Below are 72,089 nucleotides of genomic sequence, written 5' to 3'. Positions count from 1 at the left end.
TTGGAAGAACGCTAACATAATCCTAACCCATAAGAAAGGGGACGCCAAAGACATAAAAAATTATAGACCGATCAGCTTACTGTCCGTTGCCTACAAACTATTTACTAAGGTAATTGCAAATAGAATCAGGAACACCTTAGACTTCTGTCAACCAAAGAACCAGGCAGGATTCCGTAAAGGCTACTCAACAATAGACCATATTCACACTATCAATCAAGTGATAGAGAAATGTGCAGAATATAACCAACCCTTATATATAGCTTTCATTGATTACGAGAAAGCGTTTGATTCAGTCGAAACCTCAGCAGTCATGGAGGCATTACGGAATCAGGGTGTAGACGAGCCATATGTAAAAATACTGGAAGATATCTACAGCGGCTCCACAGCCACCGTAGTCCTCCATAAAGCAAGCAACAAAATCCCAATAAAGAAAGGCGTCAGGCAGGGAGATACGATATCTCCAATGCTATTCACAGCGTGTTTACAGGAGGTATTCAGAGACCTGGATTGGGAAGAATTGGGGATAAAAGTTAATGGAGAATACCTTAGTAACTTGCGATTCGCTGATGATATTGCCTTGCTTAGTAACTCAGGGGACCAATTGCAATGCATGCTCACTGACCTGGAGAGGCAAAGCAGAAGAGTGGGTCTAAAAATTAATCTGCAGAAAACTACAGTAATGCTTAACAGTCTCGGGAGAGAACAGCAATTTACAATAGGCAGCGAGGCACTGGAAGTCGTAAGGGAATACATCTACTTAGGGCAGGTAGTGACGGCGGATCCGGATCATGAGACGGAAATAATCAGAAGAATATGAATGGGCTGGGGTGCGTTTGGCAGGCATTCCCAAATCATGAACAGCAGTTTGCCATTATCCCTCAATAGGAAAGTATATAATAGCTGTGTCTTACCAGTACTCACCTACGGGGCAGAAACCTGGAGGCTTACTAAAAGGGTTCTACTCAAATTGAGGACGACACAACGAGCTATGGAAAGAAGAATGATAGGTGTAACGTTAAGGGATAAGAAAAGAGCAGATTGGGTGAGGGAACAAACGCGAGTTAATGACATCTTAGTTGAAATCAAGAAAAAGAAATGGGCATGGGCAGGACATGTAATGAGGAGGGAAGATAACCGATGGTCATTAAGGGTTACGGACTGGATCCCAAGGGAAGGGAAGCGTAGCAGGGGGCGGCAGAAAGTTAGGTGGGCGGATGAGATTAAGAAGTTTGCAGGGACGGCATGGCCACAATTAGTACATGACCGGGGTTGTTGGAGAAGTATGGGAGAGGCCTTTGCCCTGCAGTGGGCGTAACCAGGCTGATGATGATGATGATGATGATGATGATGATGATCTTCCTTCACACCCGCCGTGGTTGCTCTGTGGCTATGGTGTCAGGCTGCTGAGCACGATGTCGTGGGATCGAATCCGGGCCACGGCGGCCGCATTTCGATGGGGGCGAAATGCGAAAACACCCGTGTACTTAGATTTAAGTGCACGTTAAAGAACCCCAGGTGGTCTAAATTTCCGGATTCCTCCACTACGGCGTGCCTCATAATCAGAAAGTGGTTTTGCCCGTAAAACCCCACATAATATTATTATCTTCCTTCACGCTTGAAAACAATCTACTCGTGAAGAACTTCTCACCAGTCCGCGCCAACTACCTTCTTGTTGTTCCGTCGGCACTGCGTCCAGAAGTACTGCGCGCCATACATGATGATCCGACCGCTGGACACCTCGGATTTTCCCGGACACTATCGAGGGTACAAGAAAAGTATTATTGGTCGCGCCTGACCGCTGACGTCGCCCGTTATGTCAGAACATGCTGAGCCTGCCAACGACTCAAGACACCGACGACAAGGCCAGTCGGACTACTACAGCCAATCGAGCCTCCTTGCCGACCATTCCAGCAGATCGGGATGGACTTGCTGGGACCCTTTCCGACGTCAATAACCGGAAATAAGTGAATTGTCGTGGTGTCGGACTGCCTCACCCGCTTCGCTGAGACAAAAGCACTGCCGAAAGGTAGCGCAGCCAAAGTGGCGAAATTCTTTGTCGAAAACATCCTGCTGCGACATGGCGCCCCAGAAGTCTTCATCACCGACAGAGGAACGGCCTTTACAGCAGAGCTCACCCAAGCCATTCTTCAGTACAGTCAGACAAGGGACAGGAGGACAACGGCCTACCACCCGCAGACGAATGGTCTTACGGAGCGGCAGAATAAGACCCTCGCCGACATGTTAGCGATGTGCGTCGACGTCGAACACAAGACCTGGGATGCCGTCCAGCCGTACGTAACATTCACTTACAACACGGCGGTGCAAGAAACAACACAGATCACGCCGTTCAAGCTGGTCTACGGCAGGAACCCGACGATGACGCTCGACGCCATGCTGCCGCACCTCGCTGACGAGGAGAACCTTGACGTCGCTACCTACCTCCAGCGCGCCGAAGAGGCCCGACAGCTCGCCCGCCCGCGGATCAAGAACCATCAGCGGACCGACAGCCGACACTGCAACCTCCGACGACGCTTCTTCGTCGAGTACCAGCCCGGCGACCGTGTTTGGGTGTGGACCCCGATACGCCGACGAGGACTCAGTGAAAAACTACTGCGACGATATTTCGGACCCTACAAGGTCATCCGACGTATTGGCGCACTTCACTATGAAGTTGTGCCAGACGGCATTTCGCATTCACAGCGACGCCGCGCACGATCTGAAGTGGTCCACGTGATGCGTCTTAAACCCTTTTACGGACGCTGACGAACTTCCTTATTTTGTTGTTGTCTTTGCTAGGACTGCTTTTCTTTAATTACTTTCGTTTGTTTGCAGCATCGGGTCGATGCTTCTTAAGAGGGGGGTATTGACACGTGTACTTATATTTAACGGGCGACCACGTTTCGCCGCCTAACAAATGTTATCGCACAGCGCGGGACGCGCCTGCATGTATCCGAAGTTCCTGGAAAGTTACCGATGCTTCTATCCGCTGTCTGCTGTCGCCGAACCTTAGGCTTATCTGATTTCATCACCTGACGCGAATGGTGTAGAACTTTGTGGAAGGCACGCGGGTCCCCACGATTAGTCTGGAACATTCGACGATGGATGTATAAAAGCCGACGCGCTTGACCCGTTGATCAGATTTTCGACGATCGCCGACCGTGTTTGCCGCTATCGTTGTGTTATAAGTGTAGCCTGTTTTTGTGAGCACAGGTTCGCCCAATAAAAGTTAGTTTTGTCTCTCACAGTATTACCGCTGTGTTCTTCAACGTCACCACCACGTGCATATATATATATATATATATATATATATATATATATATATATATATATATATATATATATATAATTCTATTCATAATCATACCTCGTACTGCCGTTTCCTGTGTCACACTGTATTTTCATGCTTTGCAAAGCTCCTCCTGCATGGGCAAAACTGTTGGCCTGCCCTACATTGAAATAGATAAATAAATAAATAAATAAATAAATAAATAAATAAATAAATAAATGACCTTTCGTAGGCTGTTCTTTTTCTGCAGTCGTGCATATGCGCCTGCATATATGCAACTCAATAGAGTATTTTCCTTGCTATATTTATGAAAAAAATTTTGGAGGACGCTCAAGCTGCGCCTTTAAAAGTTGAACGCGATAACATTCGAAAATCCGTGACTGCTTCTCTCTCTTCCCGGCAACTTCAGCGTATGTAACCGTAATGTTTACCGGGAAACGCTCCTGACGAACGCTATGCACGAAGATGGGCTTTCTGGTAGAAAAACGGCCTCTTGCATGGGCCGCAATGCGGCGCAGACGAGCTCCATCTGGAAGAGTTTGAAGAAAGCGGGCGCGCCACTAAGGGACTCAGAGATATTCATGCGCCGGCGCGCGCTAATGGCGGACGCCTTCGGCAGTCTATGGATTTTAGAAACGCTGGAAAAGATGTTTTTAAGTTCTTGCGTAACATAATTATGTCTTCTACAGTAAAATTACAATCCGAGAGCTATTATGTCTGTGGGTTGTATGTTATTCGTAGTTCACGATTTTTCCACGCATTTAGCTTGAGAAATTCAATTAGTCCTGCAAATTCGTTGTGTCCCGCGGAGGGCCGGGGTATGTGTGGTTCAAAAATCATCCTGCCGATGGAACGTCCCAGGCCGATAGAAGATTTTCTGCGGCAAGGTCTTCTTAACGCTGTTGCGTTAAAATTTAGCAGACGCTTGAGCTGCGCCTTTAAGAGTGGAACGCGATAGCATTCAAAGATCCCTGACTGCTACTCACGCTTCCCGGCTAGCGCAGTTCATGTAACCGTAATGCTTACTGAGAAACACTGGCGGCGAACGCTGGCCTTGGTGTATGCACGAAACTTCAGAGAGAAGCCACGCTGGGCGCTTGTAAGAGTAACAGCTATTGCATGCGACCACATCACCGACATGAAACCTGCCAGATTTTTCTGAGTTTTCGCATAACAAAATAATGTTTTCTGGAATATTCAAATTAAACTTTGGCGCTGTCATGTCTGTAGGTTGTGTTTAGGTCATGCTGAACGATTTTTCTACGTATTTTACCTTGAAAAATTCAATTATCTCAATAACTTCCTCGCGCCACATAGATGGCCCGCGTGGTTGGGTATGCGCGGTTCCAAGTTCTTATTGTTGAAATGACGTCCGATGCAGAAAGCGGGACCTTTACGCTATCGCGTTCATATTTAATTTGTATCGAAAAATCAGACAGGGAACCATCATTCCTGCATTGAACTGCCCATGCTTTAGCTTGCACAACTTGAGAACCAGATGCGCAGATTTTCCATTTTCAGATTTTATTTATTGTCTGTAGTTATACTAAAGCTAGCAAATTATTACTCATTCGTGTTCCTTGGTGTGCTTCTTTGACTTTCACATGAGAATTCGCAAGAGCTGTCGGAAGAATTGTTAAAGCTATACATTCACTCAAAACAGTAGTGATCAGGCTATAATCTTATGTACCGCAGTATAAGTTGCAACTACTATGGCTTGAAATATAATGCTAAAACATATCTCCGAATTTGAGTACATTTCCAGCGGTAACGAACTAGTTAAAGCAAGCATCTCATTTGAAATCCCATTCTTCGCAGCCTAATAAATGTTAAAAGTTAACCGGTAAAACGAAAGTTCTCGTCCACTGCAACACTAAGAAAAATGTGCTACTGTTATCCACTCATACTGCAAATACTAACTGAGGTACACAGCTTCTTCAGCCTGGACTAGTAACCTGAGTCTCGGCAATTTGGTTTCTCTTCTGGCGCATACCTTCCTATTTCCGCTCCAGAAATATAAACACTCGTTCGTACTCATTCCCAGGTATCACCACCGGCGCCTCCTCATGGCGATAACAGAGACCGGACTTGCTAAACCACATCGCAGACGTGTCGTCGTATCCAGTACGAGCCAGGACCAAGGAACGGACCCTTTCGACGTTCACTTGATGGTCTATGTATTTGGCATTGCGGTGTCCTGTGTGGTCCTAGGAGGAGAAATATTGCTGGAATCGCGATTTGTAACGTCCTTTCGGAAGAATTATGCTAATCGCGTTAAAAGAACGTGCGACGAAGAAGCGTCGCAAGGGTCGGTGGAAGATAAAGAGTAAGAGAAGACCCGAAAACACTGGTGATCCCGGAACGGCTCATTCGAATCTGGTGCGCACACAGACAGGAACAAAACGAACTCATTACATTTCTTGTGTGTTAATGTGATCTACTTACACTCACCACTGTGTGGACGCGGCGGATGTTGACAGCTGAGGAGAAGACGAGCAACATCAGGGGGAGGTAATACAGGGGAGTTAGCGGTGAGAGAGGGAGGGGGGTCGCCATGCAGCATAACTTCTTTTTCCTACGGGACACATAGACTAAATCTTGGACATAACAAGCTGAATGGGGAGCCGCGCTTGCATCGTTATGTTCAGTACTTGAATTAAAACGGCTTTGCCCACGCCGCCGAGATTAGCCGTCAGGAATGGCGCCAGTTGCTGTTATTAACCACTGCATTACAATACAAGCTCGCTGCGGAGCACCAAAAAACCAGCGAATTTTCTGGTTTTCTCTTTTCCCCTCTTTGTCAGCAGTATGTGATCCCTCGCAATCGTAGTAGTGCACGCTCAAGTAGCCGCGTAACAGGTCGCACAATGTACTGTGAGCATGCAGACGGATAGCTGCAGCCTCTAAATACATTGTACGATCACCGCTGCACAGCGAAGAGGTATTTTTTTCATGCTCGCATCTCAGTGGCTCACTAGCACTCCGGTGGCATACTTTGGAAACTCTGATAAGGCGAACAGACGCTCAGAACATAATGAGTGGGAGTAATCGATAAGGATCCACTTTATTCTCCATTCTTATTCAACGAGCCTAATACCTGATCGTGCCGATAAGGGTGACCTAGTTTCGTCAGGGCGGATGACATTTGTCGAAAATATTGAAAAATCAAATGAATTGTTAAAACAATTTGTCAGACCCAACCATGGTTATCATCTACGTACTGCAAATCATTGCGCGAATCGTTGCTGCAGGAGACGCTGACGCGCCGTCAACACGCAACGAGATTGTGGCGCCCTTGCGGCCGTAGTGACGATGCGTCATTTTCATATGAACTGGTGCTTTTAGGACACTGAGGGAAACCCGAGCCAGCTCAATCTGCGCGATGCTCGTTTGCGTCCACCTCGTAGCTCTCAGTCCCGCACATCTGGTCTAAGTATTTGCGCTTGGAGGATGAGAGAAACTTCACTGGGCCATGCTCCATTAGCAAACACTCAACGCGCTTCGGTGGTTCTCTGTCGTCCGCAGTGAGCTCACATTCAAATCGCTTGTCTGGTTCTCATTCACTATCCCCATTGCTCGCGGCTTCCGGTCAAGGCCTCAGCTATATACTTGCCATCCTGACTGCATTCGTCGGTAGTTATCTGCGCGTTTGCCCACGAAAACGGTAATGCGCAGAGATACGCCGCAAAACCTAGCTGGATTCGAAAAAGAATGCTTCGGACATATAGTTTCGCACAACAATTACTAGAGGGAACTCTGGCGCTAGCATCTATGGGAGCGCCAATGGGAGCGGTAATGGGAGCGGTTCAGCCAGCATGGGAATTTCGGGAAGTACATGCATTGGCCGAAACTTCGTCCTCTTGGCGTTGAAGGTGCGTCAATTTAACAAAGTTATGAGTCAATAATAATTAAATAAACATTATACAAATTGTCTGACGGCAGGATTCCAGCACAGGTACTTCAGCACAGAATCACGATATTGAGACCATTAAGCCGCTTGCGCATCCACTGACAAGCGTCATAAAAGACCCTTATGAATCTATCTTGAGCAAGCCTGTTCCTTGAGACTCTAGCCACGCTTCCATTTCGCCGCCTCAACAAGCTGAACCGTTTCAATTAGTAGCGATTATGCGTGCTCGCACTGTCTTCTGGACTCCTAAAGGTATAGACTGCTCTGAAATTTTCAATGACAGCATATAAATAGCGTAATAAACAAAGCCACAAGAACGTTTCAATCCACAAGCACGAAGATCAGACAAATCCATGCACTTCCCATCATTCCCGTGGTAATTTCTTTCTCTCTAAAAACTGTCAGCTCTCACTTCTCTTTTCATTTAAATTCTCACATAGTCGACCACACCACAAAATATAAGTACTTGGGAGTTCTCCTTACGCACAATATTTGGTGGACTAATCACATCACCTCCATTTCAGATATAACGCGTCCAGATCATTAGGATTCGGGCGCTGCAACTTAAGAACTGCGCCTACTCCACTACAAAAACTAGCTTCCCTAACTATTGCATGGCCCCAAATTGAGTACACCTCTTCTATATGGTCTCCTCATCAAAAATACCTTATCAAACTCCTGGAGAACATCCAGAATAGAACGAGCCGTTTCATTTCAAGAATTTATACATAACCAGTCAAGTGCAGCCCAAATGAAAGTCAACCTTTCGTGGCAATCACTAACTACTCACCCTTCTATTAATGTTTCATACATTCCTTGACACAGTTGGCCTTTCCTTATGAAACCGGAAGAGAGCATCAGCAACGTCACAAAGACACCCGAGTTTATGGCAGTACACATGCTTTTAACTTTTTCGCTTTGTCCCACGATCCGTTTATGGAACGTTCTCCCAGACGTTATCGCTTGCCAATCGAAACGCAATGCATTTCACAATCTTCTAATCGATCAATATGCCGTTTCTACCGCCTAACACATCTTGCTAACAAAATAATTCCAGCGATCCTATTTTTATTGTATTTATTACTGTATGCATGCAAACATTTTATAATATTATCATGTTATGTGATAGTGTCTACTGTTTTTAATGTTGTTGCTTATGATACTGTATTTACTAATACCGTAATAATGTTCCATACTGCTGCGTCGCGTGCATATTCATTTCATCGTGCTAAAGCATTTTTTTTTCGCTTACTCATTCCTTTCGAATACGTTAACGTATTCCCTCCCTTACACGATGTCTTCTCGAAGGCCTGCAAGATGCAGATAAATAAAATAAAAATAAATAAAAACCTAGATGTGCGATAGGCATCAAACGAATGCGTCATGTGTGAGGAAAGCTTTATTTTACGATAAACGTAGTTGTACTGAAATGGGCAACAAACAAGACACATTTCGACCGCAGTTTGTGTACTATATTGACACAGTGCATATTCAAAACTTGTGGCCTATAATCAGAGAACATTCTTTCTTCGATAGACCAGTGCGTTCCTTGAAAGAGGTTTTCTTCAAAGCGTCGTATAGAAAAGGCTTGATGTAACAACGAGCTATGCCATCTATAAAGGAAGAAGTCCGGATGTTCAGAGAATACTGCAGAACCAAGAAGCAATATTTATACAGCCAATCGAACATTCTCGGTTCCCAACCAAAGGATAAAAGAAAATTGTAAAAAAGGAGTGCATGTTAGCTCTTGGAAGCAAGACTAAATATTATGCGAAGGAAATGCGGCAATATATTCAAACAAATTAAAAGATATATTTCTGGTGTACCTGCGAGAAAACACGAAGGAAACCTAGTAAAGGACGATATAAGCATAGCTGAACGTTGTAATAACTACGTCTGCCATATTTTCTTCCTAAACGCTAAAACACTGTTTTATATGCACTTAGGCAGCTAGTGGACATGACGGCCACGGCGGCCGCATTTCGATGAGGGGCGAAATGCGAAAACACCCGCGTACTTATATGTACGTGCGTGTTAAAGAACGCCAAAAGGTCCAAATTTCGGGAGTATCCCTATTGAAAATCCCAGCATTGCCCATCATGAATTTTATGCTGGGCATGATGTAAAATGTGCTGGGCATGATGGAAAACTTGGTGGTGATGGTGGAATTCATCGTGGGTATAATGGGTGGATGGTGGGTACAGTGGTAGATGGTGGGATGTATTGGTGGGATACATACTGGGTGACTTGTCTCAATGGTGGGCGGGCTGGGTGAATGGTGGGTGTAGTGGGTGGATGGTGGGATGACTACTGGGTGACCTGTGTAAATGGTGGGTGAATGCTGGGCGTGCTGGGAGGATGGTGGGTACATACTGGGTGAACTGTGGGAATGGTGGGTGAATGATGGATGTGCTGGGTGAATACTGCATGTACGTACTGGGTCAAATGTAAATGGTGGGTAAATGGTGTGCATGCTGGGTGAATGGTGGGTGTACTCGGTGGTTCGTGAGACACATAGTGAAGAAAAATTTTGCTTTATAGTACGATTTCTACAGCTTGATTGCTATGATATTTCAACCCCACTAGAGGCATTTTACTGTCAAACAGGAACAGGACAGTTATTGAAGAAGGCAAAGAAGACAAAATCAGTCACAATGTGACGTCATGTCCCACTTTAAAAACACAACCTGATCAATATTTAATTTAAAATTGAGAGACCTCTTAAGGAAAATGTAAATTTCTTAGTACAAAAAAAGTATAAAAAAATATTTTTTCAACCGGGATTCAAACTTGGGACCTAAGGATCACGAGCCTAGCATCTTACCACTGCACCACGGCGCTGTTATCTCTCAGCGTACATTTTGGCTGTGTCAACAGCAAAAACCACTGTCTCCGTTGCTGTTTACATTTGTATTTTAAAAGCCAAGATGTGGGTTCCCTCCACCGCGTCAGCTGCCGCATCTCTAGAAGAGCACAAGTGTTGTTACCATGGACAGGTAGTACATCGTGGAGTGATAGAACATCGATTTTGCTGTACGATATGCATATTGAATAAGAAATTCAGAAATAGACAACGGCGACCGGGGACATTGTTAGGGTTGTTACTGCTAATTTCGACAGTTGTCTCTCGCTCTTTACACTTTTGAGCGCGCACATAATTCGTGTGCTCAACGCAAAATAGCTACATAAACACTCGTGGATGAGTCTTCATTCTGACAGCATACTGGCTTCTCACGGCAGCGCTGTACCAGAATTATGAGACCCGAGCGAGACAAGTTTTCACGCAACTTTGTGGAACAACCGAAAACTTCTTTTCCGCTTCGCATAAGCTTCTGCAATAATTCTGGGAAATTAACTAATTTGACAGTGTAACCGCACATGTAAGTCCACAGGCTTGTGTGCCACATCTTACCAAATAAAACAAAACGGATACGCAGCCATTCCCGCAGATGGTATGATTTTGATCAGCGGCCGATTTTGAGGAGGCGGGTAGGTGCCGCGTCGTCACGGCACAATTATAACAATTGGCCACGTCGACTTTAATACCGGTGTCGGTGCTATCAGCATTGGCGGCTTGAGAGAAGCACGGTTGAATACCGCGCAAGAGAAAAGTACAGTGCACACCACCGATGCGAAACTGACAAACAATTTTAAAGGGCAGCGACGGAAAGCGCTTCTGTTGCGACTTCAGAACTCTTGGCCGTCGCGACCGGATGTTTCTGTTGCGACGTCAGAATTGCTGTCGTAATGTCAGAGTCGCTGTCACGATAGAAAGTTGTTGTTCCGACTTCAGAACTCTTGTTGTCGCGACAGAACGTTTCTGTTGCGACTTCAGAGATCTTGGTCTTCGCGACAGAATGCTTCTGTTGCGACATCAGAATTTCTGTCGTAACGTCAGGAATGTCTGTCAACTACGGAAACGTGAGGAACTTCTGTCGTACAACAGAAATTTCTCTAGTTGCGACATGAATTCCTGCTGTCTTCTTCAACTGGGGTACCTTGTGGATTCTATCGCAGACGCAAGTAAATCACAAAGCTAATGAAGAAACACTGAATAAAACTGTGCATAAGCAGCCGTGTCTATTCGCTGGAATGCACGGTAGCACTTGGCTGCGAACATATTGTACACCGCCGCACATTTCTGGCACCACCACATAGGACACATTCACGCGGCAGAGACATGCGGTTTTTTCCAGGAATATTCGTGCGCCGCACGATAAATACAGAAGGCATGCACGACAGGAGCGCAATACGCACACATTCACCACACCAAAACGAAAGCAATGCGGATGACACGGGTGTAACCCGCGCCACACGAGCGATTAGTTCTCGTAGATTTGATGCTTTCTGACTGACTAAGTTACAACGCGCACGGAAACATCGCACACTGGACGTGTACCTCCGAGATCATGTCAACAATTTCTATTGCTACAGTAGAGGGTGACGAAAGCAACAAGTCGTTTAAAACGAAGTGACGGCGCAGGTTGCACGGGCAGTAGCGCAAGGCGTCGTGGGTGGGCATGGATGGGCTTCAAAACAGCTGAAAGTAGGCGGCAAACTTTCCGGAAGGGAGCAATGGGAGACTTGGCTCGCCAGCCTCGACCAGGCACGGCGGACCGCACAAGCTAGTGGAGTTCTGGGCTAGGGGCTCCACCCCCTCGCTTTCCACACCTTTTTTTTTTCTTGTTTACTAAACCTTTCTATATATATTTCTTCAAATTACAGCCCAGAGAAGGCTTCCTAAGAATGGCATACGCGAATCTCGAAGGCCATCTTTTTACTGCCCGCATGCGACGGAAGCTCCTGGAAATCGAAAACACGTCATAGAATTTCTTTCTGCGCTAAAGTATAGCGGATAATATAAACTGTGCGATGGTTGTTTATGTATTGCAACATCTATATGCAGTTGGGCGCAACAAGGCACAAAGCGAGTGTGTGCTAGTTATTATTTTAGTCATAGCGGAGGCCAACCAAACTCCCAATTTCACAGGTGGCGCCACCCACCACCCCGTTTCAAAGTGGTTGCTCATAGTATCCATCCACCAATCTTGTTCTCTTGTTTACATGTGCTGTCGGTCGTACGAGTTGCTACGATGTGTTTGTTTGATCGTGTTTTTGCGTTTGCTGTAATGAATTGTGACATAGTTCGCGTGCACAAAAGTGCCAGAAGATAGCTTGTGTCTCGCTGCAAACTCGCGGTATGCGTGGTGCGCCAGGCAAACGTGGACCAACGATTTTCATGCCATGGAGTGCGTTCCCTTTGTCCGTGGTGGTTGTGGAGAGTTCGGTGGGCGCCGCAAAGAAATGATGCGCATTATTAGCGTTCCGCAGGTCGTCCACTACGCAACTGCATGTATGCGGGAATAACTTTGCAGCTCCGGCAACTTGGAGGGCGCTTTTCGACCGCATCGTACCATTTAAAAGGTGAGTACACGCATGCTGTGCTTGCTTCTCGTGTGTGCCTAGAGTGCCTTGCGAGCGTAAGAAATCGAACTCCCGCGACGACATTGACTGTGCCGATGCTTGCTGAGCGTTGGTTGACATAATTTGCTCGCGCAAGTTTATTGGCTTAATGCTAAATTGAAAGTCTTGGTGAGCGCTTCCTTCCGGTGAGAGGGATTAGGTTCGGCAACAGTCCTCATTTGCGCGAGCTGCCACTTTTCTGCTAAAGTTGGATAATAAAGACTCATCTGCCTCTTTACCTATTCTTACTGCAATGACGTTTCCTCTCTTACTTATGCTTCGAGGTTGAAAATAATGTCTGTTTACGCGGTTGTCAGTTTGTGAGCAGTTATTGGGAAAAAGTATAAACACAATGCAAGTGATCTTGCGCGCGACAGCGACGCGATGTAGATGGTTGTCGCGCTCGCTCGTTCCCTACAAGTCGTACCCCATGCGAGCGGTCTTGCGCGCGACAGAGACGCGGTGTAGATGGGTGTCGCGCTAGCTCGTTCCGTACAAGTCGTACCCTATGCGAGCGACGACATTGAGAGCCGTCTCCCCGGTGTTGCCGGTATGAGGGCAGCAAATACGCGCCAAAAGTGTGCTTTATTAATTTAGTTTGCTGTGTTTTACTCAAAGGAGCAGCGTAAAACATTTCTTTAAAGTCTTGCAGTAGGTTCTTAACCTTGCACGTATCAAAATAGTCGTTTGCTTGTTCCGTGCAACAAGCGGTAGTACTCGACTGATGTACAATTCCGGCTTCGCGCTATTGTCTGTTCGCTCATAGCACTTCTGGGCGACGAGCGACGAATTCTAGATTTCCAGAACCAGGCGACAAAGAACGAGCGATATGTTCGCGCGACGGCCCGTTTTCTCGCTCAAAGCCGTCGCGCACAAAATCTCCCTCATAGGGTTCGGGCAAAAAAATTTAAGCAATTACGGCTTGCTACTACTACAGCTTACGTTTTGAGACAAGGTGTTTTGACATAACTTTGACATAACTAGAGATGACAAGGGAAAGTTGCTTAACTGATAGAAAAAAAAATGAATTGTTACGTAAACAAACATTTGTTTGTAATGTACTGTAGCTGTAGGTCTTAAAATTTTGTCATGAAGAGGTCCCTATTATCACAATATTCATCAGTAACTTTGACCTTGTGCTCTGTTCCCACTCTGCAGTGGTGCAAACATTGTTTTTGTGACTTTTTCTGTGCTCCTTGCATGTGTTCACAATGACTTCTTTAAAGTGCCACTGCTATAAGTTAACACAGAACCTATCTTGCAGGGGCAAGGCCGTGACCAACAACAGTGTCCACGTCAGGGAGGAGCTATGGCTGCAGCAGCACTGTGTGTAATCGGATGGTCTGGTCAGGTATGACTGAAGTGTATGTGTTTGCAAAAGTAGGATCTCCGTATCATTCGTCAATAAGTTTATGGACATATTACTCAGCAGTGCTTACTAAATAGGCTAAATATCTGCTCAACTTTATTCAACTTGCTGCTTATTTGTGTCTGTAGACATTATGTACACATTACCTTGTTCACTTTAAAACTAGACCTAACATGTCTTGAGGTTTATTTTTTCTTGCATCAGTCACTTGGCTGCACGTTACATTTTATTTTGCTTAGTACACATTATATCTACCTCTTGTTATTTTGTTTTATTGATTTGAAACTTTCCTGTGTTACACCTTTTATATCCACTTTTTTTTTCGTTTAGGCTACACGCTTGTGCAGTTTCTGCACACGTAAGGATTAAAAGTGTAATGGGCCAAATATGTCACAGGTCTAAGCATGCAGCATGCTTACCATTGTTTAACATTGGTATTACAATTATGGTGAGGTTTACTTGCACGAACAAGACTAATTGAAAAAAGTTGGACAAGACAGTGCACTAGACTTCAACTTACAAGCTTTATTCAGAAAACATGCAATGAGGCCCCACCTTATGCTCAAAAATATCTGCAGACAGATGCATAAATAAATGTTCCACATGGGAGGAAACCAAATGCGCAACAAAGCCAATACTGCCCACAACAAACCATTACAAAGCATTCAGCAGGTTCTTCTCAAGGTACAACAAACACTCCTTTATCAGTGAGTTCCAGTGAAGGAGTGCTTACACATTCATCATCAGCCTTTGAAATGCCAAACACCAAATATTTCCTTATCTAACTGCCTGCCAAACCGTCTGAGCACTTGCTTGTTTTGAAAACACAGGTAGCATTTACGAGCACATCTTCGGCAGTGGTCAGCCAAATGGGCAGTGCCTGCTAGAATGTTTACAGCGTTCCGGTGCTCCCTAAGCCTCTCATTCAAGAACCTGCCCTTTTGTCCAATACAGCACTTTCTACAGGGAAGTGAAATCTTGTATACCACCCCCACATTGCAGTTAAAAAAGTGGGTGACATGCTCCTTAGTGCATGTACCCTGATTCCCGGCGTTGCTTACCAACCTGCACATTCTTGCGAGCTCTAGTGGCGCTGAAGAAAACACCTACACTGCACTGGTTTGCCACATTGTTTCGGTGGTGGGACACCCCATGTACAGATGGCACAGCCACAGGGCGCCCACTGGCACGTGCGTTATTGCACCGAGCAGCTGCCAGATCTGTTTTTACCTCTTTAATGAGGCTCCCAGTAGTTGACACCAAAGTTTTATCGAGATACCCGGCCCTACATAAATGGCTCGCTTGTTGCTGAGCGCTGCAGGAAACCTGGTGCACAAGATTTAACCAGAACAGCTCTCGGGCAGCTAGGAGCTATGCATCCTTTAACATGGAGTATGCCAAACGGTAGTCGAGCAAGGGCTTCGTTTTCCTAAGAGACTATATATAATAAGGAAAGTATGATTTAAAATTATACGAATATCGAATGATTGCAGGTGATCATCTTCTGGCAACTCATGTGTGAACTTGAGTCCTACTGAACACTGTTCGAAAACACCCACAATGTTTTTAACAGCAAAGCCAGCACAACAAGAAAGTCATTAGCACTACCACATTGCCCACTGGACGTGCAGTAACGCATGTCCCAGTGGTAGCCGTGCAGCTCTGCCATTCATACACAGGGTGTCCCACCGCCTAGAAGAAAGGTGGCGAACAAGTTTGGTGTAGGCATTTTTTCAGCACCGCTAATGCTCACAAGTATATGCAAGTTGGTAAACATTGCCGGGCGTCAAAGTACATGCACTAAGGAGCATGTCACCTGCTTTGTTAACTGAAATGTAGTGGTGGAATGCTACATTGCACTTCCCTGTGGAAAGTGGTATATTGAACAAACAGGTGCCTGAATGAGTGGCTTGGGGAGTACCGGAATGCTGTAAATGCTCTCACAGGCGCTGGCTACTTGGCTGATCACTGTTAAAGTACCCATAAGTGCTCCCCATGTTTTCATAGCACACAAGTGCTCAGTCAGTTTGCCAGGCAGTTATATAGGGAAATGTTTAAGGTGTTTTGCATTTCGAAAGCTGCTGATGAATGCATAAGCTCTCCATCACTGGTACCAGCTAATAAATAAGTGTTGTGTCTTCAGAAAAATTTGGTGAATGCTTTGTAATGGCTTCTTGTGGATGCTTATCAGCTTCTATGTGCATTTCGTTATCCCCTATGTGGCACATTCGTTTATGCATCTGTCTCCACATTAACTGAGCATGCGGTGGCCTGTTTGCATGTTTCTTCTGAATAAAGCTTGTCAGTTGAAGTCTACCGCTTTGGCTAGTCCGACCTTTATTCCGTACGCCTTGTTTGTGCTAGTAACTATGTCACAGGAGCTGTGTCAACGCCAACTAGCCCAACCTTCTCCATTTTTTCACAATTATTTCTCAAGTTCCCAGAACAATAGACACGAGCTTGAATTTCTTTAAATGGTAAATGAAGGCCAGTATTCACTGTGCTGTAAGTACTACAGCAGTGAAGAGTTTTCTAGTAAGCTTGCTTTCTTTCTCTACATTTATTTATATTCTTCTTAAGCTATACCCATTCATGCAAGTAGGCATTGTGGCAGAGTCTGTGTCCAGTTGCATCGTTTTCGACTGTCTATACTGCATAGACCACATAGTTGGTACATAGTTCAGTCTATTGATGCACTATCATTAAATAAGCATGCAGTTTTGCACATGCAAGATTGCCTGCTCGCTATTGCTAAAGCATTTGCTGGTTATTGCTATGTTGCTCATCAAGTGAGCTTGATTTCAACAGCACCACACAGAACATCTGCTTGGCAGTGGTGTAATTTTAATAGTGACTATCGGCCAACAAGCTCTAAGTCTACGGCGGTCCAGAAATAATTCTATTACTTTGGGTCTCTCCACATATTTGGTTAGCACAGTGGGCAGTTTTCTATTTATTCTGCTTGGTGCTGTTCACGTGAGAATATTTTCAACTAGCAAGTACAAAGTGTAATGCTGTCAAAAGCCTTTGATTACTGGGCAAATGAATTGAAAGCATGGTACGTAATCCAAAAAGTATTTTTCACAAAATACTAGTGTCAAGAACAAGCATCATATGCACTGCAACTCATGGTTTTATGTTGGTATGCAGGTATCTCAAGCTAAGGGTGCTTGTGCATGTATTTTCCACATATTAGTTAATGCTTTAGCTACATGAAACTGTCTATGTTCTGGCTGCTGAAGTCAAATTTGTGGTTGATGAACCTGCTTGTTTTTGCTGTGCACTTACATTTCTGTTGTTTCTTAAGGGTTGTAGCCATGTGACAACTGATGTATTGCAGCAATGTCAAAGGTAGCTTCCACCCATTATTGCTACAGTGTGCCAACAGACACCTGTCGCCGTATTGGTGCATTTTCTGAGAACCAGCCGTATCCTCTAGGTGAAATTTGTAGTGTCGTTTTGAGTTTGCCAGTCAGTTCATATAACTTGAGGACAAAATTTACACAGTGAAGGAAGGGAGACCATACAACATGACCAGTGATGACTGAATATTTTGATAGAAGGAATAAAAATAACACTGAATGTGTGCTTATATTGTGCACAAGTTCCTTCAGAAGGAAAATGTGAGTTGTAATACAAAGGCAAAAAATCACAATAAACAGTATTTGCGTAAAAAAAGGTGAATAGTCCGACTAATTTCTATCCCTTGTCATCTAGAAAGGACGCCTTTTTTCATGCATTCATGATGGGGCCTTGCTCACACGTCTTGTGGTATGCCTCTCTGATTTCTCTTGTCAATTTTTCACCGTGGGTGGAAACAGATAAACTAATTTAATCTGGCCTAAAGCCCTATCGCGGCAATGCACGGCCAAGTCAGACGAGCATGCCGGTCTTCTCAGTAAAATGTGGTGATTTCTTTGGTACATATTTAGTTCCTGGCCTGTCAGCTTCCTAACATTGGAATGCAGTACACTGCCCCTAACACACACTAGACATATTTCGTGGTATGTTTAACCAAGCGTACCTCGCTTGCCTGCTCGCTTTTCTCAGTTCACTTGTGGACTGTGCGGCATGCCTGCCTACTTTATTTTTTCTCTCGAAATATGTGTGCATAGCATTCCACAAGCGCATTGAGAAAGGCGTCCAGGCAAAGGAGATTTGTATAAATTACCACTAAATATGTCTTGTGTCCGTCATTAGTAGTGTATTCTATGCCTCTGTTCATGTGTATGTTTGGTCAAATGCACAGGGTCGTCAACTCTTGGCACGAACACGACTCAGCGTGACCACGCCCCGCGGAGTGCCAGCGTGCATGGCGCAGGGGGGATGTGGAGCTTCGTGTCATCTGCTAAAGTGCGGGAGCACGCCATGCTTTAGCGGATGACACATGACATGAAGTCCCACCTCTAAGCCCCTGTGCGCCTGCGCCGCTTAGCTCCGTTGCACAGCCATGCAATGCGCGCTGGCAATCCGCGGAGTTCGGCCACTCTGCACCATCTTCGTACTAAGAATAGACGGTCTTGTACATGGGGCAGACTGGCCGCTGTATAAGCATGTGCCCGGGAGAGCACCATTATTCACTCAAGGGACAAGCATGCTCGTCCCACTTGACAATGCATTGACACAACTGGTGATGTACGCCAGATTTAGATTGTTCATCTCTTTTGTTTACTTAAGGCAACCGATTGATCAACAATATCACTGAGGCATACCATTTAAAAAAGAGGGACATCTGTCAGCCAGTGCTCATTATGATTGCATTACAAAGAGGAATACTCTCTAAATGACACGGAATAGTGATCACTCCGTGCTTATTTGTTCTATTTTTATGCAAGTACTGTTTATCATGATTTTGTACATTTGTATTGCAACTTCTGCCCTTTGTCTTAAAAGATCGCTTGTGCAGTGCAAGGGCACACGCAGTATAAATATTATCTTAAATTTTTGCACCAAAATTGATGTTGAATTGGTAGCTTTTGTGTCTTGTTGTCATCTTTCTGTCCCTTGTATCACTCAAAAGGTAAACATTAACGTACACCAACTTTCTTAATTACTTGCCCGTCAGTGTTGATAAACATGAAATGTTGTTTTCAGCCAGAATATTCTTACCATTTCTCATTTCCGGTCAGCATAGTGCTAATCCTTTGGCTTTTTATAAAGCGTGCTAATATGTACTTCTGATTAATGCAAAAGTTAGTTCTAGTTGGTGGTAGCTGAACTTGGACATCATGACAAGTGCAAGGGCACACACACACAAAAGAGAGACAGTCTGAACGGGCGCTAGACATCAACTGAAGGGCTTAATGACAAAAAACAGCAACGCACATATTGCGCAAAAACCTACAAAAAGATGTAGAAGGTGCAATTGTCCCTAAAGAGAATTCCGCTGCCGCTGTACTAGCGCTGTACTGTTACAACAAACATTTCAAACCTGGTCGCAGTAAAAGGAGCGTGCACACTGAGTTCTGAAGTTTGAAGTTGTGACGGGACTTGGCGCATTCGTCGCTGCAGTTTAGTCATGACGAAAATATAACTGCTGAGATGAATGAGTGGTGCGAGTGGTTTTCAGAGCCCACAAGGGAATTCACTTGTTTTCAACCATGCAAGGGTAATCTTACTTTCAAGGCATGTCTCCAATGTTCTTTAGAACAAGGCCATGTAGTGTGTGATGGTGGTGGATTTTGGAGACTGGCGCGCGTAGGTCTCTAGGTAACGTGCTGCACTGTTCTCCGTGTGACACTGCAATCTTGGAGGCCTTGACGTCACTCGTTCTTGCACTGTTCTCTGCATGGCGGTGCGCCTATTTGAATCAATTGTTTCGCTTTCTCTGTTAATTTCATTATTGCAAGGTTAGACTGTACGAAATATGAGTGTTTGCTGCCCTTAAAATGGGAAAATTTTGGGAAAATTGCAGGTACAGATTGGTGTGGGATTTGTGATGCCACTCAACAAGTGGCATTACATATTCAAGTCTGCTTCCGACGGAAAGTGCCCATTAGAGGTGGCATGGCACCTGTGGACACCAGTGCAAGGAGGTGAAAGCAGCCTGACTGGACAGGCCTGCCGAACAATGTGCCGCGCATCTTGGAAGCTTCCGGCAACACCGGAGAAAGTGGCTGCTTTGAAGAGTAAGTCAACAGTCACCCCATTTGAGAAACATAACTGCATATCTACAAGTTATCTGAATGAGTTAGCATTACATGATGTATACAGAGCGACAAGAAATGCCAAAGCAAGAATGAGGCAAGTGCCTATATATTATATCTTTTTCTTCTGCTGTATATGCACTGTGTCTCGACACACAATTTAAATGTCTCTGTGGGTATGAAAAACAGCACAAGATAATTTCGGGATATGGGTTTCCGGCGAAAATCGCCCACAAAGTTTCCCCCATAATCAGTTTTAATTAAAAACAATCAAGAAAGTCGGGTGGCTACACGAGCGGTTAATTTTGACAGGACCTTGATAGCTTGCATTCACCTGCTGCTCATTGTCTTAACAGAAGTGAACATTTAAGCACCTCATTGTCTTTGAAATTTCTAATGTAGACTTGGCATGCGTTATTGTAGCTTTTCACGCTGCAGCTTTCATTTCACTTTTTTGAAATAATGCTTCTCAAGAAAATTGGGTTCCGACACAGCTTGGCAAATTGTATGGTCTAAAAGAAGCTTTTTAAACTACTGCCGTCCAAAGTGTTGACTGTGGTCAACTGATGTGCTGCTTTACAATCTGCAGCATTCACAGTCATGCAATTTCAAAACACTATTCTGATTATTGGGATGTAAAAGCTATAAACAGGGATAAAGTGCCTCGGAAAGGGTGGCCAACGTTTCGTTAGGAGGACCTATCTTCTCAAAGGCTGCCTCGTCATCCTCGGCATGTTGGTTTTAAAGTGTTAGTTGAGTGACGTCACATGCAGTTGTCGGGAGTGGCTGGTTGTAAAGGGAGAGACTTGACGGAGAATGAGCGCGGTCACCTGATGTCTGTAAGCATGATTCCTAAGACGTAGGAACAATAGTGGGAGTGGGAAGGCGGGGAGAAAAGGAGAAAAAAAGAGACCAAGAGGGAAAGAAAGAACAAGAAAAGAAAAAGAAGGGCATAGGAAGGTGTTAGGGAAGCAAGAGGTTAGGGAGCATTCAGGGGTGTCTTTGGCAGCATGTTCTTGTGGCTTTAAAGGAGCCGGTGAGGCGGTCAGTGCTCGAGTAACAAAAACAACCCGAAAAGACATTAGTTGAAAGAATGACTTGAGTAGCATAGCAGCAATGCGTCGGATAATTTAGAAGGAGTTAAGATGGCAGCAAGGAGTCTGGAATGCAGTGCATAGGGTAGCTGGAAGGCAGCGGCATGGTCTTTCTAGGGACGTTAGTCCCAGTAGCTCAACGTAGGTGTCGTCACAGCGGTAAGCAAAAGTGGTGATACCCTGTGTGGCTGAGGCACCGAAGAAGGTATCCTGGCGCCTGGGATTTTGGAATATGTTGGTGAGGGTGTTTCGAAAAAATAGAATAAAGAACAGACAAATATGGGGGTGAACTGAAACTGGAATAACAAATAAGAGGGTGGCATGAGCAAAAGCGGGCGGAAGCAGATGTACATGGGAAAACATATTTATGCGAACATATTTATGGGGATTCTACAGACTTCCTATTGCGCTGCACTGACAGGCCCCACACATACCTACGATACATAGACGACATATTCATAATATGGTGACATGGTCAAGACAGCCTAGATAAATATGTAGGGTTTCTAAATTCTTTTCAGCCAACAATAAAATTCGCATCAAAATCTTCAGTGGAGCGCATAAACTTTCTGGGCTAAACAATATACATTGACACTGGGACACTAATGACAATGCTGTATGGAAACCTTTTGACAAACAACAGTACCTAGAATATACAAGCCACCATCAAGCCACATTGCAAAGAAGGCATCTTTAAAGGCCAAGCACATGGCTACGTCACATGTGTGTTGAAAACCAAGACTACATAGATAGACTTGATCACCCTAAAGAAACCCTATCAAACGGGAACCACCCAAAGAGTGCCCTTCAGAAAGCCTGCACCGATGCAACTAAACTTGACTGAGCCGACGTGCTCAAGCCCCACCCTAGGATCACAAGAACAGCGCCTCTTCTTACTACTAAATTCTCACACTCCCAAACATGAACAACATCCTCAATAAATACTACCCAATTCTCACCAGCAACCAGAAACAAGATTTTTCCCCCCCTGCCCAGAGTAGTCTTGAGATGCAACACTATAATATTAAGGATATTCTTGTATGTGCCAAACTAAAAACAACAACGAAGTTAGGAACCAGTCCCTGCGGGCGCCCGGGTGCTCTACATGCAAACATATTTAATCTACTACTACAGTAATAAGTACAGCATCAAATTACTCAAACAACGTAACTTCGAGTTTCATCTGCACATCAAGCAATGTAGTCTACTGTCTAGAATGTGCCACTTGTAGCAAATAATACATAGGTGAGACAGGACAAAAAAATCATAAAAGACTGAACGGTCACCGCGCAGATACAAAACAATTTACCTAAAGGAGTAGCCAGCCACTTCAATGAACATGTCATATGTGACAAAGCAAGGCTCTATAGACTACAAATTTCCGCTCACCTCGCTAGAGGAAATATCTGGAATCATACCTCATACACAAGTTTAAATGCCTACATCCAATGGGAATCAATTTAACACAGCAACTTAGAATCTTTAAAAACTTTAAAGCTGTAACTTAAATCGGAAAGCCTCATGTCATCAACCAAGGCGCAAAACACATTGTGCCACCAGCTAAACTTAATTCTTAACCTCACCTATTCCACCGTTTCTAATTTTTACCTGCTTACTACTCAATTTAATATATTCTTTCGTGTTTTAATGTTTATATCAACTGTATGACCCCTTTTCCCATGTACACCTGCCTCCGCCCGCTTTTGCTCATGTAACCCTCCTATTTGTTATTCCACTTTCAGTTCCCCCCTTTTGTCTGTTTTCTATCATATTTTTTGAACACCCTCACCACCACAATCCAAAATCCCAGATGGCAGTATACGTTTTTCTGCGCATCAGTCACACAGGGTATCACCAGCTCTATATACCACTGTGACGACACCTGCGTTGAGCTACTGAGGCTGACATCCCTAAAACACCATGCCTCTGCCTGCCAGCTACCACATACATTGCATCCCAGACTCCTTGTCGCCATCTTAATTTCTTCAACATTACCCGACGCGTTGCTGCTACGCTACTCAAGTCATTCTTTCAACTGATATCTTTTGGGGTCTTTTTTGTTACTCGCACACTGACCGCCTGACCAGTTCTTCTAAAACGGCAGAAAGATGCCGCCAATGACACTCCTGAATGCTCCCTAACCCCTCACTTCCTTAACACGCTCCCATGCCCTTCTTTTTCTTGTCTTTCTTTTTTTGCCTCTTGGCATCTCTTTTTTTCTCCTTTTCTTTTGTTTCTTTTCTCGCCGCCTTCCTATTCTCACGGTCTTGTGCCCTCGTCTTAGGAACCATGCTTACAGACATCAGACGACAGCGCTCATTCTCTTTAAAGTCTCTCCCTTTACAACCAGCTGCCACTGACAACAACTGCACGTGATGTCACCCTACTAGTCCTTTAAAACTAACATGGCAAGGCTGACCAGGCCACTTTTGACGAAGATAGCTCAAAAGTTGGTCAGCCTTTCTGAGGCACCTCATCCATGTTTATAACCTTCATACCACTGTGTGCTATTCCATCTGTCAGCCGCTTTCTTGATTTTAGATGTTCTGATTATTGAAGTTTGTAAGACATGGCCTATCAGCACTTTCGGCATACTTTCAGTGATCTCATTTTATTTAAGCATAAGAATGAGGAAAGAACTGCTACACAAAGAAAGCACCTCGAACATTAGTCGCATGTACGCTCTGATCTGCATAGCTGATCTTGTTCTACGCAAAGCATCCTAAAATTTTCATGCCTCTTGTCGGTGCCAAGAAAAGCAAGGTGCTGGGCATCATGCGGAATTCCAGCGCTTTCCGCCAGCCTGGATTAGAAAGGACTGTATAGTGTGGCTGTAACTGGCATTCTTCTACCAAGATTCAATTGTTTTATGGATCAAAGTACCAGGTACTCTTGTAGTCGCATCAACACTCTGCCGAAGATTTCATTTCCTACATAAATATGTTTTTTTTTAAACAGACGAGCATGAAAGATTGCTCTGTATTACGTTAAGATGCTTCTTTGGGCTTTTTTTACATTGAAGATGTAGGTACCCCTCTACGGCGTGCCTCAAAATCAGACCGTGGTTTTGGCAGATAAAACTCCACAATTTAATTTAACTTTTTACACGACTTGGCGATCATAGTATTAACCTAATCAGGCGTACGAACACTTTTCTGTAAGCTAGATCCACATGCCACCCAGGGCCCTGATGCCATACCATGTCAAATACTTAAACGCTGCCGCGCACACGTTTCACTGTACTTAACTGCGATCTTCAACAAATCGTTCCAGAGTAAAAAAAAAGCTACTGCAGGAATGGAAGTTCGCCAACGTAACGCCAATACATAAATCTGGTGAGCAGCGCAGTGTACGCAACTAACGCCCCATTTTTGTAGAACACCGAAACATGTGGTGCACTCTGTCAACATTAAGTAACTTCAAGACCACAATTATTTCACGGAGACCTAGCGTGGTTTTCGCTCAGGCATGCCTTGCGCAACGCAACTCGCTGAATTTATTTATCATCTATCATTAACAACTCTGTGAAGATTGACGTGATTTCATAAGATTTAAACACAGCCTCTGACGTTGTACCACATGATTTGCTATCGAAAAAACTGTCGTTTCTCGGCTGGCCAGGATGGCTCAAAGATTACCTTCTTGGTCGTGAAGAACGCCTTGTGATAAGCGGCTCGTTATCATCCGCAGTAAACGTTTTATCCGGTGTACTATGGGGATCAGTGCTCGGTCCGGTACTTTCTCAGATTTTTGGTAATAATTTGACAGATGAAATTAAACCAACGATTGTGCTATATGCCGACGATAGCGTGCTATATCGCCCAGTCACATATCTAGGTGACACAAACGTGCTACAAACTCCTCGGAACAAAGTTCTTTCTTGGTGTGATAAATGCAAGATGAATTGAAACGCAGCAAAGTGTTATCACGTTCATTTCCCCAAAAAGAGAAGGAATGTTCAAAGTGCATATTTTTTGAAAGAGCAAATGATTGAAGTGGCAGATTAAGTACCTCGGCGTCACAATTACTGATACACTGGCCTGGACAGCGCATGTGGATAATGTAGCAAGCAAGGCCACACAGATGCTATAATTCTTTCAGCAAAATTTCAAGCGAGCACCATAGTCATTAAAACAGACATTGTATTTTACCAATATAAGGCCCATAGTTGAGTATGCACCTACCAAAATATTTACAAACTAGAAAGGGCTCAGAGGCTCCCCGCAAGGTTCGTCATGGGCAATTATAGTTTTGGTGTTAGAAGCTGTGACATACATATAAGTGGATATAAGTAACGCATATATAACATGCATATAAGTCTTGGCATCGCGTCGAAGATGCTTCGTTTATATATATATATATATATATATATATATATATATATATATATATATATATATATATATATATATTCAGATCATCCACCAACAAACGGGCATTGATAAAAACAAATATTTGAAAGCAATACATTTCAAGCAGCAGGGACCCTTGTAAATATGTACCTATAAGTGTCACATTAACGCATTTCAATATTTCTTTCTACCTGGCACGATCGATAAATTGAATATTTTGCCCAGAAAACTTGTTCATGGCTCAAGTTTTTAACGAGTGTTGAAAAGATGCCTTGACAGATGTATTTTTCGTTATCTTCTTTGATAATTGGTTGTATTGAATGTTCCAACAATGCTTGTCTGTTTTCTTTGTTGTTCGCAGCAATGTTAATCCTTTATAGTATTGGCTAATACGTATACGCGTACATTGGGATGTATGGAGCGGTTTCATTCAATTTTGCAAGCAATTTTACTTTTCTGCAATAATGTCTTCTTGGCGCTCTAGGTAATCCTACTAAAGAAATGTGTGTGCGTACATATATATATATATATATATATATATATATATCGCACAATAAGCGAGTCTCTGACTGAGGTGCAGCGTAAAAACGCACAAAAAGTCGAAAAGTACGGCAGCCAGTGGCGCTGGCAGGTGTGTGATAATGTCTGCAAGATCACCGAGTCCGTGGGAGGAGACACTTGCGAGACCGTAGCTTTGTGTGGGTTGTGCGCGCCATAAAAAAGCAACGATGTGTCGCGTAAAAATGTCACGAGAGGGCTGAGAATCGCAAGAAATAAATTCCAACAACAAATATCTTATCCATGAAGTACACGGGTGACGAGAAGACATAAATGAAGAAGAGAAAAAGAGTGCCTGGGCCACGTCGCCGTTTCGAATAAGGGAAGGTAGATAATGTGCAGAGGTGCGACCTTGTCCGTTGTTTGGACATGGGCTCACAAGGCCTCTGCCCAGCCAGCGCTCCTCTTGCCGATCAAATTGCGTCTCCCAGCTAGGACGCAGTCTACCGTGTGACGAAGACTGCCGGGGTGCACAGGCGCGAGCTTGAGGGGCTCCTAGATCCGGGCGCACAGAGGCTTCTCACCCAGAGCAACGTGGCTCTCCGACGACCTGTAGCGTCTCATGTGCTATGAAGAGAAGCGGGCGGCGCTTTGACGACCTGGACTCAGCCATCCTTGAGGGTCTGCAAACGTCGCTGCTCGAGCTTCGCCGTCCGGACCTTTTACGGGAGAAACCTCAAACCGGTGAACACTTCTATTTTTCTGTTGAGAATAACACGAACTGTAAGATTCCCATTTTCTTACAGTGCGAAGCTTAAGAAATTTATGTTTAAGCTGAGAAATTTAATGTCAATCCGTGCATGTTTTTACGTGTTCTTACTCTTTGCGCCGTTGGCCATTTTCGGTACCATCTTTCGGTCACGTCGACTACACCGACGAATTTTCGCGTACTGGAGCATATAATGCTCTCGCATTATAAAACTCGTACCAACTCATCACAAATGGCATCCACTTAGTGACGTTTAGCTTATTGGCAAAGAAAGAACTCGCACCAGTGTGAATATCGATGCCAGAGTTGACCTACCAGTCAGGTGAAGACTCCCGGGAGTGGAACTCCAAAAATGGGTTCGAAAGAAACTCGAAGTTGCAATAAAGGGCGGATTGCTGTCCAGAGGAAAATATTTTGGCAGAATTGTTTGCAAAAAAAAATTAGAACCAGAAATGAACAGGTGGCGCTACTGCCGCTAAGGTTGTATTAGGTCATGGGACGCAACACGCATGCGCCAGTAACAAATAGCAGCGAACCTTCCTCATTGTATTCTTTGGTCAGATTTACTAAAACGAGACACAAATAAGGTCAAAGAACAGATAACTCTAAGGGAGAAAGCCTACAGTGAACAACAGGACCTATGATTTGTAGGAGCAACGGGACCACACCGAATGCTACGAGGGGGCCTTGTCATGCACTCGTAGTGAGGGCGATAATGTAAAAAGCACCGTTTGACGACACCGTCTCGAAATATATGGTGATGACCACCCCAAAGTCACCACAGGAAATGTAGACACTATAGCAGATTTCGGGGTAGCTAAAAAAGCATAGGTGTAGTATTCTCATTGCAAAGAAAATTACGACAAAACCCATCAGACGACGACAGTTGACGAGAATGCGATTAGCATTCACGCTATGTAGCGACACACAACATTTCTGAAGCCATGTTTTCTTAACACCTGTTGTGTTGATTCTGATACTTCCGGTGCTTCCGCGAATGCAGCATACTCCTGTATCGACACTTTTTGCTGTGGGATTTGCTCGCCAAGGCCAGCCATTAGCACGGTGGAACTACAAGGACTGCATGACGCCGACGGAATTATGACGATTGAATGATGAAGAAAGAACGAAGATAAAAATACGAAAGAGTTATGACGACAATGGCGAAACGACAATGCGATGACGAGGAACGACTACAGCGTAACAGCGATATGACGACAATGGGGTGACGACAAGTGTCTAACGATGCTGATGGCATGACGTTCACCGTATGACGACAAAGTGAAGTGATGACGAAGCCGGAATGAAGACGATGGTACCACCCCGACACATGATGACGGTGTAGCAATGGATCCATTATACCGACTGCCTAATGGCGACGCGATCACGATGACAACAATAGTATATTCACCACTGAATGACGACAGCTTGATGATGATAGAATGGCTTAGGGGAATTGACGTCGGATGAACGAGAAAGGTGTGATGACGACGACTGCTTGATGACGATGACCTGACGAATACGGCATGACGAAAGTCAGATAGCTAAGTAATGATGACAATGAAGTGACCGCGACGGCATCACAACGGCATGACAATACGAATGCCTGATGACGACTCTATGACGAGACACATTGATGACAATGGCATGAAGGTGTATGAGGACACTGTTGTGACGAAGGCTGCATCACGAAGCCTGTGTGACGACGACTGCGTGATAACTATGGCACGACGAGTGTCGGATGACGAAGCTGGACTGACGACGATGGAATGACCACGATTACATCACGACGGCAATGCGACAGCGACTGTATGGGGACTATATGATGACGATGGCATGACGACAACAGCTTGAACCCGACCTTATGGCAGTGGTTTTACAAAGCTAGAATGATGACGAGGCTACGACCACAAGCAGAAACCCTAGTGGCCCAAGCTTTTAGACAACTTGAAACAGTGTGTAGGCGTAGAATGGACGACGACGACTGCGTGATGAAAGTCCGATCACGAAGCTGGAATGACGGCTATGGAACGTACGCGATGGCGTCGCGAGCACGACAGACAGACAGACCGACAGACAGACAGACAGACAGACAGACAGACAGACAGACAGACGGACGGACGGACGGACGGACGGACGGACGGACGGACGGACGGACGGACGGACGGACGGACGGACGGACGGACGGACGGACGGACGGACGGACGGACGGACGGACGGACGGACGGACGGACGGACGGACGGACGGACGGACGGACGGACGGACGGACGGACGGACGGACGGACGGACGGACGGACGGACGGACGGACGGACGGACGGACGGACGGACGGACGGACGGACGGACGGACGGACGGACGGACGGACGGACGGACGGACGGACGGACGGACGGACGGACGGACGGACGGACGGACGGACGGACGGACGGACGGACGGACGGACGGACGGACGGACGGACGGACGGACGGACGGACGGACGGACGGACGGACGGACGGACGGACGGACGGACGGACGGACGGACGGACGGACGGACGGACGGACGGACGGACGGACGGACGGACGGACGGACGGACGGACGACGGACGGACGGACGGACGGACGGACGGACGGACGGACGGACGGACGGACGGACGGACGGACGGACGGACGGACGGACGGACGGACGGACGGACGGACGGACGGACGGACGGACGGACGGACGGACGGACGGACGGACGGACGGACGGACGGACGGACGGACGGACGGACGGACGGACGGACGGACGGACGGACGGACGGACGGACGGACGGACGGACGGACGGACGGACGGACGGACGGACGGACGGACGGACGGACGGACGGACGGACGGACGGACGGACGGACGGACGGACGGACGGACGGACGGACGGACGGACGGACGGACGGACGGACGGACGGACGGACGGACGGACGGACGGACGGACGGACGGACGGACGGACGGACGGACGGACGGACGGACGGACGGACGGACGGACGGACGGACGGACGGACGGACGGACGGACGGACGGACGGACGGACGGACGGACGGACGGACGGACGGACGGACGGACGGACGGACGGATAGATAGATCTAATTGCGTTAAAATAAAGTTGAATTGTCTAGCCAGGGATCCCCGGATTCCGAGAATGGGATTGCCCATGTAGCCCGGCCGCTGCAGGAGGCCAGTTCTTCCGAATAAAGAAACAACAATTTAGAAGGGCATTTCATTAAATGATATAGGTGCCACCATAAGTAGCCTTGTTCTTATGTCCGGAGGCTACCGGAATCAGTGTCCGTAAGTAAACAGCTTGTGGATTTTGTTTATGAGCCTTCGCAGGTTATTTTCGACAATCATTTGACGATGTGACTTGGCTACACGAAAATAACGTAACAGCCATTTCTAGGGCAGAAGTACCAGACGAAAGGATTGGTGCTGATACCCCTTACTGTGTACTGAGACAATAAAGCCCCTTAGCGAGATTTTTATACATCTGTCGCATTCTAGGATGAAAAGATCGTACGCACTGCACTGCACATCCCGTTTGACAATGGCTCGGGGCTGTCGCACTTTTGAGGTACTACAATTGTGTTTGCTGTGCGTGCATATTTTCTGTGTGTGTTTTACGAGCCTGATAAGGTTGATTTACAAGTGCGATGTTACCTTCTTGTATGACGATGTGTGCAGTGTATGCAATGTGTGCATTGTTAGTCGAAAGTGGCCTCTAGGTACTGTCGAGAGCGCAGCAGCTGTGCGCGATAATTCACGTTGTAGAAATTATAGTCTCATACGTGTGCAAAAACCTAAGGTAGACTAGTTGTGAGTAAATTACGGTGAAATTTTAGACGACACACGGCGAGATACAAAGGATCGTCGTTCGTCCGGTGTATTTCGTCTTGCATTGTCTAAAATTCTGCCGTAAAAGCATGTTTCATAATATTTGTACACGTCACACTCACATTCGAAACGCTTTCCTTCCTGGAAAAATTTCGAAACCCGTGTACCCATGTACTTACTTCAATGATTTGAGCAAAATGACAAAGGTCCAGTCGGAGTACGGTGTGAGTTTTGTGCGCCACTGACTTATTGAATAAACGTTGAAGCGGTTACATTTGTTCAGGCTGAATTCCTCTGTTCAGGAAGCCCTGGGGGTCACATGCCCTAATGGTCAGCTAAAGCTGGACCTCCAGGTTCATGTTCGATAGCAGTGCCTAAGAGCGTGGTAGGGTTAATGGTAGAGGCCGCTTCACGTGGGGAGAAAAACGACAACGATGACATGCCGCATGAGTATGGCACGAGCACGCTAGGCGTTGCAAGAAAAAAATTGGGCAGACTCCAAACATTGCTGGGATGGCTGTTACCAGGTGAACCAACGTGTTTGTGAATTTGGTAGTTGTGTGAATGGGTCGCAACCATACATGTGTATGGTGACCGCAGCACGATGGCGACCCTGTCGAAGACGATCGTATATGGCAGCAAAGATAATATTTCTACGCTGGCAGTTCGATGCGCTCTTACAACGTGACGTTGGGTTCTCGATTACTTTGCAATAAATTGTCATCGCTGTTAGTTAAATAAGATTGTTACACTGCAGTTCTTGAAATTTGCTTAGAACAAGCGACGTGTAGCAACGGTAGAAATGATCAAAATTTTAATTTGGATCAGTTGATTTATTGGTCTAAAGGATGCGTGAACAATGTGGAATAAAAGCAAAAACAGAACGTAATGTTCTGCCTTCTTTGGCACTCAACGAATTATATTGCAACAGCAGGGAACTCCCTGTGTTAGGACATCATCTTATTTTGGTTTCCCGAACTTCCCAAATTTATCTAGTCTGAAAAAAGGTTTATTATTCTCACTCTAATGGTGTATCATGTGTATTACGTTTTCGTATGGGTTTTGTCGTTTTGAGGTTGCCCTGTGGTCCCTGTAACAAGTACTGTAAACCCGCCTCCATTCGACTCTATGAAAGTGGATCTACAGCGAAGCTAGTGCGGACGTTTGAGAAGTGCCACTATCCAAAGTGACCACGAGCAAAACGAAAACAAGATCAAAGCAGGAGCCAACGTTTCGACAAAAGAAAAAAATGACTTCGCCGTCATTGCGTGAGCAGTGTATCCAAACGGGAATTTTCTTGAAATATGCCGTATTTATTGAGACAAAGTATGGAAGTGCTAGCCTTCTGTAACAGTCCACATGCCGTTTTTCTTCACCGCAGCTGTTAAATTGCTCGCATGCTTATAAACTGAGAAATTGTTGTCTTTTTTCCTTTCATCAATTATCCGTTTTCTGAGCAGGGACTGAAGCAGAGGCTGGACTGGGCAACCGTCATAGGGAAAATGTGGTGGCTCCAAGTGCGAGCGACGATAACGAAATGGAGCCTGTTCACTTATATCCCGTAGTGTATATGTTCGGTTGAATGATACCATGTGTGGCTCTATTGAAACAGTGCCAAGGTGCGAGGATAGGAACACGAAAACAACCACGACAGGACGACCGTAGTTCTTCCTACTGCAGCATTATTGGTATGCCGCGCTGCAAAGGTTCATGTACACGTTGCCGTTGTGTTTGCCATAATAATTTGCAGGCACTGCATCTCAGTAACGCTAACGTTAAGCAGAAATATACACGTACATTAGGACTGCAGTGTGCCCACATTGTTACTTTCGCCGAGAATAAAACATTCGAAACGAAGAGAAAGACGAGAATTCGTAATCTTACTCTTCAACTGCGAGACCGGCTATGATGTAGCATGTCCAGATAAGATTTCGTAGATCCATGAGAACCATTTCAATCAAACAGATTTTTCTTAAATTTCGACATAAACAAATACTGTATCACCAGTTTTACTGGCCGTCTACGTCTAGTCGTTGTCCCCAATACAAATCACTGTTTAGGCAGCCCACTTTGCGAAAATGCGATCAAAATGGCCAGTTTTCCGTTTTCTACTTTTTTTTATACAAATGCGCACTTTGGTTACAGAAAACATCTCAGTGTTCCGTTATCATAATGAGAGCCGTGTCACCTGTTGATTGCGGAGACGTCTTTAGGCGGCTGTGTTTGCAGGTATTATTTTGCCCATTCGCCCTTATGTGCTGTTTTCCACTGCTCACATAAAAGTTTACCATTGGGTGCAATTGCGACCTCTAATAGAAGCTAAGAGCTTATGTTAATTGCACACAGCAACGTCCGACGAGAACAAGGCGATGTTCTCATCGCTGACCTTTTCTTGATGCCGACAACCAATACGTGAAAAAGGTGAAAGCAGGAGCCAACGTTTTGACAAGTGCACCTCTCTTTTTGAAGGCGACATATGCTCTCCTCGGCACAGTACTAATGTATTAGTACTCTGTTGCGGCGATAGGTAATTCTTGACAAATCTGGGAACGCTTTTCTCAGACACACGTAGCTTGATAATATTGGGTGGTACCTTCGTCGGATGCTGTTTATGTTTGGGAGGGCATTAGAATATCTGGTGGTCCCTCATATTCAGCTGTGGGTTGTTTCTTAGCGAATTCCGACTACCTCTCTAATCTTGATGCGATGCCATAAGTCCGGTCAAGAGGACTCTGTGGACTTCCGTTTATTTCGGCTAGTCTTACTTTAACGTTGTTTAGATGTTGGATATAATCGTTGTCTTCCCTACAGATTCTTCTTAGTCGTTTCGTTTGTGTGACAAAAAATTGCTCGCTTGCAATGTTGAGGTTGATGACTGGCGTAGTCTCAATGCTACTCGCTATCCATAGGCTTCTAGTAAAGTGTCGTTCTCAGTTTTCCATTTTCTAATTAAACCGTCAAGTCTAGGAAGTTGATTTGACTAGGAGAGGGGTGAGCAGTAAACTTAATACTCTGGTGAAAGCGGTCGCAACGTCTAGTTAGGTCGGCTAGCGCGTTTGCTGTGTGTTCCAACATTACGAATAGAATATGTCGTCAATGTAATGCAGGTAGGTGTGGGGTTATAAAGGGTACTATTTTATCAGGTTTGCTTCAAGCTTACCCATGAAAATGTTGGTATACGTGGCAGCGAATGGTTCTCCTATGTTTGTGCCGAAATTTCTAGGTAGTGAAAAGAATCGAATTTGATATAGTTGAGCGTGAGAACTAACTCAAGGAGTGACAGGCAAACGTCAGAAGCATGCATTTGAGGATTGATTGCGATGGATTTCGATACGGCTTCAATTCCTTGACTCATGGGCATGTTAGTGTACAGAGCAGAAACATGTAAGGCTACTAAAATGGCCCAGTCGGAGATGATTTGGCTGCCGTTAATAGAGTCGTTAATTTAGAGGAAGTGGGACGTATTTTCAATAAAATATGGTAGGGTGATCGGGTTGTTTGGCAGATGGTGATTTAAGAGTATAGATACTGACTCTGTAGGTGTATTGTTATTTGACACTACAGGTCTGCCTAGGATTTCTGTTGTAAATATTTCTTCTGCGGGAACCTTATGTATATTAAGAAGGTAAAATCTGTCAGCTTCTTTGTTACTTGGCATTACGACGCGATATGCCGGCTGGGCGATTAGTTCCTGTGACAGGGGCTCTGCTATTGTACTTCACTAACTTGCTGTAGTCCAAAGTTGGGTTAAAGTCAAGTTTTCTGCAATGGCCGTGGTTGCACAGTTGTCCGAAGGTCTCATTTTTGTGCTTCTTGTAGGCTAGATTACAATACTGCCACCTTTGTCTGCTGGTTTTATAACAATCTTTTTTTCCGCAAGGTCATCGAGAATTTGGTTCTGAGCGGGGGACAGCTCTTATGGCGATGTCGCGTTGACTCTAGCATTTCTTTTGAGATTAGCTTTTTTTATATAAATTGTGCTCTGGGCATTGTTCAGCTTCCGTTGTCCAAGTGCTAGGTTGTCTAACAGAATCTCCATCCTGTTTTCCTACGTCTGGCCTACAAGAAAAATTTCGTTCATGCACATGCAGCTTGAAAACTCTGTTATATATATATATACTATAATACCATATATACTGTGCCGATGAGAGCATATGCCGCATTGAAAAAGACAAGTCCACGTGTCAAAACATTCGCTCCTGGTCTCACCTTGTTCTTGTTTTGCTCAACGTCTTGAATTTCTATCTCCCGCATTCCCTGTTTTATCCCTGCATTCTTACCCCAATTGATGTTACTCGACGTCACACAATCACAACTACCACAAGTGACATACGTCATGCATGCACGCACACGTGCAACATACATTCTAAATCTTCTAGGCCGTCCGCCGAGCGCATGTGCCTCAGAGCAGCGTTGCTGTGAAGATAGTACTATATGAAGGCTACTCTGCGATCATACAACCCAAACACGATTACGTAATTTCACAACCATACCAACGCGATCGCAGTCTACAAGGAGGCGCGGGTGTTAACATCTACTCAAAAGGGGCCGTTTGGCATTTTGGCATAAATGAATTAGAACACTTCAACAACAAGAAAGACATCAGAAAATCTAACCTTGCCTTCCGCTGGAACGACCATTGTGCAGGACCAGCGCTGCAGGAACTCAACCTCGTCGTGTGTTACCAAGTAGATCTCATGCAATTAGATCTCAAGCAATCCTAGTAAATTTCTCCTAAAGTTAGCCATGAAAATAAACTCCAGGCGCAGGCGGCTGCCAACCGCCATGCAATGGTTGCACCAAAGGGCATATGCGCCGGCGGCGAGGACAAGCTTTCTGAAGGCGCCTTGGGGAGACCAGCCCCTCATGCTTAGGATAATCTTCTTCTTCGTCTTCTTATTATTCATCATCATCATCATCATCATCATCATCATCATCATCAGCCTGGCTACGCCTAGTGCAGGGCAAAGGCATCTCCCATACTTCTCCAACTACCCATGTCACGTGCTAATTGTGGTCATGTTGTCCCCGCAAACTTCCTAATCTCTTCCGCACACCTAATTTTCTGCTGCCCCCTGCTACGCTTCCCTTCTCTTCGAAACCAGTTCGTAATCCTTAAGGACCATCGGTTATCTTCCCTCCTCATTACATGCGCTGCCCATGCCCCCATTTCGTTTTCTTGATTTCAACTAAGATGTCAATAACACGCGTTTGTTCACCCACCCAAGCTGCTCTCTTCTTGTCCCTTAATGTTACACCCATCATTCTTCTTTCCATAGCTGGTTGCGTCGTCCTCAATTTAAGTAGAACCCTTTTGGTAAGCCTCCCAATTTCTGCCCCGCAGGGGCAGAAATCTGGTAAGTACGGGGAAGACACAGCTATTATACACTTTTCTCTTGAGGGATAATGGCAACCTGCTGTTCATGATTTGAGAATGCCTGCCAAATGCACCCCAGCCCATTCTTATTCTTCTGATTATTTCACTATCATGATCGGGGTCCGCGGTCACTACCTGTCCTAACTAGATGTATTCCCTTACCACTTCAAGTGCCTCGCTACCTATCGTAAACTGCTGTTGTCTTCCGAGACTGTTAAACATTACTTTAGTTTTCTGCAGTATAATTTTTAAACCCACTCTCCTGCTTTTCCTCTCCACGTCAGTGAGCATGCATTGCAATTGGTCCCCTGAGTTACTAAGCAAGGCAATGTCATCAGGGAATCGCTGGTTACTAAGGTATTCTCCATTACCTCTTATCCCCAATTCTTCCCAATCCAGGTCTCTGAATACCTTCTGTAAACACGCTGAGAATAGCATTGGAGAGATCGTATATCTCTGGCTAACGGTTTTCTGTACTGGTATTTAGTTGCTTTCCTTATGGAGGACTACGGTGGCTGTGGAGGCGCTATAGATATGTTTCAGTATTTTTGCATATGGCTCGTCTACATCCTGATTCCGTAATGCCTCCATGACTGCTGAGGTTTGGACTGAATCAAACGCTTTCTCGTAATCTCTTACTCAAATTAATCTCAAATTATAGCTAATTTGAATTTATCACAAAAAAATGTATAATCCACGATGAAAATATACATCTTACGAAAACAGTTAAACAGGCCTCTTCAACGCCAAAATACAAATGAGATTATATGCGGCAAGTCAAAGCGATGGACTATAAGCATGGTCAACAGAAAATGGGAGAAAAATGAAAATATGTTTTATAATATAATAAAAGATATCAACGTAAAATACTGATTGTAACATAAAATTAAAATGTAAGTCATTGAAATGTGTCAGAGAAAAAACATCATTTTGTTAAAAACATGTCTTGGTCCGGTGAACCAATTCTGTGGCCAGTGAAGTTTGCCGCGTGGCGCTTCAGAGAAGTCCGCACGTGGCCTGCCGAAATAAGAGGCGTGGCGTGCGGGTGTCTCAAAAATTTCAGCATTGTCCCCTGAATTGCAGCACACACAGTGCACATACTCAGTGACCAAATGTAGCGAGATCTTCACCGAAAAGCGGCACAAACAACTGCATTCTTGGCACAGTGTATGGCAAGCTCTGAAAGTATCTCAAGCAGAACCAATGGGAAAAAAATATCTGCCAAAAACGCATGCACGGAGATAATTAAGCAGGCTATGGTATCATCTAAACTGGTCATAACTTTGCAACAATATTAAGCGCTAGTGTTCTGCGCGCGTGCGGTCTATTTTGCAAGTGGCCTAAGCCCCCAAATTGTTACGTTTCCTGTTCTTTTAGCTTCTTTGGTAGGTTTTGAAGCCATGAATCGAAGCGAATAACCATATGACGCAATATAGAATGTAAACATACTCCCGCCTTGAGCCTTGAGGGAGCAGGGATGCTCCTTGTAGCGATCAGAAAAGAAGCTTTGCACCTGTAATGCTTAAATACTGCAAACGACGGCTGGCTAACGTGAATGACTACAGGGGGGACTGAGTGTTTTGTTCTCCGCATCGATTAGGAAGGTTTATTGTACAAGGTCAATTTCAAGAAGTCACGGCGTGTCCTTTGGTTAGGGTCGCCATGCGATTGCGCGATTGGAGCGGTTTGGGACATTCCGCATCTTGCAACCACAGCTTTGTGGGAAGAACACTGAATCAGATGAAAAATTGAACATCCCGTGGAGGATCACGCATTCATTTTCTCGACGAATGGACTTCGCCATTAGTTGCAGCCTTGTTAAAATTTTATTTCTCTGAACTTGATCTTCTCTCTAATTTATGTATCCAGTACAAAAGTGTCAAGTATTCTTCACACCCAGGCACATTTGTGCAAGTGTGACAACACAATCCTGAAGCTGACGCCTTACAGTGAATGCTTATCGTCCTGCCGAGTTCAAATATTTTAGCTTGAATTTCAGTTTGAGCGAACGGTGTTAACTATTCTCTTACATAAAAATAATATATGGTGTTTTACGTGCCAAAACCACTTTCTGATTATGAGGCATGCCGTAGTGGGGGACTCCGGAAATTTTGACCACCTGGGGTTCTTTAACGTGCACCTAAATCTAAGTACACGGGTGTTTTCGCATTTCGCCCCCATCGAAATGCGGCCGCCGTGACTGGGATTCGATCCCGCGACCTCGTGCTCAGCAGCCTAACACCATAGCCACTGAGCAACCACGGCGGGTTATTCTCTTATATGAAAGCATGTCGTCAAGCTTAATTTATAGCTTTTAGGAAAGTGGGATTTTACGGTGGGTAAATTCTGTGCTGTACCAAATTATTTATTTAAAGTCTTAGTCCTACTTTTCATAAACTCAATTTGTTAGATAAATACATTGCATGGTTGCTTCACATAGATGATTCATATATTTCATTCAAAAACTGCAGTAGATGCGGAATATGGCTGCAGTTAGGCTACGCACTGGCGCAGCCTGCCACTGCTTAGTTCATAAAAAGTCAAGTTTATTTATTGTACTGCAGTTCTAACACGTCGTGTACATTTTCATTTTGTAGTTGTTTGCCGATTTAAGAACATAGAAGTCTCAGCTCTGTACCCGTTCTTAGAGTCAAGCTAAACCTCTACACGGAGCAATTGTAGATCGCTCACCGCTGAGGGTAACTAAATTTAATAAAAGATATTACAGCGTTGTAGTCACGGTTAAGAACAAAAAACTTGCGCAACTGTCTTACACGAAAACTAAATTTCTCTTGAGTGAACTTGTGCTCATAGATGCAAGAAACACCTAAACACAGCGATATACGTGCACAGGTGTCGTTCATCGAAATCTCATCCATGCGTCAAGCGCACGAGTCTTGGAATATTACAGTGTAGTGCCGGCGCTCGTGTGCTTTCATAATGTACAATGCTATCGGCGTCAAGCATGCAACCTGATTAGAAAAAATTCACTAGCCATTGAAGAGGCAATGACATCCGAGAGTGTTCAAATGCATGAGCTTGCGTCTTACGCCGAGCGATAATATTTTGAAAAGTACTGTCGGTTAAAACACCATCGTCGCAAAACCTGCACCACTTAGACGCGTTTCAATATAATGGCTAAAACAGAAAAGTCACACAGCTTTCTTCTTTAAATGCTGTTTAGTAGAAACTAACCGAGTGGAAGGGTTCACAGACACCTTGTTCGAATGGAACTTGTAAATGGTTTTGCGCCTGGGCGGTGAACAGCCTCCTTAACCGCATCACCAAGGTTATGTACTAATTTAGTTTTAAAATTTAATCGTAACATGTTTTGCTTAACAGAACGACATATAGCGACATAATCTTCAGATACTTTGGGTGCTGGGGTGTTTTGATAATCAGATATGCTATGTCGTGGTACTAACTTGCCTTTTGCTTAGGATCGGCATTACCACCTCGTTTGTCTACTTATGTACGTATATGGATACATTATGAAGAGATGGCATGGAAGTCAGCCCTTAGCAGAATACCCAAGTAACTCATTGTCGAATGGGGTGATCGTCTTGGATAGTTCTTGCAAGAATTTCTTACAAGAAGACAGAAGCGATTGGAGCAGCATGACTGAAAATGCAGTTGAATATGTGCCTGAAAAATTATCTGCGTAAACAAAAATTAAGGAAAAACGGAATCCACTGAGATTTTGCAGGAACTGACTACAAGGAAACTTGTTTTTCGGCAAATTCATATCATGAGCAGCGTTCTAGCTGCCACAAGCATTATGTGTGAAATCTTTACTTCGTGTTGCTATTCGTATGAATTGGCTTATATATTGGCACTACTAGGCACTTTCCTACGCTGAGGTAATCAATGCTACACTTACAAGTCGCGCTCACATTTTCAGCGAACTGAGCGCTTTGCTTTCAAGCGGGACCTCGTAAGTCACATGATATTGTGCTAAAAAGGCCACCATTACAAGAGGAGAAAATGAAGAAAACAGGGTGAATTGTTTTTGGCGACGCCTTCAGCATGAGGCGATTTTTAACAGCTACGGTACATTTTCGCAGAATAATCCAGAAATGTTACTTGTTGAAACCTTTAGCTGCTATCGCCAGTACTATGAATACCTGATTGGAACAGACAAGGTGAGAAGTATGGTATCTTTTATTGACTTGATTAGCCAATATTTCACTGTGCCATAGAAGCTGTCCTTTTATACAAGATAAACACGTTTGCAAAGCAGATATTATATTACTGCCAGAAAAATGTCTCGTAGGAACCAGCTCTAGGATAAAAATAGTACATGTTAATTTGTGTTTAATTCAAGCAATGTAGTGACGCACCGTATCGCCACCGCCAAAATGCCTAATATGCGAGATGTGCACTGGTGCCCCACTTATCTATTGTACTTCCCTCTTGACACGCTGTGCCGTATTGTGGCGCCACTGTGAAGTCCAATCGTAGCGCGTGCCTGAAAATGTATGCAGACAAGATTGCCTTAATTTAACTGACGCTGGCTGGATGCCACGCAGCACTGGAGAAAAGGATATAGCGCTGTTAGTGTTCTTTGCGAACTTCACCCAGCTTGTGGAATGTTTTTACATTCACCTTATCTCTTCCCCGGCAACTTGGGGCACTGGGTAGTTCTTGATCAAATGAGTGGAATGCCAGGTTTCTCTGTGGAAGGAACCAGGTATGAAATGAACGGTCGGAGCAACTAGGGTGACAGGGTTTGAAACAGGGTACGTGGTGCTGCTTCAATAAACCTGTGCAGCGCCAACTAGGGTCAAAGTGCATTTGTCACTGGGTGCATGCCAGTCTTTAATAAACCTTCCATTTGCCAACTTGGGTGCATGGATATGTGTTCTTGACTATGCACCACAGTTTATGTTATTTGTTGTATAAAACAAAGGAGCAATTTCTCAAAAACATAACGTAGACTGCTAATAGTACAAAAGTCACCAACCATGTCTAAAGGATGAATGCACCTCCTTTTTTTTTTTTGCTTTATAGAGCAGCACATAACTAGTGATCCATATCGAAGGACCCAAGCTGGCGTGAAATAGGTTAGATACGACGTATATCTCGCATGCATGGTGAAGTTCTGCAGCAATGCTAATCGCATTACATGATCGATAGCTGGTTTAGAATCATCTAACCTAAAGTCCATCAGCCGAACACTCCAACCATAACACCATGGTCCATCCACTTACCAAATTTGGCGCAGTAGAAGTTGGATACGGTCAAAAAGGCATATGCCAAAATGGATCAAGTTTCAAAGAATACTAATCACATTATTACTAAATTAGGTATAGCGCAGTTGCAGAGCCGCGTTTCTTATAGAAAGCCATGTAGTCAAGACAAAGTGCGTGCCAGCGACGAAGAGAATTTATACCGGCATCATGTGACATGTCCGTGTTATTTCTTTCATCATCATCATCATCAGCCTAGTTACGCTCACTGCAGGGCAAAGGCCTCTCCCATACTTCTCCAACTACCCCGGTCATGTACTAATTGTGGCCATGTTGTCCCTGCAAACGTATTAATGTCATCCGCCCACCTAACTTTCTGCCGCCCCCTGCTACGCATCCCTTCCCTTGGAATCCAGTCCGTAACCCTTAGTGACCATCGGTTATCTGCCCTCCTCATTACATGTCCGGCCCATGCCCATTTCTTTTTCTTGATTTCAACTAAGATGTCGTTTACCCGCGTTTGTTGCCTCACCCAATCTGCTCTTTTCTTATCCCTTAACGTCACACCCATCATTCTTCTTTCCATAGCTCGTTGCGTCGTCCTCAATTTCAGCAGAACCCTTTTCGTAAGCCTCCAGGTTTCTGCCCCATATGTGAGTACTGGTAACACACAGCTGTTATACACTTTCCTTTTGAGGGATAGTGGCAACCTGCTGTTCATGATTTGAGAATGCCTGCCAAACGCACACCAGCCCATTCTTATTCTTCCGGTTATTTCAGTCTCATGATCCGGATCCGTGGTCACTACCTGCCCTAAGTAGATGCATTCCCTTACCACTTCCAGTGCTTCGCTACCTATCGTAAACTGCTGTTCTCTTCCGAGACTGTTAAACAATACTTTAGTTTTCTGCAGATTAATTTTCAGACCCACCCTTCTGCTTTGCCTCTCCAAGTCAGTGAGCATGCATTGCAATTGGTCTCCTGAGTTACTTAGCAAGGCAATATCATCAGCGAATCGCAAGTTGCTAAGGTATTCTCCATCAACTTTTATCCCCAATTCTTCCCATTCCAGGCCTCTGAATACCTCCTGTAAACATGCTGTGAATAGCATTGGAGATATCGTATCTCCCAGTCTGACGCCTTTCTTTATAGGGATTTTGTTGCTTTCTTTGTGGAGGACTACCGTGGCTGTGGAGCCGCTATAGATATCGTCCAGTATCTTTACATATGGCTCATCTACACCCTGATACCGTAATGCCTCCATGACTGCTGATTTTTCGACGGAATCAAACACCTTCTCGTAATCAATGAAAGCTATATGTAAGGGTTGGTTATGTTCTGCACATTTCTCTATCACTTGATTGATAGTGTGAATATGGTGTATTGTTGAGTAGCCTTTACGGAATCCTGCCTGGTCCTTTGGTTGACAGAAGTCTAAGGCGTTCCTGATTCTATTTGCGATTACCTTAGTAAATACTTTGTAGGCAACGGATAGTAAGCTGATCGGTCCATAATTTTTCAAGTCTTTGGCGTCCCCTTTCTTATGGATTAGGATTATGTTAGCGTTCTTCCAAGATTCCGGTACGCTCGAAGTTATGAGGCATTGCGTATACAGGGTGGCCAGTTTCTCTAGAACAATCTGACCACCATCCTTCAACAAATCTGCTGTTACCTGATCCTCCCCAGCTGCCTTCCCCCTTTGCATAGCTCCCAAGGCTTTCTTTACTTCTTCTGGCGTTACCTGTGGGATTTCGAATTCCTCTAGGCTATTCTCCCTTCCACTATCGTCGTGGGTGCCACGGGTACTGTATAAATCTCTATAGAACTCCTCAGCCACTTGAACTATCTCATCCATAATAGTAACGATATTGCCGGCTTTGTCTCTTAACGCACACATCTGATTCTTGCCTATTCCTAGTTTCTTCTTCACTGTTTTTAGGCTTCCTCCGTTCCTGAGAGCCTGTTCAATTCTATCCATATTACAGTTCCTGATGTCCGCTGTCTTACGCTTGTTGATTAACTTTAAGTTCTGCCAGTTCTATTCTAGCTGTAGGGTTAGAGGCTTTCATACATTGGCGTTTTTTGATCAGATCTTTCGTCTCCTGCGATAGCTTACTGGTTTCCTGTCTAACGGCGTTACCACCGACTTCTATTGCGCACTCCTTAATGATGTCCATAAGATTGTCGTTCATTGCTTCAACACTAAGGTCCTCTTCCTGAGTTAAAGCCGAATACCTGTTCTCTAGCTTGATCCGGAATTCCTCGTTTCCCTCTTACCGCTAACGCATTGATTGGCTTCTTGTGTACCAGTTTCTTCCGTTCCCTCCTCAAGTCTAGGCTAATTCGAGTTCTTACCATGGTCACTGCAGCGTACCTTGCTGAGCACGTCTACATCTTGTATGATGCCAGGGTTCGCGCAGAGTATGAAGTCGATTTCATTTCTAGTCTCACCATTCGGGCTCCTCCACGTCCACTTTCGACTAACCCGCTTGCGGAAAAAGGTGTTCATTATCCGCATATTATTCTGTTCTGCAAACTCTACTAATAATTCTCCTCTGCTATTCCTAGAGCCTATGCCTTATTCCCCCACTGACTTGTCTCCAGCCTGCTTCTTGCCTACCCTGGCATTGAAGTCGCCCATCAGTATAGTGTATTTTGTTTTGACTTTACCCATCGACGGTTCCACGTCTTCATAAAAGCTTTCGACTTCCTGGTCATCATGACTGCATGTAGGGGCATAGACTTGTACCACGTTCAATTTGTACCTCTTATTAAGTTTCACAACAAGACCTGCCACCCTCTCGTTAATGCTATAGAATTCCTGTGTGTTACCAGCTATTTCCTTATTAATCAGGAATCCGACTCCTAGTTCTCGTCTCTCCGCTAAGCCCCGGTAACACAGTACATGCCCGCTTTTTTGCATTCTATATGCTTCTTTTGTCCTCCTAACATCACTGAGCCCTATTATATCCCCTTTACTACCCTCTAATTCCTCCAATAACACTGCTAGACTCGCCTCACTAGATAGCGTTCTAACGTTAAACGTTGCCAGGTTCAGATTCCAATGGCGGCCTGTCCGGAGCCAGGTATTCTTAGCACCCTCTGCAGCGTCACAGATCTGACCGCCGCCTTGGTCAGTTGCTTCGCGGCTGCTGGGGACTGAGGGCCGGGGTTTGATTGTTGTATTCATATAGGAGGTTGTGGCCAAGTACTGCACCAGGGTGGCCAATCCTGCTCTGGTGAGAGAGTGCGTTACCGGTTCTGGTCACCGGGATCAGGCCGCACTCCAGGCCTGTTTGTGCAATTTTCTCAACACACGGTTTTTTTTTTGTATTTTCCGGTGGAGAATCGCGCGGCACCGGGATTTGAATCACGGTCCTCTTGCACTGGAGACGGATACTCTACCGTCCCCGCAGGAGTTAAATTAAAAATTGAATTAGGGGTTTTGCGTGACAAAACCACTTACTGATTATGCACGCCGTAGTGGAGGACTCCGATAATTTCGACCACCTGGGGTTCTTTAACGTGCACCTAATTCTAAGTACACGGGTGTTTTCGCATTTCGCCCCTATCGAAATGCGGCAGCCGTGGCCGGGGTCCGATCCCGCGACCTCGTGCTCAGCAGTCTAACACCATAACCACTGAGCAACCACGGCGGGTCCCGCAGGAGTTGTACGCCTCATTTAACCTACAGTGGTGCCCTATTTGATCAGTCAAGGTGGACCAATCTAAGCTCGGTTATACCGCATGGATGGCACTCGGCTAGAGAACCTGGTATTTATGACCTGCACATATGTGGCCACACATAATTGAGGATATATAAATTTTTTAGGAGGGTTTCCGTACAGCGATAAAATGAAGGAAAATTCATTAAAAAATATATAAAAAAATAAAAAAGGGGGGGGGAAGGAACATAACATGTGATTTGAACTCGTGATCCTTCAATGTTGCCCGGAAAGGTAGCTCAGTTGGTTGGTTCGTCAAGCCAACGGTTACTTTGAAGCGCCATAGCTCCTGCTCCGAGCCTCATACTTATCTGGAAAGGGACTGATGTTGTCCGCGGCAGTCGATTCTGAGTGGTTGGAAGGCATAATTTCTTGGGAAAAAGGCCGCCAGAGGAGCACCGTGAACTAGAGCGGCTTTAGAGACTAGGAAAACTGCCTTAAAATATTTAGACTTGACGGGAAGCTTCGTTAACAAACTATAACACGGCAATCAGCACTCGAATACGACGAGAGAAATTATTGAGACGTGGAAAATTCCCTTGAAATAAATCTGATTTGCGAGACAAAGGCTTGTATGTATTGAATCTCTTAAAAGATATGGGGGAAATATGCGCTCACCGAGAGGGCATCGTCAGCACGAGACCACCACCAGGCACCTTACTGAGATGTAGAGAGCTTCGCGGCCGGAACGAAGTCTCCCCTCTCCGCCGGCCAAGAATGGAAAACGCGCTTTCCGATCGCTCAAGGTTGCGCGGATATTGTGTAGCTCTAGCGTCTAGGAAAAAGCTTAAACAGGTGCGAGGGCGGCACGCATAGCGTGGGAAGCTAGCCGCCGGAATAGCTATCTCAAGTACTGCTGCTGGCGAGGGCGAAATACCTTCGTGTAATTATAATAACCCTAATAGGACTTCTTTCAAAGAAAAAAAAAGAAAAGGGAAAAAGAAAAGGAAGCGGCTCAGAAGGCTATACTACGAGAGCTATGACTGATACTTTTCTCTATATATGCATTCATCTCATCTATGGGATCGCATGCGCGCGCTGTTGCTTTGTCTGTGCGTGTGGTAGTTAAGCGAGCCTGTTTAAGGGCGGAGAAGAAGGAAGGAGAGGAAAGCAATATTGCAGCGCCGTGGTTTTAAAGCGCAACCGTGGTAGGGAAACGGAAGGCTATATAAGCATGCGTGTCCATGATACGCACACGACAAACTGCCTTACAATATTTAGGCTTGAGTGGAAACTTCGTTAACAAACTATAACACGGCAATCAGCCCTCGAATATAATTATAACCCTAATAATAATTGTAAATGTTCATCTCATCTATAGGATCTAAAGCGCGCGCTGCTGCTTTGTCTGTGCGTGTAGTAGTTAAGAGAGCGAGTTTAAGGGCGGAGAAGAGGGAAGGAAAGGAAGGTCTCTGAAGCAAACTTGCAGCGCCGTGGTTTTAAAGCGCAACCGTGGTAGAGAAACGGAAAGGTGATATAAGCATGCGTGGCCATGATACGCATACGACAAACTGCCTTACAATATTTAGACTTGACGGGAAGCTTCGTTAACAAACGATAACACGGCAATCAGCACTCGAATACGACGAGAGAAATAATTGAGACGTGGAAAATTCCCTTGAAATAAATCTGGTTTGCGAGACAAATGCTTGGATGTATTGAATCTCTTAAAAGATGAGGGGGGAAATATGCGCTCACTGAGAGGGCATCGTCAGCGCGAGACCACCACCAGGCTGCTTACGGGGATGTGGAGAGCTTCGCGGCCGGAACGAAGCCTCCCCTCTCCGCCGGCCAGGCGTGGAAAACGCGCTTTCCGATCGCTCAAGGTTGCGTAGGAATAGTATAGTTCTAGCGTCTAGGAAAAGCTTTAACAGGTGCGAGGACGGCACGCATAGCGTGGGAAGCTAGCCGCCGGAATAGCTATCTGCGAGAGCTATTCTATATTATATTATATTATATTTCGAGAGCTATGACTGATGCTTTTCTATATATATGTATTCATCTCATCTATGCGATCGCATGCGCGTGCTGTTTCTTTGTCTCTGCGTGCAGTAGTTAAGAGAGCCAGTTTAAGGGCGGAGAAGAGGGAAGGAAAGGAAAGCAAACTTGCAGCGCCGTGGTTTTAAAGCGCGTTTGTTCCCTCACCCAATCTGCTCTTTTCTTATCCCTTAAAGTTACACCCATGATTTTTCTTTCCATAGCTCGTTGCGTCGTCCCCAATTTGAGTAGAACGCTTTCCGTAAGCCTTCAGGTCTCTGCCCCGTAGGTGAGTACTCGTTTTCTGCGGTCGACTGGTCATGCTGGTATTCCCGGAGACAGTCGCAAACAGGCATTTGAGATTTACGCGTTTGCCTTTCAGCTTCTGGTCGATCGACACAAAGTGGTTTGGCTCATTTCTCTCAGCATGGAGAGGCAGCGAATTTTCTCGGTGCCGTAGACCACGGACGTGCAATATCACGAAGCTGCCATTCCTACTCAGTACTCATTCCTGCCATTTCGTTACTGATACCACTTCGATGAGCTGCATAATTTATACGGCGATTCCGATGCTGTTCAACAACTGCAAGCGTTCCGTCAGCGTCATTACGTAAAGTTAGTGGTTAAGTCGCCTTGCTGTACGTGGTGACGTGACAGTAAAGGAATACGTGATTACATTACAAATCCTTATTACAACTGCACAAAGGCAAGCTTTACTGATGAAATGATACCTGTCCTGCTTTTTTCCAAAATCACAAAATCATCCTTTAGGGCTGCGATTGCTTTTTGGAGCTCGAGATTGTTGTAAAGTAGCGCCAGCCGCATTCTCACTGCCTCGAAAGTGCGGACGGCGACTGCGTTTATTATTTCATATCTTTCCCTTGTCCTCCCTTCCCCCTCCTCCGTTTATTATATACACGCTCCCAGGCGGAAGCGACAACCATTCATATTCCAACCTTCCAACTGCGTGCTATCGTATTCAGTAAGACACGCCACGTGTAACAGAGGGACTGTAGAGCAAGTGCTGGCTCTCTCACGAGCTCATCCTATCAACAATCGGCAAGAGCAAACCGTGTGTCAAGCTGAGGAAATTTGCGACAATGTCAGAGTTCGTCACGTAAACGAGCACAACGCTTTAAGCCACTGTAGGAACTTGCAGATTAGCATCAACGAGGAGAAAAGTGCGAAGCACCCGATCTTGAAATGCAAGGTATCATAGAACTACGAGCACGCTATTGCAGCAGGGTGGCTGATCGTATTGCGAGGAACCCTTCACACGAGGCACGTAACGCAAAATGTCGCTGTAGTGAAATTAGGCACATGGATTATATATCCTCAGGGGTCGCTGGGTGTGGGCCACGGGGTATGTGCCCCAGCGTCCCACGGGCATCTAGCGCTCTTCAAAAACCAGTTTTTGACGTCAACTTGCGTCACTGAAACTATCATAACATCACAATTGTCCGGTGGCATTCACGTAATGGGATTTTTCTTGCAAATGAGAATCGGCGTAAATGTTTTTTTCGCCTCTCGAAACGACCCAAATATAAGACTCATCATCGCATTTGTACTGTTTACGGGCTGTGCGTGGAAAATAAATAGACAAAAGCCTGTCGCTACGACCGAAGCGTTTCATGAAGACAATTCTGATTTTCAGCGTAAGAGCGCAATTAGAATGGCTTTTTCAGAAGACTACAAAAATTGCCAGAGCCACTGAAGTGGGGGGGGGGGGGGGAAGATGACAAAGTTTCCACGCAGACGTGGTTTCCTTGGGTTCCTTGGAAATTTCTCGACAGCAAAGAAACTCTCGCCCTTATCCGGATACAAAGCTCATCGGAAGCCTATGGGGACCTGTGGAATCTGGTGAGGACTCTTCTTTGCCTTGTCCTACTTATCCTGCTCGTCTGATAGACTCAAAACAAGCACGGCTGACGCTTAGGCTTAGTGCGGTGGCGCCGCCGCGCTCGCCCGACGAAGAAGTAGTGTTTATGCCAGATGTAAGCTCCTCATCTGTACCTTCCACTGGACTGCTGCGCGTGACAACATCCATGCCAACTATGCAGCCGAAGTGTGCAACCGATAGCTCGAATACCCAAGATGCAACACCTAAGGACAGTCCTCTTCGTGATGTGAATGTGAACCTATCCGCAGTCGTGCCGACGGACACTGGTGACCCTATCGACGTGCAGCCGTCTGCCGGTTCGACGAATGCAGCCAAGCGAGGTCCCCCTATCAACGTGTTTCAACAAGACGCCATCGTATTGGAGCGAACGGCAAAAAAGGTAAGGGCTACCCCAGACAATTCCTCCACGGCCTCCCCTACGCCCGCTCCCTCTCAATCTTACCCAACGCCCACCCCTTCTGAATCATATCGAGTTCATACACGCCCCCTTTCATGCTACGACGTAACTTCAGTAGCCAAAAAATATGTCGAAAGGGTCATCGACCAATCTCTTGAAACCACTGGATACAAAGGGTTCGCAGCATATAAATCTACCAATTCGATCACTGTGCACTTGGCACCTCTCAGTGATGTACAGAAAATGTGCACTTTAACATCTATCACGCTGTCAGAAGATCAACACCTACCTGTGCAGTGCTACTTTGCATCGGGCCCTAATATACAGAGGTGTGTTGTCTATGGCATTGACCCGGAAGACACCCCTGAGATAATATGTCGTGAATGGACCTGCACGACACACAGGGTGCTCACAGCTACATTCATGGACAAAAGCCGTGCATGCTTAGTGACGGTACAGGGCCCTCAAAGTATCCCAGAACGGTTTCATTACTATGGTTGCATATTGCGACCTAAACGCTACCTCCCTCGAGCAATATTCTGCTATCGCTGCTTTCAACGTGGACACATGCAGGCATTTTGCCCACAGCGTACTATTGATCCAGAAAAGCTCACACCAGAAGGCCAACCACGATATCGATGTGGCTTATGTAAATCTGATGAGCACGATATGACAAGCACAAATTGTCCGACTAGACAGAAGGCCACAATACGGATACGAAAGGCTATGCCAAAAACAACTATAGTAACAACACACAATCGTTATGATGTTCTTGCAGAAGAGCCTGAGATTCTCTTGGCAGAAGAAGAAAAAGCCCCAGAAACACAACTGTATTCTTCTGTTCTTAAACGTGGCAAGCAGTCGCAGACAAAGAAACAGAAATTACCGGTACCTCTGCATCAGTCGGATGATGACCATGATGACATTGACGCTCGGATAGACGCGCTGGCCAGAGAGATTGAGCGACTACGCAAACATAAAGAATTGGTAACCCTGCGTCGTCAGAAAATAGGACCAACACGTGACGCATCAACCGCTGCGAATGCCACCGTTACGCCTGGATACCGTCCGGCACCACAGGTCAACCAAGCTGTTTGGACAGCAGTTTTAGATCAAGTTGCTCAACTAATGTTGCTCATTCCGAATTACCTGCATCATGGCTAATTCTCTGCAGCAGCTGTCACAGGATAGAATTCTACAGTGGAATTGTCGGGGCCTAAACTCCAACTTAAGAGAAAATAAAACCAAGCTTCAATACAATAAGCTACATGTATGGGCACTGCTTATTCAAGAGCATAATAAGCTATCCTCCCTGTCCAATTTTAATGGGTATCATAACCCATCTATTAGAGATAGACGTGCTACTACAATGGCTTCAGCTCCGGCAAAAGCTGCAGTTGATATATCATCGCATATTGCTCACACAGTGATTGATCTGGAGCCATGGTGTAGTGGTAATCAAGAAGTTGTCGGGGTCCTGACACGACCAGTGAAGACTCCTGTCAGGCTAGTGTCATTCTACACCAGACCGCAGCGCACACGTTTGAACTTGGGTTGGATAGCCCATCTCCGGTCTACGTACCCGGGAATTCCTAGTCTCATGGGTGGAGACATCAATGCCCCACATACAGAATGGGGGTACAAGTACAACTCCCGAAGAGGATACTAAGTTAAAAAAATTGGAGGACGCTTAGGCTTCGCCTTCAAGAGTGGAACGCGATAGCGTTCCCGTCGATCTGCCAAGGGCTGTAAGACAATGCGCTACGGCGCAGCGATCAGTTACGAGGCGCCCCGCATCGGACTTTGCGCCCACATATCACGCACTGAGCGTCGAGCAACGTAGCGTTCGGCGCGGCAACGAAACGTGCGCCTGAGCAAACGGAACGAACCCAAGAACTCGGTGTCTCGGAGAGGGAAACGATCTACGCCAGCCAAACGTCGTGATCGGCACGGGCAGAGAGATAGATAGTAATCTAAAGAAAGGAATGGCGCTTGATTCTGCAACCCGTGTGTGAGCACGGCGAAGCGTCGTCAGGGGAGAGGGAGTGGGTGCCGCGACGCGCCTGGCACCGGTCCTCGCACAGCCCACATGCGCGCGTGCGCGCCACCCGTCGGGGCAGCGCCGTACATCGAGAGGAGGGGGTCTTCCGTGTTTGCCGCAAGATGGCTCTGCGTGTGGCTCTGCAGAAGAAATGTAGCGGAAACGTAGTTCGCTACTCGTGTAACTGCGACTTCTGTAAGTTACATACTCATAATTACCGATATACACCGCAGTATAACTTTCTACGGCGCGTTTTTAAGACAACACCGCATTCACTAGAAGCGCTTTTGTACCGCTTTCAAGCATCGAACTCGTGGCTGAGTGGTAGCGTCTCCGTCTCACACTCCGCAGACCCTGGTTCGATTCCCACCCAGCCCATCTTCGAAGTTGCTTTTTATTTATGAAGTGCCTGCCGTGATTTATCGCTCGCGGCCAACGCCGCGGACGCCGACGCCGACGACACGGGGTTTTCTGCGACAGGAGCTCCTTAACGCTATCGCGTTAAAAACTGCTGTGGATGTGAGCGATAACACACAGGCTTGTGCGTCTGCCATTCGGCTCCCATAGAACCCGGCGTCCGCAATTCTACACCGTCTATTATACGGAACTCATGACGGCACCGAGATAGCACTACGATGCTCAAACCATAGGCATGCTTCTCTCATGCCGACGTGAAGTACAGTCGAGCCCTTGAACAACGGACGTCTCTGAAACGGGATGACTTGTATGACGCAGGAATAACTCCGTCAATGTTCTCGTGTGAGCTGTTCGCTGTGCAACTTTTGCAATGATATGACCTGTATAACGAATGATTACGGAGGCGCAAGCATTCCGTTATAAAGGCGGTCGCCCGTATTACGCTTCTTTCACAGGACTGCACGTATACGGCACATCCCACATAGCACGACCTGGAGCACTTATGCAAACTCTAGCTTCCATTCAGCAACTAGAATGTATGACCGTATTCCTTGCGTCACGAGCGAGAAAGTTTCCGTTCTTTTCACTCTTGCATTGCGGTCACTGACGCTTTCGGATGTTGTGTTAAACTGCACCCCCACCTTCGGAGTCGGCTCTCATTACGCAGTCTTTTCCTCGTAGCAGAACCTTACGAAGCCGCTGCGAGACTCGTACCGCCTTGGGATTTGGCCCAGATTGTACCGTTTCTTTCTGGAGTGAAGAATTCAACGTCGATTACGGCACTATGAAAAGGCGATATGGTATGGTATGATGAACTTTATTTAATGTCCTGAAGATCAACCCTTAGGTTGACGCAGGCGGCTCCCACGTCGGGACAGTAAGGTTTAACTTTACCGCCGTATCATGGGCCTTCTGGACGGCCTGTACTTGATCGAAAAGACCTCCACTGTGTAGGACTCGCTGCCACCAGTCTCTCTCCTTGTCACAGTCTGTGAAAGTCACAGGACACTGCCAAAGCATGTGATCCAGAGTAATGATGCCATTACACTTCTCGCAATTGATTGGTATCTCTCTTTCAGGATATATCTTGTTAATAAAGTTTGGACTTGGATAAGTTCCTGTTTGCAACAATCTCAGAGTCACCGCTTGAGCTCTATTGAGCGTAGCGTGTGGCACTGGGAATTCCCTTCTGTTGATGTAATAATGCCTCGTGATTTCATTATATGTTAGTAATTGGTCCCTGTTCTCCTCCTGTATATTATTAAGGTTCTGGTCGCGTAGTGCACGGATAGTAAGTCCTCGTGCAGCTGCGTTAGCCATCTCGTTTAAATTCTTCCGAGATGGATCGACAGACCCCATGTGCGCAGGAAACCAGCGGATTTCGATCTCTTGGCTGTCCAACTCACCGATAAGCTGGGCAGCCCTTTTGGTTACAAAGCCATTGGTAAAGTGTCTAATAGCCATCTTAGAGTCACTGTAAATCTTCGTCCACCTATTATTCCTTAAAGCCAATGCTATCGCTACTTGTTCCGCGACTGTCGTGTCTTTAGTCATGATTGTAATGGCATCCCGAGTGAGACCATCTGCATCTACTACTACTGCCGTAAAGGCTTTCTTTCCTCTGACCCACGCAGCATCTACAAATGCCGCATGTTCTCTGTCGTGTTCTATCTCTTGCAGGAGAGCTTTGGCCCTTGCCTTTCGTCTTTCCAGGTTGTGCACCGGGTGCATATTTCTGGGGAAAGGAGTCGTCTTGATTACCTTTCTTATGCTATCTTTTAGTTCTACTGTGCCTTCACCTGAAATTTTGGATTCGGTTGGGCACCATCCTACCTCTTCTAGTATTGTTCTACCTGGCCTTGTTCCAGAGAGCCTCTCTTTGTGGGCAATTTGCTGAGCTTCAATTATCTCAGCTATTGTGTTGTGGAGCCCTAGTTTCATTAATTTGTTATCCGGAGTGTTAATCGGTAACCCCACTGTTGTTTTGACTAGCCTTTTAATTAATCTGTTCAACTTGTTTATCTCTGTCTGTGTCCAAGTGAGCATCCCAGCTACATATGAGAAGTGACACAAGGCGAAAGCGTGGACCAGTCTCATGGCGCTCTCCTCTCCCAGCCCTCTGTGTCTGTTAGTGATTCTCCTTAGCAGTCTTATTACCTCCACAGTCTTGCTTGTGATGTGTCGTATTTTTCTTCCATTTGCCCCGTTTGCCTCCAGGAATAACCCTAAGACTCTAATGGATTCTACTTGCTTAATAGATTCGCCTGCCTTCGTGGTCAGTACTAACCTGGGTTCTTCCTCGGGAACGTATCCCCTCGGTTTTCTACCCCTTCTTCTGTTCTTGAGTACAAAGAGTTCAGACTTATTAGCAGAGCATTTGAGTCCCATGCCTTCTAAAATAGACTCTACCTCATAAATGCTCTTCTGAAGTCTGCTTTCCGCATGTCCCATATTTCCTCCAGTGGTCCATATAGTCACATCGTCTGCATAAATGGTAAAGTGAATGCCCTCTATCCCTTTTAGTCCCTTTGCCACTTTTGACATGGCCAGGTTGAAAAGCATAGGTGACAAGACCGACCCTTGTGGCGTTCCTCTGTCACCGAGATCCATCTTCTTTGATTTAATATCCCCGAATCTAAGGTGAGCTGAACGATTGCCAAGAAAGGTTTTGACCACTTCGTAGAGTTTTCTCCGCAATCCCAGTTCGGAAATCACTTCAAGTATTGCTCTATGCTTAATTCTGTCAAAAGCTTTTTCGACATCCAACCCCAAGAGAGCTCGAGTGTTTTTTGGTTTAGCTAATAGCAGTTGATGTTTGATTGACAACATGGCATCTTGTGTGGACAAGCCTGATCTGAAACCAATCAGATTGTACGGTAGGATGTCATTGTCCTCCACATATTTCGTTAACCTGTTCAATATGACATGCTCCATTGTCTTCCCTAGACATGATGTTAACGAAATTGGCCTCAGATTATCCAAGTGGAGTTGCTTGGCCGGCTTTGGTATTAAGATAGTACTGGCCGTCCTCCATTCTTCTGGATATACCCCATTTTTCCATAGGTCATTAAAGTATGTGGTCAGATATTTTATTGAATCGTCGTCCAAATTCTTAAGCAATCTGTTAGAGATGCCATCCGGGCCAGCTGCTGACCTACTATTCAGATCATACAGTGCCGTGCGTACCTCACTTTCGGTGAATTCCTGATCCATATATTTGCATTCTACCCCTAAGTAATCGGGATAACTCACATCCTGATCTTCTTTCCTGAGAGGCAAGTATTTAGTAGCCAATCGCTCCATTATGCTCTCTGCGCTTGCAGTCTGACTCTCCTGGTGTACCAGTTTCGCCACTGCCGTACGTCTATTCGATTTAGTGCCTTTTTCGTTGAGCAGATGCCTCAGCAGACTCCAATTGCCTCCACGTTTTATCCTTCCGTCTAGACATTTACACACCTCATCCCATTTTTGTTTCTGCAAATATCGTGCGTGTTCCTCTATACTCTTATTGAGCTGACCAATTCGTTTTCTAAGTCTCCTGTTTAGGTGTTGTGATTTCCATCTTTGTAAAATCGATTGCATGGCTTCGATCAAATGCGCCAATCTACTATTAATTTGTTCAACCTCTTCCTCTGTCTCTATAGCCTTAGTTGCTGCATTCAAGTCGTCCCTAAGCTGACCCACCCACTCTTGTAGTGTGATGCGCCCCTTTCTATCTGTGTCTGCTCTGTCTTTTCTGATTTTTCTAAAGTGCTCCCAGTCTGTGTAAGTGAAATGCTTTACCTCCCCCCCTGTCGTTTCGACCATTATGTGTAGTATGTAATGGTCGCTTCCTAGGTCCGTACCAGAGTTGATCCAGTCTGCCCTGGGTAAGTTATAAGTGAAGGATAAGTCCGGGGTAGTGTCCCTACACGTGGAACTGCCACACCTGGTAGGAAAGGCTGGGTCCGTGATAAGAGAAAGACCTAAATCTGTGGCGAGATGCCAGATTCCTTCCCCTTTTTTACTACTCCAGCGGTAACCCCAAGATTGATGTGGGGCGTTGAAGTCCCCTCCTATTATGAGTGGCGCAGTTTTGGCTACCCTCATGGCCTTATTAAAAATTGCTCTGAAGCTCTGTCTCATCTCTCTGGGACTGCTATATATGTTGAGGCAGAACAAGCTTTGCGCTTTACCTCTGTGCCTTTTTAGGACCATTTCTATCAATATGTATTCAATTTTACTCGCCCATAAATTTTAGATCGTGCTCTATGTAGGGAATTTTCTTGTCAATTAGGGTGGCAATTCCTCTGCCTGGTTCTTTGCCTTTGCAGACCGAGTTGAAGCCGGACAGCCCGATCTCCTCCGCTAGAGCTTCCTGCAACATTATTAATTTCGGCCTATTTTCAACCGTTTTGATTATCTGTGCTAGTGACGCTCTTTTTTGCTGAAATCCTCTGCAGTTCCACTGCCACACACTAAGTCTATTTCTATTATCCATTATTATGGTCGCTGCCCCCTGACTTGCTACCCCCTGTCACTGTTCGCTTGACTGTACCACCTACCGCTCCTGGGGGTATTCTAGCGCTTTCTGCTTCCAAGGGCACATATTCTTCATCCTCTCCTTGGGCCTCTAGCCTTTTCAACCTTTTCTCGGCTATTAACTTCCACTTCCATGTTTTATCCACCTTAAGGTTAACGCTGTCTACCGTGTCCTTTAGGTCCCTAATCGCATTCCTAATCTCTGCCAGAACCGAGCACATCGATTCTGCCTCCGGAACTACAGCTCTCTTTTTGGGCGCCGGTGTGTCTTCTTCCTGGCTGTTACTTCTACACACCGGCTTAGCTATTGCCACACTGCCACTTTCTGTCCTCAACCCTTTTTTCATTTCCTGAATCTGCTGCTTAAGTTCTTCATTTGCTTTCTTTAGTGATATAACCTCTCTGATCAGCTGTTCTACTCTGGCATCATTACTTTGTTCCTGCGAGGCTAGCGCATCTGTGACTTTCACAGTACCTTTGACTTTCTCGGCCCAGGTCGCTATGAAAAGGCGATACATGTTTTCATTTCGAGCTATGTTGGCTGGCGCCGACAATCTCTTCCGTGCGGCAAACTGCGAACGGATTGAAATGTCGCGCGACCACCTTGCTAATCGGGAGATCGCGAGGCAGTGCGGGGGTGCCGCGCGAGCGCTATTCTCAGCAGCCTCGCAGATAAACTTCCGCTAAAGCCGAGCTTTCTGTCTATAAATGGCATCGGTGGACTGGTTCTTTGCAAGCCATCTGTGAATAAACTATGGCACGCTACTCTGGCACTTTCTCCCAGCGGTCGTCGCCGCAGAGCCCGTTTAGCTCGCCACTACGCTTCTCACGCTTTCACCATACTTTCCTCCTCCGCTTTCCTCGCGCTTTCTTCGCTATCGTCGTGTTTCATGCCCCGCTTCGCTTCGCGTTCGCTCTTTCATCATTCGCTGTGCTCGTTCGCTCGGTTACGCCGACGCCAACGCTCAACGCAGGAACAGGCTCCTAAAAGCCAAGTTATGGGTAAAAAGGGAGGAGATTTATGTCGCGCGATCAGCTGTGCCTGCTTATCGCTATCATGAACCCCTGCGAGTGAAGCATGTTGGAGGAGTAAATCACACAGCCAACGCTTGCGTCACTGCCCTGTTGCCGTTTGTGAGGCAGCAGAGCCTGCTAGATTCTATGTTCGTGTTTTCAAAAAACGTTTGACAGAGATGCAGTCACGGCGCACAAGGGGGCACCTAACGTGATATATTTTTTTTATTTCATGGATATATGCAATAGGCCGGAAAACACTAATACATTATGCACAGTGAGTTATGTATTATGCACAACTATTATGCACAGCGCAATACAAATTTATAATTAGAATGGTTTGGCAAACTTCCTTGCTTCACAAGTTGGAGTAATTAGTCTTGACTAACTTCGCAATAAGGCAGAATACAAAAAATTGGATGACTCACTACATACTAAAATCAGCAACGTACATTTCCCATATGTTTAAATACTGCCTAAACTTAGCTGAGAAACCCCGTACACACACACACACACACACACACACACACACACACACATATATATATATATATATATATATATATATATATATATATATATATTTATGTGTATAGGCCTTTTTGTCTGTGTTCCATCGTGCTTTCTCTGACAACACATAGGTATGGTGGTGAATAAGAAGCCAACAAACAGTGATACTGACGATTGTATATTATATAGGGGAACTTTTAATGTTCTAAATTTAAAAAGTCATATCACTGATAGGCATAGAAAGCCTAATCACAGCGTCAGCTGGAGGAGCGGCTCCGCAGGGTCTCTATTTTCGGTAGCAAGAACTAGGACCTCTTCGCACTGAAGTGTCTTCGCCTCGTTTTGACAAGAACGATCTGAGCTGTCCACTATGCTTCGATGGCGAGCGGCGGCTCCTCCTGCTGTCTGGACAGCGGAATGCTGACCCCGACGTTCCTTGGTTTCATCCGCGTGCGTAGCTTCTACGATTCGCTTCTTCAGCAGTGATTGGTACCTCGCGAGTTGGTGCCATAACGTGTACCGAAGATATCAAGGCTACGCGGCGCACACTTCAGATCTCTTGACCCGTGGCACAATAAGATGCTACTCGTGATTTATTTACATGCTGTTTAATACGTGGCGGCGGCAAGTAGTCACCAAACCCGCTTGTGTTAACCAAGTTCGGCTACATGTAGCATGCATGTGTTACATGGCGTAACATCTGGTGTAATACAACGCAGTTGTGATCCAATGGTGGCACGTATCGACACTAAGCGATAGGTGCCATCGTATGACAATGGGAACAATTATTGGTGGGCGCTATGTCAATGTAGACCGACGGGGGCGTAGTGGTCGTTGCAAGGCGGCGGCGACGGCGTGGGAACCGAAACCTCAAATTTAAAAAGCCGTTTTGCTGCAGACTTCTTTGCTAAACTGGTTCAAATTCTGGCCTTTTCATACTAATGGCTGATAGGGCCGCACACAGAGGTGTTAAAAATGAGAGAAATACAAAACGTATTCAGCGCTGTCTGCTCTTCAGCTGACATATTTAAAAAAGAAATTAAGATATATATCTATAAGCGTCCATGTTGAGTGTGTTTGTATTTTTTTCTCCTCGAATATGCGGGGCCTTGCTGTTGCGTCACAGTTGCAATTTTTTTTTTATGCCTCAGTTTATACAAGGTATTTTTTTCCCATTCTGCAAAGAGTCAGTGAATTCGTCCAGAATTGCTAAGCTAGCGCTACCGCCCGTGCCACTCTTTAGATATGTTTAACTTGCTTCCACTTGTTCTGAATGAGATTGTGTTCATACAATATGCTTAACGTACAAAATCAGACCTCATCTATGGGCCACTGTTCATGTGTTCAGCTCTTAAGCTGTCAACCAATCAGGACATCTTATAACGCACATTCTCGACTGTGCAAAAAATGAAATCAACTGTTATGAAAACTGGTCCAGCTTTTCCTTTGTAACTTTTCTGATAACGTCCTTTTTCCCTAAAAAAACAATTAAAATATTGAATTTTTGTGCAGCAGACAGACATTTTTTTTCCCTTTTCAGCTGAGACATGTTATGATGCAGTAGGAAACAAATTTTCTAAATTGGTTAGGTCGTAGTCAGCAGGTTGAGTGAAGAATGTGTGGATTAGTAGAAATACAGGTATCACCTATAAATGTACAAAAACTCCTCCTGCTGCAACGGCCCCAAATATGGGAAACCCTCGAACCGGCATGTTAAACACTTCGCGGCCAGTAATTGCTATGTCGCTACAATTTGCATCTCTGGCGCTTATGCCGATATCTGACGTATCGCCGATTATAAAAGAAAATACAGTACCTATAACACTCAAGCCGTGATACCGCCTTTTTGAGGCAGCTGTACGTATCATCTCGTTGCGCCATATTGCGCTTTTGGAGGAAAACTTTCGGGAGCCCACGTTGCGCTGACTTCTGATGACACGCACGCGCCGACGTGTGGAGAGCAGGGTTACTTTTGTTTCCCCTCTGTTATTCATTGCTTACCTGCTTGACATGTTTCTATGCATAATAGAGTCAAAAGAATTAAACAAGACAACACGAAATCTCAAGCGAAGCTGGATTGATCTCAAAACTAAATCTTTATTCCCATTTAGACGGTGTGCCGATCTCGCCCGCAGGAAATATCGGAGGTGGCGACGGCACCGCAAGAATTGTGAACGGCGGCGCGCCACGTCTCGGGGCGCGCCTCCAGGCGATTTCCGATACTAACGATGATGATGATGATGATGATATATTTGCTTCACTTTGAAACGGCAAATCAGCTAGACGACTTGATTTGGCCAGGTGTGCCAAGCATGATTTTCATTCTAGCATTTTGCATACAATCTCTTAACCTTCTTTTACAGTTAAGTTGTTTTCCGGACTCTGCGCCGTCGTTGTCGGCCTTCGCAAGAAATGGGGCCATGTGACCTAGCGGGAAGTGAAGACGAGATCAACAGGACCGAAGGGCTTAGAGATACCCCTCTCGCCCTGTGGGAACGCCATCTTATACCTGAAACTTATACGGTTTTCAAACGATGCATTTTCGACGATCGAGCCAGATGGGCATCGAATTTATCTACAAATGATTCCACCCTGCCGCGAAAGATACAAATGTTATGCCAGCGGTTTCCGGCCAACGAGCAGCGCCGAGCGATTGGAATGATTGGAACGCGATACTAGGAGTGCGTGGCTGCAGCCACTTCTGGAGCCAGCAAGAAGTGCCGACAGCATGTCAATAGTTTGACCAACCCAACCATTCGTAAAAACGATCGCAGCGCCCGCATCTCTGGTGGTGCGCCTTGTGCCCAATATACGGTGTCTTGGATTATGGGTTCCACACATTCCATTCCGGCTACAACTATGGGAAGACCACGAGTAGTGCCTACTCCTGAGGAACAAGTTACTTACCGCTAGCGTAAGCGATATTGCTTGGAAGTTTAAATTGCAATGTGAAAACTCGGTGTACTTGAAAAATATTTGCTTTGCAATGGCGGCTGCTCCGATTCAGTGCAGCTGACAGTTCCCAAAGGCATCTTCTGTTGGTTATGTGCCACTGCATTTGTGTGGCAGTTGTCACGGCCTCAATTTCATGCCATCGCCCTCACATAAACATCGTTGCGCCATCCACACCATAATCAACAAAATCGTAGTCGTCTAATTCTTGTCACATTGTTGTCATCACCCCTACTGTGGTGACGTCGTCTACTTATTATTGTTACAATTTTTACTTCGAGAAGCGCATGAAGAAAGAAGCTTAAGAATGCTGAAGTTGTGATGTGGAGGTGACTGCACGATTTTGCAGCGTACCACTAAATGCGCACAGAATCAGCTTTGCGTGCCTGATGCACCTCTGAAATGTTTACAAGGAAACATTATGAAGATAGTGCAGTACTAGGCGGCCCGGCGGCGGAGCTTAAGCAGGCATGAAGCATTCCGCACACGTGGGCCGATCCCGAAGATAAACCACCACCAGGCCAACCCACATCGGAGGTGATGCAGGCGTCAAGCCCTCCCCATACGTGGGCCGATCCCAAAGATATTGCAACACCTGGTGGACCCGAGGCGGAGGTCATGCAGAAGTTAAGCATTCCCCATACGTGGGTGGTCCCGAATATTGCGCGGCGGAGGTAGAAGGGAACATGAAGCACTCTGCATACGCGGGTCAATCCCGAAGATGAAGCGACGCCGGGCCCGCCCACTGCGGAGGTGATGCAGGCGTAATGCACGTGGGGTGGTCTCGAACGTAGTAAAGTTGCGGGCTGACCCGCGGCAGAGGTCAAGCAGGCGTCAAGCAGTCCCCGTACGCGGGCCGATACCGAAGTTTGCACAATACCGGGCTGATCCGCGGCGAAGGTGAAGCAGGGATGAAGCAGTGCCCATGCGTTGGCCGAGCCCTGAGTTAGTGCAATATCGGTCAGAACCGCGGCGGAGGTGAAACAGGCATGAAAAACTCCTCATACGTGGGCTGATCCCAAAGATAACGCAACATCGGTCCGACCCCCGGAGGAGGTGAAGTAGGCGTCAAGCACTGCCCATACGTAGCCCGATGCTTAAAGTAGCGCAATACCAGGCCTACCCTCGGCGGAAGTGAAGCAGGCGTGAGGCATTCCCCATACGTGGACTAATCTCGAAGTTATATGCAACACCGGGCCTACCCATGGCGGAGGTGAAGCAGGCGCGATGTACTTCCCAGACATGGGCGGATCCCGAAGACAGTGCAATAATGGGTCGACCCGTGGTGGAAGTGATGCAGGCCTCAAGCACTCCCCTTACGTGGGCTAATTTCAGCTTGTGCACTAACGGGCCAACCTGAGATGGAGGCGAAGCAGCCATGAAGCACTTTGCATACGTGAGCCCATCCCGAAGATAAGCAACACCGGACCAACCCGCGGCAGAGGTGAAGCAGACGTCAACCACTCCCCATACGAAGGCCGCTCCGCATGATATCGGGGTATCCGGCCGCCCGCGGCTGAGGCGAAGCAGGCGTGAAACATTCCCCAAACGTTGGCCGATCCCGAAGCTATTGCAGGGCAGGTTAGACTCATGGGTGAGGTGAAACAGGCGTTAAGCACTCTCCGTAGTTTCGCCGATCCCGAAGATAGTGCGATGCGGGCCGACCAACAGCGGAGGTGTAGTTCACCGTTAAGTGGCCCACATGCACAGTTTCGCTAGTCATCCTTTCTAAGAGAGTGTAAGGGCTGTGACTTTTGTTCTATTTTATTAATACAGTGATGATCGCTTTATGGTCACTATGTTACACGGTCAAGGGCTCCGCGACAATGTTGGAAAGGTTTTTATACTCTATACACGACTGATGACGCTTAGTTATCATATTGCGATGTATAAATAAATAAATACATTGAAAGCCGAAGCTATTGTCATCGCGGTATTTGATGTACCGACCAGCATGACGCATACGCTTGACGTTCGCGGCCCCCTCGTCGTCGGTGGTCTCCTTTCGGCACCGCAATGCTCATTCCCGTTTCTCCTTGCGAAGGCAATCTTCACGGGCACGGTGCTGTCCTTCGTCGGAAGGAAGGCGGTTACGTGACGGTGCACGCCCGTCGACCAATGCGTGGTGGACGTTAGCGGCTTCCTACCGCATTCGCGACCTTTCCCACTTCTGCTCCCGCCGTCGACCTTGGATGGCAAGCTACTGTTCCTCGGTGTGCACAATACGCGCCCTACTCATAGCACGGCCAGCACGCAAATGCTGCTAACGTCACTTGGCGATGTTGACGTCACAGTTATGAGGCGCACACATAATGTCGAGCTACAAACGCGCATTAAGCGTGTATAATCCGACGTTCTCGGCGCCCGTGCGAGCGTTGCTCACTGCCGGGCGCGTCTGAGGGCTGCAGTCGAATATATGTCTTGCTCTACGCGAACATGTGATACGCACGCAGAAAAAAACGGAAACCATGCCATATACAGCTTCGCTCTCAAATGATGCACGATCGAATACTGGGATAAAAACACATTCCTGGAAGAGGCACCCATCCAATAGTTGACGTTGTGGCAAAAAAGTCATTTTTGAATTAAAGCTTAGTTCTTTTATCAGAAACCAAATATGCGGTCCACGAAAAGAAAGAAACATGTTACGAAGACTGCTAAATAGGTCTCATCAAGCCCACAACACAAAAGAAGTGATTTGTGGCAAGTCAAACCGATGCACTATAAACATGGACAACGCAAGATGGGAGAACTAGAAAAAAATTTTACAAACTAATAAAAAAATCACGTGAAGTACTGAAGGTAGCACAAAATGAAAATTTAGGTAATTGTAATGTGTGGCAGAAAAGAACATCACTTTTAATGAAAACATGCCTTAGCCCGGCGAAACAAACGCATGGTCAATGCAGTTTTGCAAGTTGCGCTTCAGAGAAGTCCGCACGTGGCGTACGGAGATGTAAAGTTAGCCATACCGGTGCCTGTGAACCCTGATAATTGTTGCCTAAATTGGCCGCCCGCAGAATGCAGATACTCAGTGACCGAAGGTGGCGACACGTTCATCGAAAAGCGGCAATGACCACTGCACTCTTGGAGCAGCTCGCGAAAGTTGGCATGAAGGACGTTCATTAAAAACGGAACATAAACAATGCATTTGTTGCGCAGCCTGGTGGAGCGTCGGGTGGCTTTTCATGAGGAACCCATGCAACGTGGGCTCGATACCTCCAAGTACCCCATAAATTAAAGGATCTTTTTCCTTGTACTTGAACGGCCCATTTTCAGTGGTAAATGCCTAGTCAGCCAATTCGACGTCCAAGACGTTTGTTGAAAAGTGGCACACGCCATCTCGCACATAACCATTCACCCACGTCGGCATCAAAATGGTTATCGACGACCACAACAAACCGAGGGACACGTACCCCGTGCGCCGAGTCGGCGTCAAAGAGTTTGACTGAACACCGGTCCATGTGTACACATTGCCACATACTCAGCGGTCCAAGTTGGTCTAACGGTTGGTTGCGGGCACTGTTTCCTCAGCACAACAGCCCGATGTACTAATTTGACCAGAAACTGCCCAGCAACCGAGCTGGCGGGAACACGTTTACACACAAACATAGATAGATGCATTGATACGAACAAAGAGAACCCCGAAAAGCGCACAAAATATTCTGAAAATACTAAGGCCTTGTGAAGGCTAAAAAAGGAAGACAGCGAACAAGGCAGGCGCGAGGGTGACAGAAGAGTAATAATAAATAGTCACTCGCGCCGATGCACTTCAAGAGGCTATGTATGAGCTTATCACCTCTAGCAAGGGCCGTTGACAAGGTGTTTGGAATCGAGACGAATGCGTACGAGTTTTTATGCTACGGCTGTTAGGCGGCTACGACGAAGGCTCCTACGGCGGAGTGCGAGATTTAGACCTCAACATCACGGCCGATCGGCGTCAGGTGTCGTAATTCAGTGCCGTAAATACAAGAAAGAATGTATGGAGAGGAAAGGTGGGGAAGTCGAATACACGATCATTCTGTTTGACGAACTTCAAAGAATAGAAGGCAAATTAAGAAGTCACAGAGAAAAACAACAGGAGAGTTAACAATGCGGGAAGGGGAGGGGGGCTTGTTGTACGAGAATTATACATGGCCAATCAGGTATGTGGACTTAAGGAAATAAAAAATCTACGAAATTACACACTATTCGCGACTATTCGTACATCCTCGGCCTTCTACCATCGACGCTTCTGTATAGCATCGTTCGTAGCACTCGCAGCAGAAGTGGCGTCCATTGTTGCTTTCATTTATATGGGACGCAGACCAGAAACACGACATATCTCCGGACTTGTCCTGATGCGAAGAGCACCTGTTTACGGCCGAGAAGCCATAGCGGTTTAATCTCTCATACGAACAGGCGGGCACCGTAGTAGAGCAGCAGCTTCTAGGTTTCTTTGTTTCATCGGACTACATTGTGTTGATTACTAACAAGCAAAATTATATGCAACTTATATGTTTGGACAAGAAGATGCGAATTAAGGGTCAAATTTTGTTTCCAGAAATTCGGCTTTTTTGGTATTTACAGAAAACAGGGAACAGATATTATACAGTTTTAGTACTGCGTACGTTGCCTACGCAAGATCGCTACCTTCTGCAAAGTGCGCATGTGCAAAGCACAACACAAACTCCCCGCGATGCGTACGCGGCCGCCGCGTACGTACGCAGGGAGCCTTCAGTGCTGCTCTCGTGGTTCTCATTTGTTCGGGAGAGCGCGAGAGAAAAGTTCTGCCAAATAGCTGTGCCGACGGCAACCAGCGGAAGACTGTTCTTTTCCATAGGGTACGATTTGGCTTTGCTGCGCGAAGTAAATACGCAGAACCCTTTCCAGGAGCCTGCAAGGTGCGAATGCATAACCAAAAATGCGATCTTTGCATTTTCGAAAGACTTCAGCGTGCCCTGTTTGCGCAAAAGGCTGGAGCTCCGCTTGGCGCAGTTGGTCGCACATGACCGTGCCAGCCGAGAAACTGAGTACTCAGTTTTTATTTTTCTTGGTATGATTCGTGTATTGCATCAGTATTAAATATAGCAGCACTTAAAGGGGCAGACGAAACGCGAACGCGCGCGCACGTTACGTCACGTTGGCGAGAACATCGTCTAGTTCGAGGTTTCGACGCGCTGGCGGACGCGGCCGACGCGCTCAGACGAACCCGGCGTCTAAAGACCCTCGCCTGCGGGCCGATGATGCTGGTCTATATACGCGCCTTAACGGAGGCGTTTCACGCTTGTCCGTGCTGTTTGCGCGCTTTCATTTGTGCTCTTACCACCGTGCTCTGCCCGAGCCGCTGGCTCGAGTTACTCGGCGCCGTGGTTTGTTGTGCGCCCCGGCCAAATGTGTGGCAGTGCGAGCATGAGCGGAGGGTTTTGGGAAAGCAAGCGATATGTCCTGCCCGCGTAACCACTTGCTTTCCGCCTATTGAGCGCGATAGTCGCTTTCTTATATTGTGCACAGTGAAGGAGGGAACAAGGGTGGTGTATAACTGAGTGCTATAAGGAAAATCATTGGAAAGAAGGAAGATTGTCCATAACATATTAGAAAAATTTTCGCGCAACGTTTTACCGCTGCTGTTTGCGCACTGTGCTGTCCAAATTGCACTGAAGTATATGCGTCAAGTAAGCGCACAATTTAGGATGAAATGATGTTTACACCCGTGAGCAAAAGCACAAAAAAAAACAGACTCCCCTGAAAAAAAAAAGTGAACTTATTCGTAATTCAGGCGCGCAAACTAAAATCAGAGATTGCATTGGAAAGTTTGCAATGCCAAGTAAGGGCTGCAGTCGTGAATTCAAAGTCACATGTTTAGCCGATAAATAAAGCAGATTTATTGCGAATTTCTAGTTGATGTATTTTTGCTCATGGGACTACAATTGAAAGTAAGCATCTTGAGCTGGCACCCGCCGTGGTTGCTCAGTGGCTATGGTGTTGGGCTGCTGAGCACGAGGTCGCGGGATCGAATCCCGGCCACGGCGGCCGCATTTCGATGGGGGCGAAATGCGAAAACACCCGTGTGGTTAGATTTAGGTGCACGTTAAAGAACCCCAGGTGGTCAAAATTTCCGGAGTCCTCCACTACGGCGTGCCTCATAATCAGAAAGTGGTTTTGGCACGTAAAACCCCAAATAATATTATTATCTTGAGCTGGAATACATCTGCTGGCTTAAACTTCGCCAGCGGCACTACTAGATCTGATGTACTCCTGGGACATGAAATGGCTTATCGATAGAGCACGCATCCGATAAACCGGCGTGTAGAAGAGAAACATTTATGTTAAGGAAAACTTTCCGAGAACGCGCGCACAACGCAGAGATAAGATACGCTTCATGTAGTTAGAATCGTGAGAATACATGCGGCATAAAAATAAATTATCGAATTTTACGTGCCAAAACCACTTTCTGATTATGAGGCACGCCGTAGTGGAGGACTCCGGAAATTTCAGCCACCTGGGATTCTTTAACGTGCACCTAAATCTAAGGTTACATTTACACGGTTAGACCAAATGCATTAAACAGAATATATGCTGCGAATATTTCTACTAAATAATGTATTATTTAATTGGATTTACAATCCGCAGCTTCCCATGCACTCGGTGGCCTGCAGAGGCGAACCATGAGCTTTTGCCACACAAGTCTTGATTTTCCCCCGTGTATAACACGTGACTCAGTTACCTTTTAGGTCGGGTACCAAAAAACAGTACGAGCAGAAGGAACGACTCCTTCAGGAGATCTGGACGGTTGCGAGGAAAGAAGGCTACAAAATCAGAAGCCGCAAGACACAGACTGCTATGGCTCAAGAACGTGTTGCTACTGCAGCCTGTGACAGCGCAGCAGCTACAGTGGCAACACCGGTGCTGTTAAGCGTAAGTTCAGGTATGTAGTGGCGCGTAGCACAGCTGCTGTGCACAAATCATTGCTATGTAGCCTTCAATGAAGTAATACTTTAGATTACTATAGGTGCGCGTTCACATACAGAAATGGGAATTTTTCGTTTAACCACTTAGATTATCATTTCATTAGCGCTTTGACAAGTTAGGTCGTATAATGTAGACACTGCTTCAGGAAATCCTTTAGGACAGGTTTCCCGGCAAAGCAGGGTCATTCTTGCCCATGCTGCATTGTAGAAGTTAGATCGCGCTCCATAACTAATTACTGCGCTAGTTACAGAGAGAGCGTGATTGTGAAGAGGGACAGGCGCTACAATTACACAATGATGTACGAATCATGGGAACAGCGACATACCTAAAGGAAAAGCGCATTCAACAGCAAGTTTTCTTTTGTTGCTGCGTTGCACTTTTTCATAACACAGCTTTCCAACCATTTGCACGTGCTGGATGTCACCTTTTGTATAAAGTACTGGGAGCAACGAATGTGCAGAGAAGAAATCACTGACGTTCATTTCGGCCTCACTGTACACGTAATGTTCAATATGCGCAACACTTGTGAAATGGTAAGTCTAGAACATCCCTATCTCATCCACATAACGCAGAGCCACTCAATGCTGATGCGAGCTTTGACGACACAGCTGACAGTGTCACAGAACTGTTGGAGAGAGTGGCACGTGGCACAGACTGGAACCGCAAGGCTCCTCTACAGGCAGCGACGACACCCAGCACAGCCAGCGACAAAGGTTGCCGAGCCGAGGCCCGTCAAGACACAATGAGGATGACGGGACTGAGACAGCAGCTGTGATAGGCGCGCCTAGTAAGTGAATTGTTGTTCTTCATTAAATTATGCATGAGCATTGGTTGCCTAGGTAAACAAAATTTACTCATACATATTTACAGTACATAATTTTGCCTTAGGCTCACGAAGACTCGCCTCACCAACATTTAGGTGACCTCACTCGAGCTGTGCTCGGAAGAACTCGCAGCAGGCAGCTCATTTCCTTTATGAAGAAAAAAATCACTCAGGTAGGCTTAAAAAGCGTAATGGAATCGCGGGCCCAAGTTTACTCGCACAGACACCCGCTGATTTAGGCCCGAATGTCCCAGAATTGCACGTTCGCAACCGCGAATCGGAAACTCCAGCTCACAGTAAACGAGTTTGCTCAATTAGGTGTCATGTCTGTGCACAAAAGTGCCAAATCAATGGGATGCATTAGCGAACCATAGGCGGAACACGTTAGTGTTGGTTCTAGAAGGTCTGGCACAAATAATTAGTATTGCATGATTACATGTTTTTTTAGTAATGTCTTGATTCGTAGTAAATTACAGGCTACACACATTGAAACACCTGCACAAGTTACTTGATAGAAAGGTTCCTTATCATTGCAAATCCATTGCACACGAACCCTTTAGGCACCAGTCATCACACATGTTTGTCTCCTGATTTTGTAACTTTCGAGCATGTGCAAACATGCCTGTATTTCGTCTCGAACTCTAAAAGCTAATGTGCTAACACAACCGATGCCACTTAGGCACATTAAAACTTGCACAAGCTTTCATTGACTGGCACTCGCTAAACATTACTGTCCAGTTCCTCACATAGAAGTTTTAACCAGAGAGACTCACTGGAGCTCTCTAACCGTCAAACTCTTCGGTCGCTCTGAGTATGAGCCAGTACACTCAGGATTTAGATAAGCGACCTGCACTCACACTTTGTTTAGTAATAATGGAGTATTCCCAATGAAAAATTAGTGCACTATTATGTTTTATTGTAATGATGACGTCTATTTTCAAATGTGAAGGAAACAGTGCCCCTTGCTAATTTTGTGAAATTTCAAATTTTACAGGAAAGCGGCGGGCTGAAGCTGCGGCAGCAACTGCGTACCACGAGTAGCTGGAAAAAAAGATGCAGACATGAAAGTGCCCTCAAGGAGAAAGAACATAAGATAGAAGTGGAGTGGCTCGCCATAGAAAGAATGAGAATTGAGCCTAAACTTCTGGGAGAAGAAACATGAATTGAAGCAAACAAAGACGGAACGCAAATTGCAACTGCGCGAGCAGAAATTTCAAATGAAATTAAATAATCAGTCGAGAGGGAGCAGCACTTATGGTTTTACTAGACTACTCAGCAAGCAATATTTACTATTGTAGAAACACTAGGTAGTAAGCTAGCCAAGTAAACAACTTAGACAGAATACCTTTTCCAGTCACCTATTAAAGGGACACGAAATTGATACAATAAGTATATTAACAAACTGCTTCTTTGCACTACAACATAAGTTACGCTTGTTGTTAGAAGACGCTTAGTAGGCCATAAAAGGAAAAACAAAAGCCATGTGGCGATGTTACCTTGAAGTTCCCGCAATAAGTGGCTGTGACATCGTGGATATTGACAATTTCCCTAATTTAGTCACATTTTTTATCTCAAAAACGGGACTGCATTCCATTCCACATATTTCGCTTCTAACTGCTCTTCTAATATCGCATTACCACTGCATATTATTGGAATAGAGCTTTGAAAAATATTTTATAAGCTTAAGATGCTGCAATTTTTCCCTTCGGTGTTCCTTTAATTTATTCTTTTTTCTGTTTTGTCCACAATGTATATTCGGAAATAAAGTAAAAAGGCAATGGAATTCACTGAGATGGTTTATTGAACAAATGTACCTACGTAGCATCTCGAACATAGAGTACTTGGGGGTTCAGCCTTTGTACCAGTTCTCGAAGTAAGACAAGTGTACTTATGTAAGCTGCATTAAACTGCAATTCACTACTGTCTCGTAGGCCTCAAGCAATCCATGAGAACAGGTGGCTCCACACCGAGATAAGTGGACACTTGGTTGCCATACAGGCATGCATAGAACATAACATAACAGCTACCCTGTACACCCGTGAGCAAAAGTACACGGACCAGGAGTTGCACGATAAAGCCATTTTTTTTCTCTGCTGGTGAACACAAGTTGAAATTGAGGACAGCCGTCCAAACATGGCATTGTGAACTTGCCAGTGTACTCGTTAATTGCAGTTGATGTTTGTTAATTACGAAAAAATTCTGCTTCTTCGGTGACCCCGTGGTCCGTACACTTTTGCTCACGGGTGTACATACGTGGCACTGCCTGAAGGAATATTTTCTCCACCTTCTGATACAGTTAGCTATCTCGGAGTATTCCTGCAAGCACAAATAAATATCCCATACAATTCAATTTCATTCAACACATTGCACACAATCCGATTACAAGAACTGTAAGTGTTCGCAGTCAAAGCACTGCTAACAGGTTCATGATAGAAACATGTTTCTTTATGCGTGTGGGCACTGATTCAAGTACTCACCAACCTTCGCAACCTTCGAAAAGCTTCGCCACTCTTCAGCATCGCGCTTCCGTCCCGTCTATGGGCCATCCATCTGGCAGATGAGTCCGTTTGGGCAAATCAACGACTAGTACTTGAGGACATGTAGCCGCTTGTGCCCGGAGAAGTACAAGCGTTTGTCTTGCGAGGGTCGGCATATTGGGCATGCTGTACAGTCGATAAACGACCAGCAGTTACTCAGAGCAACAACTTTACGATGAATAGCCTAGGGGCAAACAATTTACGGCATGATAACAGGCACAGTTTATTTCAAGACAACGAACAAGCTTGTCGGAACTTTTCTATGGAACCAAACGATGCAGAACAAACGCACGACTCACCTCGCTCGTTGCCTCCAAGCCTGAGTGTTTTAGCCAGTAGTGCATTGTCAAGTCAATCAGAATACAACCGAACTTCCCTACGTTGTAAAGGGCCTTAATTCACACGCTGGACACCAAAGAATAGCGTCATCCAAAAAATTCTTGCAAGTCGCACAGCCTGTTCGGTACGCGAGTTGCCTCAGACAAATGCAAATGGCTTCCGTTGCCGAGACGCTCATTCCCTGGGCACTTGTGACTATTTTTAACTATTAATTTCTTTGCGTCGTCGCTAGGTGGTGACGCGCACATCGAGAAGGAAAAAAAAAACGAAACGACGGGAAGAGTGGCGCACTTTTCAAGAGGCAGCGACAACATTCCAGTGGCTCGCTGGCACCGATGATGGCGTCGATTTCGCTGCACAACCAACGAATTTTTTGTTTCGAGAAACAAAAACGACGCCGGGATTCAGTTTCAGCCATTTCTTCAAACGCGTTTCCCACCGCCACCCGCTCTCCTCCTGCCTCAAGAAACGCCAGCGCAATCCCAAAGGAAGTGCCATTTTCTCGAATTAAACTATGGATTGGATCCAAACGTTCCATGCCGCAGCCGCCGGTTGGATCCAATCCAATCCACCAGACGCGTCATGCGAAGCCGTATGATCGCTCCAAACTTCCCAGCTCCCACCAAATTCGGCGCCTAGCAGACGAAATGTTCGGTGGAAGGATGATTGACAGGTGCGTGTCGTCATTTTGACG

The 72,089-nt window shown here is 45.8% G+C and overlaps 1 protein-coding gene across 2 annotated transcripts; it reads left to right on the top strand.

The window, feature by feature from the left end:
• Positions 1–12,252: 12,252 nt before the first annotated feature.
• Positions 12,253–70,254, top strand: LOC142579902 (uncharacterized). Of its 2 annotated transcripts, none has more exons than XM_075690575.1 (5): positions 12,253–12,620; positions 13,924–14,023; positions 19,943–20,156; positions 68,269–68,483; positions 69,514–70,254. In XM_075690575.1, exons 3-4 carry the CDS (start codon positions 19,967–19,969, stop codon positions 68,469–68,471), a joined length of 393 nt encoding a protein of 130 aa, XP_075546690.1. In that variant the 5' UTR covers positions 12,253–12,620; positions 13,924–14,023; positions 19,943–19,966; the 3' UTR covers positions 68,472–68,483; positions 69,514–70,254. The 2 variants fall into 2 exon arrangements, with proteins under 2 accessions (XP_075546690.1, XP_075546689.1); XM_075690574.1 differs by having other exon boundaries at positions 13,924–14,010; positions 69,514–69,782.
• The last annotated feature ends 1,835 nt before the right edge of the window (positions 70,255–72,089 follow it).

Source organism: Dermacentor variabilis, chromosome 4 (assembly GCF_050947875.1).
Source record: "Dermacentor variabilis isolate Ectoservices chromosome 4, ASM5094787v1, whole genome shotgun sequence".
NCBI lineage: Eukaryota > Metazoa > Arthropoda > Arachnida > Ixodida > Ixodidae > Dermacentor > Dermacentor variabilis.
This window is presented reverse-complemented; position numbering and strand designations above follow the sequence as displayed.

Excerpts from the sequence above, each read along its gene's own strand:
- LOC142579902 (XM_075690574.1), top strand. The coding sequence starts at position 13,969 with ATGGCTGCAGCAGCACTGTGTGTAATCGGATGGTCTGGTCAG. Across the intron at positions 14,011-19,942 it reads TAATCGGATGGTCTGGTCAG|GTACAGATTGGTGTGGGATT; the intron begins GTATGACTGAAG and ends GGAAAATTGCAG. Across the intron at positions 20,157-68,268 it reads GAAAGTGGCTGCTTTGAAGA|AGCCACTCAATGCTGATGCG; the intron begins GTAAGTCAACAG and ends CACATAACGCAG.